The sequence below is a fragment of the Staurois parvus genome, unplaced genomic scaffold, assembly GCF_062004578.1.
Source record: "Staurois parvus isolate SC_StPar_1 unplaced genomic scaffold, SC_StPar_1.0 ptg001134l, whole genome shotgun sequence".
NCBI lineage: Eukaryota > Metazoa > Chordata > Amphibia > Anura > Ranidae > Staurois > Staurois parvus.
In genome coordinates, this window is record NW_028318930.1 from 1,886,989 (window position 1) to 1,945,839 (window position 58,851).

The following is a 58,851-nucleotide window of genomic DNA, read 5'->3' on the forward strand; positions in this document are numbered from 1 at the left end:
CCATGAGAGACTCTAGACTTGGCAGCAGCATGAGGAGGCGGTTTATAGGGGCCCATGGCAGATTAGGGGCCTGGCAGCAGCTATGTGAGGCCCGTAATCTGCCTGCACCCTATGTCAAAAAATTTAACACACCAGCAGTGTGAAGAGACCTGAAAGTGGCACATGGCAGCAGAGTGTGGCGATGGAGACAGCAGCAATGGGAGGCCGTACAGGGACCCATGAGAGACTCTAGACTTGGCAGCAGCATGAGGAGGCGGTATATAGGGGCCCATGGCAGATTAGGGGCCTGGCAGCAGCTATGTGAGGCCCGTAATCTGCCTGCACCCTATGTCAAAAAATTTAACACACCAGCAGTGTGAAGAGACCTGAAAGTGGCACATGGCAGCAGAGTGTGGCGATGGAGACAGCAGCAATGGGAGGCCGTACAGGGACCCATGAGAGACTCTGGACTTGGCAGCAGCATGAGGAGGCGGTATATAGGGGCCTATGGCAGATTAGGGGCCTGGCAGCAGCTATGTGAGGCCCGTAATCTGCCTGCACCCTATGTCAAAAAATTTAACACACCAGCAGTGTGAAGAGACCTGAAAGTGGCACATGGCAGCAGAGTGTGGCGATGGAGACAGCAGCAATGGGAGGCCGTACAGGGACCCATGAGAGACTCTGGACCTGGCAGCAGCAGGAGGAGGTGGTATATAGGGGCCCATGGCAGATTAGGGGCCTGGCAGCAGCTATGTGAGGCCCGTAATCTGCCTGCACCCTATGTCAAAAAATTTAACACACCAGCAGTGTGAAGAGACCTGAAAGTGGCACATGGCAGCAGAGTGTGGCGATGGAGACAGCAGCAATGGGAGGCCGTACAGGGACCCATGAGAGACTCTGGACCTGGCAGCAGCAGGAGGAGGTGGTATATAGGGGCCTATGGCAGATTAGGGGCCTGGCAGCAGCTATAGGAGGCCCGTAATCTGCCAGCACCCTATGTCAAAAAATTCAACACACCAGCAGTGTGAGGAGACCTGAAAGTGGCACATGTTTGAGGCATGATTCATGGCGGATTTAGTCAGTTGTGTCAGGAACTGGTGGTTTGAAATCCAGACTAATCCACGCCTGATTCATTTTCACAAACGTGAGTCTCTCCACACTTTGGGTGGACAGTCGTGTCCTCCGCGGAGTTACAATACCTCCTGCCGCACTAAACACGCGCTCCGATGCCACGCTACTGGCCGGGCATGACAGCCTTTCAAGGGCAAATTCAGCTAGTTGGGGCCAAAGGTCAAGTTTCGTTGCCCAGTAGTCAAGGGGATTGTCTACCTCGGTTGGCAGGGTGCTGTCCAAGTAGGCCCAAGCCTGTTGTTTGAGCTCCTGCTCCAGGTCCACCTGATGCTGCTGCTGCTGCTGCGGCTGGTTAGTAGTTTCCTCACTGCGCTGGTGAAGAAAGCTACTCATCATCGACTGCAGACTGAGGCAGCCGCTGCTGGTGGAGCTGCCGCTGCTCCTACCACCCCACCCCTCCCCTGCTGCCATGCCAGCGGAACGCGAGCGCACAGGGCCCACAGTGTCTGAGGATGGACGATGGCGCACAAAGGCAGAGACCAACTGACTACATAGGTGGTTTTTATAGTACGTAATTTTGGCCTCCCTCTCAGCAGGTGTGAAAAAGGCCACCATTTTGGACCGGTAGCGAGGGTCCAACAAGGTGGACAGCCAAAAGTCATCCCTCTGTCTGATGGTTATTATTCGGCTGTCGCTACGCAAGCAACCGAGCATGCTATGGGCCATTTGTGCCAAGGAATGCGAGGGACTCCCTGCCTCCATCTCCACAGCATACTGCCACGGTGCGTCTGGGTCCTCTGTCTCCTCCTCCTCCTCCTCTACCAGATGCTCCTGCTCCTCCACTCCTGTCCGCTGAGTGGAAAAACCACCCATTTCACTCAATAATTCCTGAGCACAAATGTCCTCCTCTACCTCCTCCTCTTCTTCCTGTCCTGCCCCCACAGGGGTCATGTGGCGTTGAGATCTGTGCGCCACGTCTACCGCACCCTGACCAGCCATTGTTAACAGCATTTGTTCCAGGACGTGCAACAGAGGAATGACGTCGTTCATCCCATAGTCCTGCCGACTCACGAATAGCGTGGCCTCCTCAAAGGGCCTGAGCAAGCGGCAGGTGTCACGCATGAGCTGCCAATGGCTGACATCTAAGTTACACAGGGGAGTACCTTTATCCGCTTGTAACATCAGGAAATCGGTGATGGCCTTTCGCTGCTCGTAAAGGCGGTCTAACATGTGTAGGGTTGAATTCCACCTTGTTGCAACGTCGCAGATCAGGCGATGCTGTGGAATTCCGTTCTGCCGCTGCAGCTCAATGAGGGTGTTCTTTGCGGTGTAGGAATGGCTGAAATGCATGCACAGTTTACGTGACATTTTAAGGATGTCTTGCAGTGGGATGGTGGATTTTAGGAACCGCTTGACAACCAGATTGAACACGTGAGCCATGCATGGCGCATGGCACAACCTTCCTTGACGCAGAGCAGACACCATGTTCTTTCCGTTGTCAGTCAACATGGTTCCGATTTTTAGTTTGCGCGGAGACAGCCATCTGTCGATTTCTCTGTTCATTACACTCAGCAGTTCCTCCCCTGTGTGACTACGTTCGCCAAGGCATACCAGGTGCAGCACAGCGTGACACCGTTGCGCCCTGCACATGTGATATGCCGGTCGGGTAATGGGACTTGGCACGGGGGTGGCGGCTGAGGACACGGCGGAAAAAGAGGTGGTAGAGGCGGACATGCTTGCTGGACCAAGGACGTGCAAACGTGGAGGCAAAAGCGTCGTGACCTGTCCAAGTTGCTGGTGCGGCTGTGCCGGCACCACGTTCACCCAGTGGGCCGTAAATGACATGTACTGTCCCTGACCGTAGTTACAGCTCCACACGTCGGCGCTGCCGTGCACTTTGGCAGAGACCGACATGCTCAAAGACTGGCCCACCATCTCTTCTACATGTGAATGCAGGGCTGGCACTGCCTTTTGGGCAAAGAAATGACGGCTTGGCACTCTCCACCGCGGCGCGGCACAAGCCATCATTTCTCGGAAAGGTGCTGAGTCCACCAGTTGGAAAGGGAGGGACTGCAGCACCAGCAACTTGGACAGGAGGACGTTCAGCTTTTGCACCGTCGGGTGCGTGCTCGCAAACTGTTGTCTCTTGGATACGGATTCCAAGAAAGACTGTTGACGGAATCCGAGAAGAGGAGTAGCAGGAGAAGGAGCATCTGAACGAGCGGAAGATGCCAACGAGCGACAACTCCCCTCAGCAGAGGTGTTGGAGCCTTGACTGGCTGATAGAGGGCGATTGACGACGTCGGGTGACGGAGCAAGTAACGGAGCGGGTGATGGAGCGGGGGCTGGGGCAGGCAGAACCGCCGTATGTTTATCACGGTTTTCCCAGGCCACCGAATGGTGACGCTGCATATGCTGACGCAACGCTGTAGTCCCAACATGGGCCCCCTGGCCACGCTTGCATTTCTGGCCACATAGTCGACATACGGCTACGTTTACTTCCTCGGGCGGCTTGAGGAAAAATTGCCACACCACCGAGTAGGAAACTTTGCCCCCGCTACTCTTCACTGGCTGACTGCTACTTCCTCCGTGCGCACCGGCACCACTACTGGCCGTGGTGGTAGGCTGCAGTGGAGCTGGTGCTCTACTCCGTGGACGTTTGGCTCCACTGACACTGATGCGACCCTGCTGCTGTCTCCTGGGCAACCCACCGACTGTTTTGCTCGCTGCCAAGCTGCCACCCTCTTCTCCTGATGATGCGGAAGAAATTGCCTGATGACGACGAGGCTGCCAAGTGCGATCAACCTCCTCATCATCAAGTAGGGTCTCCGCCTCACTACTAGCCCCCTCGGCTGCGTCTGGGTCAGGAGACAGACCTGTCTCTAGACCGGCTACCGAGCCACTCTCCTCGCCAGTACTTGTTCGCTTGGCTGCTGAAAAGGCCGATGTCTCCCCCCGTTCCTGACCGCCCTCTGTTAGCTCTTCCTCACTGTACAGTGGGGCTGAGCCCACAGCATGCGATACTTCGCTTGGTGAGGGAACAGCAAAGGACAGGGGCAGGTAGAGGACACGTGATTTCAGTGGGCTTGGTCCCGGGCCATGCCAACTAACGGTTGTGTCTGACGTACCCACCGACCGTTGGCTGTAGGTGTCAGAGGTGACCTGGGAAGAGGAAGACGACCGAGCCAACCAATCAATGACGGCAGGGTTGTCGGTGGAGACACGACCGCTGGATGACACCGGGAGCACTGGCCTCTGGCTGCGAATACTGCTGCCTCGACCCCTTCCTCTGCTGCCACGTCTGCTCGCTCCTAAAACATTGCCTCCTCTGCCACTCCTCTGCATGTTGTCTGACATACTATTTAATTCAACGATTAGGTGTCCCTGAGTAACAATTCTCTGGCACTCAGTAACAATTCTGTCTGTCCCTGAGTATGAATTCTGTGGCCCTGAGTAACAATTCTGTGTCTGTGCGAGTAACAATTCTGTGTCTGTGCGAGTAACAATTCTGTGTCTGTGCAAGTAACAATTTTGTGTCTGTGCGAGTAACAATTCTCTGGCACTCAGTAACAATTCTGTCTGTCCCTGAGTAACAATTCTCTGGCACTCAGTAACAATTCTGTCTGTCCCTGAGTAACAATTCTCTGGCACTCAGTAACAATTCTGTCTGTCCCTGAGTAACAATTCTCTGGCACTCAGTAACAATTCTGTCTGTCCCTGAGTATGAATTCTGTGGCCCTGAGTAACAATTCTGTGTCTGCGCGAGTAACAATTCTGTGTCTGTGCAAGTAACAATTTTGTGTCTGTGCAAGTAACAATTTTGTGTCTGTGCGAGTAACAATTCTCTGGCACTCAGTAACAATTCTGTCTGTCCCTGAGTAACAATTCTCTGGCACTCAGTAACAATTCTGACTGTCCCTGAGTAACAATTCTCTGGCACTCAGTAACAATTCTGTCTGTCCCTGAGTAACAATTCTCTGGCACTCAGTAACAATTGTGTGTCTGTGCAAGTAACAATTCTGTGTCTGTGCAAGTAACAATTTTGTGTCTGTGAGAGTAACAATTCTCTGGCACTCAGTAACAATTCTGTCTGTCCCTGAGTAACAATTCTCTGGCACTCAGTAACAATTCTGTCTGTCCCTGAGTATGAATTCTGTGGCCCTGAGTAACAATTCTGTCTCTGTGCGAGTAACAATTCTGTGTCTGTGCAAGTAACAATTTTGTGTCTGTGAGAGTAACAATTCCCTGGCACTCAGTAACAATTCTGTCTGTCCCTGAGTAACAATTCTCTGGCACTCAGTAACAATTCTGTCTTCCCTGAGTAACAATTCTCTGGCACTCAGTAACAATTCTGTCTGTCCCTGAGTATGAATTCTGTGGCCCTGAGTAACAATTCTGTCTCTGTGCGAGTAACAATTCTGTGTCTGTGCAAGTAACAATTTTGTGTCTGTGAGAGTAACAATTCTCTGGCACTCAGTAACAATTCTGTCTGTCCCTGAGTAACAATTCTCTGGCACTCAGTAACAATTCTGTCTGTCCCTGAGTATGAATTCTGTGGCCCTGAGTAACAATTGTGTGTCTGTGCAAGTAACAATTCTGTGTCTGTGCAAGTAACAATTTTGTGTCTGTGAGAGTAACAATTCTCTGGCACTCAGTAACAATTCTGTCTGTCCCTGAGTAACAATTCTCTGGCACTCAGTAACAATTCTGTCTGTCCCTGAGTAACAATTCTGTCTGTCCCTGAGTAAGAATTCTCTGGCACTCAGTAACAATTCTGTCTGTCCCTGAGTATGAATTCTGTGGCCCTGAGTAACAATTGTGTGTCTGTGCAAGTAACAATTCTGTGTCTGTGCAAGTAACAATTTTGTGTCTGTGAGAGTAACAATTCTCTGGCACTCAGTAACAATTCTGTCTGTCCCTGAGTAACAATTCTCTGGCACTCAGTAACAATTCTGTCTGTCCCTGAGTATGAATTCTGTGGCCCTGAGTAACAATTCTGTCTCTGTGCGAGTAACAATTCTGTCTCTGTGCGAGTAACAATTCTGTGTCTGTGCAAGTAACAATTTTGTGTCTGTGAGAGTAACAATTCTCTGGCACTCAGTAACAATTCTGTCTGTCCCTGAGTAAGAATTCTCTGGCACTCAGTAACAATTCTGTCTGTCCCTGAGTAACAATTCTCTGGCACTCAGTAACAATTCTGTCTGTCCCTGAGTAACAATTCTGTCTGTCCCTGAGTATGAATTCTGTGGCCCTGAGTAAGAATTCTCTGGCACTCAGTAACAATTCTGTCTGTCCCTGAGTATGAATTCTGTGGCCCTGAGTAACAATTGTGTGTCTGTGCAAGTAACAATTCTGTGTCTGTGCAAGTAACAATTTTGTGTCTGTGAGAGTAACAATTCTCTGGCACTCAGTAACAATTCTGTCTGTCCCTGAGTAACAATTCTCTGGCACTCAGTAACAATTCTGTCTGTCCCTGAGTAACAATTCTCTGGCACTCAGTAACAATTCTGTCTGTCCCTGAGTAACAATTCTCTGGCACTCAGTAACAATTCTGTCTGTCCCTGAGTAACAATTCTGTCTGTCCCTGAGAATGAATTCTGTGGCCCTGAGTAAGAATTCTCTGGCACTCAGTAACAATTCTGTCTGTCCCTGAGTAACAATTCTCTGGCACTCAGTAACAATTCTGTCTGTCCCTGAGTATGAATTCTGTGGCCCTGAGTAACAATTGTGTGTCTGTGCAAGTAACAATTCTGTGTCTGTGCAAGTAACAATTTTGTGTCTGTGAGAGTAACAATTCTCTGGCACTCAGTAACAATTCTGTCTGTCCCTGAGTAACAATTCTCTGGCACTCAGTAACAATTCTGTCTGTCCCTGAGTAACAATTCTGTCTGTCCCTGAGTATGAATTCTGTGGCCCTGAGTAAGAATTCTCTGGCACTCAGTAACAATTCTGTCTGTCCCTGAGTATGAATTCTGTGGCCCTGAGTAACAATTGTGTGTCTGTGCAAGTAACAATTCTGTGTCTGTGCAAGTAACAATTTTGTGTCTGTGAGAGTAACAATTCTCTGGCACTCAGTAACAATTCTGTCTGTCCCTGAGTAACAATTCTCTGGCACTCAGTAACAATTCTGTCTGTCCCTGAGTATGAATTCTGTGGCCCTGAGTAACAATTCTGTCTCTGTGCGAGTAACAATTCTGTGTCTGTGCAAGTAACAATTTTGTGTCTGTGAGAGTAACAATTCTCTGGCACTCAGTAACAATTCTGTCTGTCCCTGAGTAAGAATTCTCTGGCACTCAGTAACAATTCTGTCTGTCCCTGAGTAACAATTCTCTGGCACTCAGTAACAATTCTGTCTGTCCCTGAGTAAAAATTCTGTGGCCCTAATAACGTTTCTGTGGCCCTAAGTAACAATTCTCTGGCACTGAGTAACAATTCTGTCTGTCCCTGAGTATGAATTCTGTGGCCCTAACTAGCGTTTCTTTGTCCCTAAATAACGATTCTGTGGCCCTCATTAACAAGTCTGTGTCCCTGAGTAATGGTTCTCTGTCCCTAAGTAACTTCTCTCTGTCCCCAATTCTCGTTTCTGTGGCCCTAACTCTGTCCCTGTCCCTAGTACAGAGCGGTCTGCCTCTGTTCAATGACTGCAGGCAAATGAAGATTTCCAAAATGGCCGCTATATATACCTCGACCATTACACAGTGCTGGCTGGCTGGCTGCTGATTGGCTGATGCGATCACATGTCGTTGAGGAATGCATTATGGGGCAGCGCGCCTTGTCTGCGCGCCTTCCCCGACATCCCCGCTCCGTCGCCGCACATGTCAGCCGCCATTTTCGGAAAAATTTCGATTCGCGCGTCCGAATTAGGCTGTTTTTCGGATTCGGCACGAATCGAAATTTTTCCGATATTCGACTCGAATTCCACTTCGGATACTTCGATTCGCTCATCTCTACTAAATTACTTTCCAAATAGTAATTAAAGAGCAAAGGATAATGTTTGGAGTGCAAAATATGAGCTATAATAAATGTTAACTGTCCGTAAATAATCCATCTTGTGTGCAATCGTTCAAAACAGCATTCATATATACACTATATTGCAAAAATATTGGGACACCCCTCCAAATCATCGGATTTAGGTGTTGCAATCACCTTCATGGCCACAGGTGTGTAAAATCAAGCACCTAGGCATGCAGACTGCTTCTACAAACATTTGTGAAAGAATGGGTTGCTCTCAGGAGCTCAGTGAATTCAAGCATGGTACCATGATAGGTTGCCACTTGTGCAATAAGTCCATCTGTAAAATTTCCTTGCTACTAAATATTCCATGGTCAACTGTTAGTGGTATTATAACAAAGTGGAGGCAACTGGGAACAACAGCAACTCCAAAGTGGTAGGCCACTTAAAATGACAGAGTGGGGTCAGTGCATGCTGAAGCGCACAGTACACAGAAGTCGCCCACTCTCTGCAGAGTCAAAATCTAAAGGCCTCTAAACTTTCTGTGGCCTTCAGTTTTGCACAACAGTGCATAGAGAGCTTCATGGAATGGCCGAGTAGCTGCATCTAGGCCTTACATTACCAAGTACAATACAAAGCATAGGTTGCAGTGGTGTAAAGCACGCCGCCACTAGACTCTAGAGCAATGGAGACGTGTTCTCTGGAGGGATGAATCACACTTCCAGCCTGGTAATCTGATTAACGTGTCTGGGTTTGGTGCGGGTGTGAGGTTGTTTTTCAGGGGTTGGGTTGGCACCTTAGTTTCAGTGAAGGGAATTTTTAAGGCATCAGCATACCAAGTGTGAACAGTTTGGGGATGGCCCCTTCCTGTTCCAACATGACTGCACACTAATGCACAAAGCAAGGTCCATAAAGTCATGGATGAGTGAGTTTGGGGTGGAGGAAATTGACTGGCCTGCACACAGTCCTGCCCTTAACCCAAGAGAATAGAACACCTTTGGGATGAATTAGAGCGGAGACTGCGAGCCAGGCCTTCTTGTTCGACATCAGTGCCTGACCTCACAAATGTGCTTCTGGAAGAATGGTCAAACATTCCCATAGGCACACTCCTAAACCTTGGGGACAAACTTCTCAGAATAGCTGCAAAGGGTGGGCCAACTCAATATTGAACCCTACGAACTAAGACTGGGATGCCATTAAATGTCATGTGCCTGTAAAGGCCAATACTTTTGGCAATATAGTGTATTTGATCAGGACGGATGATTTTCCATTGTTTACTACAGACCTAGGGATAGCTAGTAAATAGGGATGCGCTTAGGCATGTTCAAATTGGAATCCGAACCTGCCTCAGATATCCTGTCAGGGAGCTGTCAGTGGTTAGCCAATCATGGGTGGCGAAAGCATGCCTAGCCCTACAGCTGTATATGTAGAAGGGGGCATGTATACATGTGGCTGTAGGGTGGGGAATGCCTCTGTCGCTTGATTGGCTGTCTGCTTTGACAGCTTCCTGGCAGCTCAGGTGGGTTAGAACACACCTAAACTCAATCCTGCTAGTAACTGATCCAAATTTATTTAACTGTCCTCTCATTGGTTGAGTGAAATATAATCTGGGATTGGTGTGAATGTGTCAACATGCCTTGAGGATCATGTGACTTGTCTGATTAGTATTTTGCAAATCTCAAATATTTTGTACTATAAATAGCCTCCTTTTAACTCAATTAAAATATTAACCCTATTGATGATTATCAGCAGAAAAGGACATGCTGCTGTATATTTCTCTGTTAAATATTGCTGCGCATGCCAGAATGAGCGCAATAATTCTAGCACGAGACATCCTCCGTAACACTATACAGATGATCTATAAGAGGCTTTAAGTGTCGCCTATAGAAAATATAGGGTACTGAAGTTGGTCATTTCACAAACGTGCACAAATTTAAGGTTTGACATGTTGGATATCTGTTTACTCGGTGCAACCTCGTCTTTTATCTTTTACAAAAAAAAAATAAAATTATTTGCATTTTGGGTCCTAAAATCAACTGAAGTGTATTTTGTACTGAACTTTTGCGGTAATATCATGCGACATAAAAAATTGGACCGATCACAATTTTATTCTCTAGGGTGTCTGCTTTCAGAAAATATATATTTGGGTTTTGTGTAATCTTCAGGCCTAAAATTATTATTAAGAAAAATTAATAATAGCGCCTATGGTCAAAATTATATAACTTACTAATAATGTACCAGCTGCAAAAAATCACCATATATAAAGTGTACCAATAAATAAATAATTTGCGCTAGTAAATGTGTATAAATATATATAAAGAAATCATCAAATCATAAGTCCAGAAAAAAAAATATATATATGCCAATACCACAAAAAAATATAAAAAACTTTTAGGTGCAAAAAACTTGTGCAAAAAAATATTATATTCAGACACTTTTTTTGCACAAAAGTTTTTTGCACCTAAAAGTTTTTTATATTTTTTTGTGGTATTGGCATATATATATATTTTTTTCTGGACTTATGATTTGATGATTTCTTTATATATATTTATACACATTTACTAGCGCAAATTATTTATTTATTGGTACACTAAAATTATTATTATTTTTTTTTTTTTTAAACATGTTCCCCAGCACATCCCAGCTGTAGTTCTGTTCTCCAGCAAACAGGGATTTCCATCCCTGCTCCCTATAGTGGGCGGACTAGGATTCACAGACTCCCAGTCTATAACACCCATGGAGGAGAAATCCTAAAAATGACAGCTCAGGAGCTTTGAGTCTGTCCAGCCTCCCCTATCCCAGTGGCATATCATCTAACACACAAAGCAATCAAAGAGGGGAAATTTAATTCCAAAAAGGACATCCCTGTGGTGTACCCCTTACTGTCCCACTGTCAGTGTGCAGACTCCAGTGTGTCTCTGGCTGTGTCTGCTATCAGTGTGCAGACTTCTGTGGTACTTGCCTGGGTCTTGAAGTCTGTGTACAGCTGCCAGAGTTCCACTGCCTGAGTCCCCTTCTGTTGCTGATAGGGATCTGCGGGTGCTGTCAACTCTGGGGGCAGCACAGTGATGTCATCTTGAGCCAGCGTGAAAGAAATCTCACAAGCATGTGTTTGAGGTATTTGGTGGCTGAGGTGTTTGACTATACTCAGCAGGAAGTGGGGAACACTAAACTAGCAGATGGCAATTGTGCTGGGGGACACTGTCAAGAGTACAGTGATGGAACATGTGTGCAAAGGGGATACAGGGATAAAAAATGTGCACAGAGGGGGTACAGCAATGGAGCCTGTGCACAGAGGGGGTACAGTGATGAAACATACAGCGGTAGAACATGTGTGCAGAAGGGGGTACAGCAATGAAAGATGTGTGCAGAGGGGATACAGGGATAGAACATGTGTGCAGAGAGTACAGCGATGGAACTTGTGTGCAGATGGGTTACAGCGATGGAACATGCATGCAGAGGGGGCACAGGGATGGAATAAGTGTGCAAAGGGGGTACAAAGACAGAACACGTGCAAAGGGGGTACACGGATGGAACACGTGTGCAGAGAGAGTACAGTGGCAGAACAGGTGTGCAGGGAGGGTGCAGTAATGATGGAACACGGACCACCAGTGCAAGGGGGACATTCTCCCCATGGACATAAGGGGACATTCCTCGTACTGACATCAGTAAGTGGGAAGAATGCCCCTCTTATGTTAGACATAAGGGGGACATTGTTCCTACTGACTCCCAATTAATTGGTTTTAGAGAAACTTCTTGTTTCTGCAACCTCACTGGAGGGAGACTTCCACTCACTTCCTGCCCCATTGACACCACTGGAGGGAGACTTCCTGTTTTTTGCAACACTACTGGAGGGAGTCTTCCCCTTGCTTTGTGTTTCTGTGACCCCCACTGGAGGGAGACTTCCCCTCACTTCCTGTACCCGTGACTCCAATGGAGGGAGACTTTCCCTCGCTTTGCGTTTCCGGGACACCAATGGAAGGTGTCTTCCCAACAATTCCTGTCCCTGTGACCCCACTGGAGGGAGACTTCCCCTCACTTCCTGTCCCTGTGACCCCACTGGAGGGAGACTTCCCCTCACTTCCTGTCCCTGTGACCCCACTGGAGGGAGACTCTCCCTCACTTCCTGTACCTGTGACCCCACTGGAGGGAGACTTCCCCTCACTTCCTGTCCCTGTGACCCCACTGGAGGGAGACTTCCCCTCACTTCCTGTCCCTGTGACCCAACTGGAGGGAGACTTTCCCTCAATTCCTGACCCAGGCACATGAACAGCCATGAAAACATTGTCAGAGTTTCAATACCTGCCTTGCTGTACTGTTTTCTTGTCTGTGACCACATGGGATAGGTTTCAAGCCATCTCCTGTAGTATGGTAAGAGTCTCTGATCAATTAGTTTATCTGCGTTGTGGCTGCAGGGGGAGAGATTGCATGTGAGGCTGGCAGCCACAGTCAACAATGGAAAACCTAGGAGGAGGATTAATTAAATATTAAAGTAAACAACGTACACTCACAGGCCACTTTATTAGTTACACCTTGCTAGTACGGAGTTGGACCCCTTTTGCTTTCAGAACTGCCTTAATTCTTCATGGCATAGATTCCACAAGGTGTTGGAAACATTCCTCAGAGATTTTGGTCTATATTAACATGATAGCATCACACAATTGCTGCAGATTTGTCGGCTGCCATTGGTACTCCAATGTTAGGAGTCCTAATTAATGCTGTCTGTACTGTGCTTGCAGATCAGCTGTAAACTAGATCTGAATACTGTCTGTCCTAACTATGGGTTAAAGACCCCAAAGCTTGGGCGGTACATTGTATGTCATTACACTCAGGTGGTCACCCTAATCGAACTGTGAGCTGTTATGAACAGTTTTAAAGTACAATGTATAAACCAGCTAAAATATTTTAAAAACATATTTTAGCATACACTGTGAATGGCAACACACAAAACAGTGAGGATTTTTAAAACGTGACTGCAAGAGTAGAAATTGACTTTAAAGTAGCTTTGGATTTATGTAGGCTAGACACATTGCTGCAACACAAATTGTGCAAAATACACAAACAACATTTTTATTTTCACATTTACAAAATACAGACAAATTGAATGAGCTCCAAGCAAAAGTAGAACACAGACATTTATGGGCATATTTATAAAGCAACAAATGAGACTTGTCACCAAACATTCACTGGTAATTTAAAACACTAATTTTATACATGGACTAGGAAGACTCATCTGCTGTGAATGTTTGGTTTACATCAGATTCACAACTTTATAAGTATATATAGTTAAAGCTAAGGCAATAACCGAAATGTATGAAAAATGCAGCAAGATAAAAATGTAAAGTATATTTCAGCCTTAATAAGGCAATATCAATTTTGTATAGTTGCTGCACTATAATTTGTAAAATTAAAGTCCAAGTAATTGCAAATAAAAAATCCAATAAACAAATCTGCACATTAGAAATATAGGAGCTGCCATGTCAGAATCTTACAAGTCTGTAATAGTTGCAGGTTATATTATCATGGCTTAGCAGCCACCGCTGCCAATGCTACCTGTACACACTGGGGGAATTCAATAAAACTGCTGCACCACTTTTCTGACATTAATCCCGGTTTTGTTAATGTGTCATGCCAAATTCATGAAACATCTGTGACACTTTTGGTTTTGACAGTGACATTGCCAAAATGCACCACTTACCTTGTGGCACAATACCTGCACCAAATTAAAGATATAATACAGACAGTTCTTATCTTACGAAAGTGGAGTTAAATGAAGAGCAACTCTCTATTGGCATGCAGAGACCCTGACACTTGAGACACTTTTGCAAAATTTGTCAAAGTGGTGCAACGTGTACCAAAAATTCAACTGCAAGTTCTAGACAGGTACAGGAATTTGGTGGACCACTTTTAGATCACACACACAAGTCACTTTTGCAAAATCTGTGTGAAACAACTGCAGCTGCCAGTCATGGCTGTCAAGATTTGTACTCTAGACAAATCAGTAGCCGGAGCTGCCACTTACCACATGTAAACATTCATCTAAGCAGTTACATGTGAATGACCAACTCAGGACACAGTATGCATCCAGGGTCAGGGTTTCTCTGGTGTTTAGGCCTCAGAAACTGGCTGCAGCAAAACGGTCAGCTTGTGTGCTGCTTACAGAGGCAACTTTAGCCACCTTTTAAGTTCAGAAAACTATCCGCATTCTATCACCTGTGTGAATCTAGCCTTAGGGGCTGTCATTCTGATCATAGTTTCACGGACCTGGAAGAAAAATTAAATGATACAAAAAACAAAACAAAAAAACAAAAAACACATTTATGCAATGCTGGCCTATTCTTCCAAAAACACCAGGCTATTATGCCAGCTCCCTATTCTAAAATTTGAAGTAAATGAATTAAATTGGGCATATAGATCAGTTAAATTTCACATACTTCCCTCGGTGAGGAATTCAGAAAGCGCCAGAGCAAAACTAAAATAACATTTTCAGAGTCAAACAGCAGCCTACACATCTCAAAGGCTTGCTTTAAATGGCCCAATTCAGGGGTGTCGAACCCCTGGCCTGCGGCCCAAGAGAGTCAAGCATGCTGCCCTGGCGCATTTGGAGGGATGCCGTGCAAGCATAGCAGCCGCAGTGGTCGGCACGGACAAGTCTAGCCCAGACACGTCTGGATGGATGCCGTGCACGCACAGCAGCCGCAGTGGTCGGCGCGGACAAGTCTAGCCCAGACACGTCTGGATGGATGCCGTGCACGCACAGCAGCCACAGTGGTCGGCGCGGACAAGTCTAGCCCAGACACGTCTGGAGGGATGTTGTGCACGCATAGCAGCCGCAGTGGTCGGCGCGGACAAGTCTAGCCCAGACACGTCTGGAGGGATGCCGTGCACGCACAGCAGCCGCAGTGGTCGGCGCGGACAAGTCTAGCCCAGACGCGTCTGGAGGGATGCCGTGCACGCACAGCAGCCGCAGTGGTCGGCGCGGACAAGTCTAGCCCAAACGCGTCTGCAGGGATGTCGTGCACGCACAGCAGCCGCAGTGGTCGGCGCGGACAAGTCTAGCCCAGACACGTCTGGAGGGATGCCGTGCACGCACAGCAGCCGCAGTGGTCGGCGCGGACAAGTCTAGCCCAAACGCGTCTGCAGGGATGTCGTGCACGCACAGCAGCCGCAGTGGTCGGCGCGGACAAGTCTAGCCCAGACACGTCTGGAGGGATGCCGTGCACGCACAGCAGCCGCAGTGGTCGGCACGGACAAGTCTAGCCCAGACACGTCTGGAGGCATGCCGTGCACGCAAAGCAGCTGCAAAAGCCAGCCCTGGCAAATCAGGCATAGGCAGGTCAGGAGGGATGCCACACTTTTGGCTCCAACACTGAATCTTGCCTTTATTGTTAGTGTATTTTATATGTGACTCAGGATAATTCCTCTTCCAATGTGGCCCAGGAGGGTCAAAAAGTTGGACACCCTGGTTTAATGTATTCCTGTCAGTTCCAAGACGGCACTATTTTCCCACAGCCACTAATTAGGTCCTAATGTTCAGGGCAAGTTTCATTCTAATTGGTGCCTGTAAGGAAACAATGCCAGTCCAGTGAATATACAAATGCATTTTTCTGTGCATTTATAGGAATGGTTAACCAGTATATCCTTTTAGTAAACCAGCATAGCGTGGAGAGTTGGAATACAAGTTTTCTTTTTTAGAAAATAGTTTGATTCAGTGCTTTATAACCACATTCCCTTCAGAGTCCTGTGTAAACATGTAACCCAGAGAATCCTCATCACACATATATTGGTAACTTCTCTTCATTGGGCTAGCAGTGTTCCAAGAAACGTTAGTCCTGTCCTGAAGTGGACCTGATGGGTAGCGAGCCTTTTGCTCATCACTGGCAGCTCTATGAGCAATTACTCTGTTGCCCTGTGAATCCTGTGTGAATAGTGGACTGTCTGGTTGTGAATCTGTGTATAGGTCTTTATCATGCACTTCAGGGCAATGGGAACAGATTGAAGAGTCCAAAAAAGAAACCAAATGTTGCTCAGTAATACCCGATGTGCAGAAGTCTGCAGGGTGGCATAGCATATTTTCTGTTCTTACAGAAGGACTTTGCAGAAGATCTTTAGGATGGACAGGACTGTCGGTCACACTACTGCATTCATCATAGATTTTTTTCCACAACTGTGCAGATTGCTGAATATCACTGTGTGGATTGCATGAAGTAGTAATTTGATAGGCAGAAGGTTCATCAACATAGTCAGCAGAGGATCCTATAGTCAAGAGAAAAATGCTGAATTATAATAGATGTGAGAAAACCAGGTATGCACACAAGAATAATGTCCTAATGTATAATATTTAAATAAAGTGCTTTGATGTTGATACATTTAATCACTGTACTGAAATGTGTTTTGTGTTTGAGATCAAAATCCATTTGCTCAGACTCTAAGACATGTTTCATTTACCCATTGATTTTAAATGCTTCTAAGATCATTCATATTTTTTCAGGTGTAGTTTACCTGTATTTGAGTTACTTTAGCTGCTTTTGCATTGCCATAGACATTTAGAGAAGCAATCCTGAACCATATAAAAGGCCATTGACACAGGCTCTTAAGTGATGACAAGTTTACATTAAAATTTAAATTTTCCTCCCTCAGTTATTGCTATCCTGCTGTTGCGACTTCATCATTGAAAATTACTGTGCCCACTCATTACAAGGAAATCCTCATGCAAACATTCATAAGTTATTGAAAAAGTACCATAGGTAATAACTAGATGTACTGTTGGAATCTATTGTCTACAGATGAAAGTTGATGTGAATCTTCCAACTCTTTCAATGTTCCTTCCAACATCTGAAAGAGACCGACAGGATCCAGAGTCCTAATATTTCCTGTCTCCTCCCTTCAAACTAGCAGACTTACAAAATAAAACATTGGAGTAAAGCCGGCCATAGATGAATCCAATCTCGGCTGGTTTAGTGGGGACCCGCCAAGATTTGATCCATCTATGGGCAGGCTGGATGTACCCAAATCAATCCATTGATTGACTTGGGTACAACCAGCCTGTTTTTTTTCCTTTACATGCGATTACTGCCAGTGGCTCTAGCTACTAGCAGAAATCATGTTTTGCCAGCAGGGAAGGCTCCCTTCCGACACAACACAATGGTACTACAGGAGGGATTCCTCCAACACAGTCACCGTTGATGGGGAATCAAGAGATTTTCTTTCCCTCATCCGATAGTAAAGTGCTGAAGGTGGCAGCCAATCTCTGTGGATTGCACCCTTTGGTTCAATGTTATGCAAGTCTTTACTCTTCTGAAGCATTCTAATTTCAGTAAGGACAGTGCACACTTACCAACATTTAGAGGTTCTGCATCATTTTCTTCTGCTATTCCTTTCACACCCAGACTACTGGTTAAGTTTTCTTGATTTTTAGGCTTTGCTTCCTTCTTGCCTATCAAACAAGCAAATGCATAATGTTTGCCGTGATATTTAGGAATGATTCAGCAAGGACAATTGCAGTCATGTGTAAAAATTGTTACCTTACCACCTTCTAGCATTAGCAATAATAGCTGTTAATAAATCTTTTTATGTATTCTCACACTTTATGGCTAAAGCTGAATTATACTCTCTCAAGTCAACATTTTTTGTATGTGCAAAAAGTATAAAAACTCCCAAAACTGCTCTAAATAAATATAAATTCCCCAACTTATAATCGTGTTCCAAATACCCCACTACCTAATATAAATTCATCAAAATATATAGATCTCTTTTGTAATTATATCCGTGTTCCAAATACCACGCTGCCACTTAAAATTATTAAACGTGCAAAAACATATTTAAAGAAAAAATAGATTTCAGTGGCGCATGCATTGATTAACAATTCTATAACATTCCCAAAACAATATCTAACTATACATATTGATATCAATCTATATAGTGCATAAAAAAGTCCAAATAAATCAGTCCATCCAGTGATCACCACGTGAAAAAATTATGAATAAAAATAAATCGTTCAATTCATCGAATAATCACCACGTGAATACTTGTGCAAAAACATTTTTGTGCACTCACCAGTGTTGCCTCCCACTCTCATGGTTGGCACACTGAGCTTTAGTAAATAATCCTCCAAGAACCAGATCAAGTAATTCTCCCTTCAACCTGTAGTACTGGACCCCTAGGATAACAGTTCCCGATCTCCAAGGCAAATAAATCTTCCTTCCAATTCTCCACTCATTTATTTATTTTAGGTACTTCTATAGCGCCGTCCATTTACGCAGTGGTTTACACATATATAATTGTACATTCACATCAGTCCCTAACCCTCAAGGGGCGTACAATCTAAGGTCCCTAACTCACATTCATACATACACATACTAGGGCCAATTTAGACAGGAGCCAATTCACCTACCAGCATGTCTTTGGAGTGTGGGAGGAAACCGGAGTACCCGGAGGAAACCCACGCAGGCACAGGGAGAACATGCAAACTCCAGGCAGGTGGTGCCGTGGCTGGGATTCGAACCAACGACCCTAGTACTGCCAGGCGGAAGTGCTAACCATTTAGCCACCGTGCTGCCCCTCATAATAGATCATATAGAAGATAAAAAACGAGAGAGCCCCACATGGTGCAGTACCATTTATTCTCCACAGTAGACTACTAATTACAAGATTCAAAAAGTATTAAAGTCCAAAGATGTTAATAGCTTATGTTTCTTATGAGAAGAAAGCCGGGACAGTGCTCTCATCACCACCACCCTTCGTTCAGTGACGGATTCGCATCACTTCCGGTCGTCCCACAGCCTCGCCCTGACGTGTTTCGTCACGTTCGACTTATTCATAGGGGATGGCTGGGCTGTGCGGTGCGGCCTAACACCTTTATGGTGTATTCAATGTAACAGAGCCCCTGATAGGCTTACATTACTGATCCCTCCTGCTTCACACTTCCGCCCATGTATTGGCGGAAATACCTTACCCATTACCTGTAGCAATCATGCACACAGAGATGGACGCGGTCATCCATTTTGCTCCAAACCCCTCCATTTTGTATCTCTCTCAAATCAGATTCCTCCGATATCCCCCCTCCCTCTCTGTTGAGTGGCATGTGGTCTGGATGACGACAGAGATCACAGGCAGCAAACTCATTGGGAGGGTGTCATGGCTATAAACCTCACCTCATGGTGCCCCTATGTCTGCGAGACTCTTGCTAGAGAAGGGATCGTAAAACCATAAACCCAGCCCTCAGGGAGCTTCAAAGATGTTCCAGGTAGTCGTAAAAACAGACTTACATTTAAAAACTCACTTTTCCATATAGTTTTATATCTTCAAATAGGATATAATTACATAAACAGGGAGCACATATTCAGACGGCTCACTTTAAGACAAGTCACCTGGTATATTACACCCCCTAGCTGGCATATACAGAAGAGCAGAAAATTATTTCTCCTTAACCATCCAAGCAGGTATCTCATATTTCATATGTAGACGTTCAGCAGAAGATTCTGCGCATTAATCTACTCATGGATAGAATGTTATATGTATCCAGGGTAAGTTATGAACCATAATATAAGCTAGGAGGGATTTTTGGTCATAGCTTGCGTCTCCGCCTGCCACAACGGCCCAAATGAGGCGATTGGTTCTCTGCTTCGGAGAGACACCCTGCTGAGTTCCTAGATAAAGTTAAGCTAAGCTGAGATAAGTTGAAGATTCTCCCTTTTTTTAACATCGGAACTAACTTTGGGAGATAAGACCCTTTTGGCTCTGAAACCTGATCTGCTTAACCCAAGGATGACGGCAAGTACTTTATCCCTCTAAACTTCTGTTATCTCTTTGCTGTGCTATTGTTCTGTGTGTGTGTGTGTGTGTGTGTGTGTGTGTGTGTGTATATATATATGCTACATCTTTTTCTGTAAATTTTATTGCACCCTTTTGACCTTTTAGTAATAAATCTTACTTTCTGAAAGTGTTGAACTGTTTCTAAAGCTCTTTAATGCAAACTAAGAATCCCTGCCTCTGCCTGCGGTGACAGTGGTATACTGATGATTATTCAAACATCATAGTGTTATTGCTGATATTGCCGAGTTTCCTCTCTGTACAAAAAGGAGGTGGTGGCAGTGTGAAGGGTTAAATGAGTAATTAACCTGACCCAGTAACAATCGCTCTCAGGCTGCAGGTACATCGATTGTGGTCCATTAGCTGGAAAATCTTTTTGCAGGGTGCAGCTGGGCGGGGCATTGTTACGCACGTGACAGCGCGGTTTTAGATCGGCTAGTCCTTCGGTCACGAGTTTTGGTGAGAAGGTCTGGGGTCTGATGCCGCGATCATCACAATACCTACAACAGGAGGGCAAATTAACTGGACCTTAATATGCCACCAATGAGCGGAATATTCCTCCCATATTATGGCAATGGATATATATAATTTTACCAAAAGATATATAGGTTAAACTTTTGACCTAATTATAATCTCAAACGTGTTATAATCACATATGCATATCTTGGTATTAATAAACCTTGTTGGGTTTGAATGGCAATTCATATATTACATATTTAACAATAATATAAATTCATATTAAATTCACATAAAATATTGTATATTACTTGTATTACAAGATTTATTAAACAAATAAAATTAAATTAACATTAAAAATTATATATGTAAATATTTTAATAAAAAATTTAATAAACAAAATTAGAGAAGTAAATAATTCCAACCCTCAATCAGTATTTCCACTGAGCGCTTCCATTGTATCGCTCATAAAATAATCACCGAACATAAACAACTCCATTCAGCAGCTAGATTACAAATCACTTATGAAGCAGTTTATGTCCAGTTCCACATTTAAACCACCCGGTGTTAAAGATTTTAGCACTCTATTAGATCCCCTCCATTTAGGGGGTAGATTGGATTCCCCCAAAATGGAGGGAATCTAAGTGTAAGATCTGTCGCAGAGGGAGACTAAATTGATTTTCCTGCTAAAATCTTTAACACCAGGTGGTTTAAATGTGGAACATATATGCATATGTGATTATAATACATGTTTGGGATTACAATTCGGTCAAAAGCTTAAACTATACATCTTTTGGTAAAATAATATATATCCATTGCCAAAATATGGGAGGAATATTCCGCTCATTGGTGGCATATTAAGGTCTGATTAATTAGCCCTCCTGTTGTAGGTATAGGGTAAGGTATTTCCACCAATACATGGGCAGAAGTGTGAAGCAGGAGGGATCACTAAGGTCAGCCTATCAGGGGCTCCGTTACATTGATTGAACACACCATAAAAGGTGTTACACCGCACAGCCATCCCCTATGAATAAGTCGGAAGTCACAAAACGCATCAGAGCAAGGCTGTGCAGCGACCGGACGTGACGCATCACTGAACGAAGGCCGGCGGTGGTGAGAGCACTGTTCCAGCTTTCTTTTCATAAGAAACATAAGCTATTAACATCTATGGGCTTTAATACTTTTTGCATCTTGTAAGTAGTATTCACTGTGGAGAATAAATGGTTTAAAAATGGTACTGCACCATGTGGGGCTCTCTCTTTTTTTTTATCTTCTATATGATATATTATGAGTGGAGTATTGAAAGGAAGATTTATTTGCCTTGGAGATCGGGAGCGGTTATCCTAGGAGTCCAGTATTACAGGATGAATGGAGAATTACTTGATCTGGTCCTTGGAGGATTATTTACCAAAGTTCAGTGTGCCAACCATGAGAGTGGGAGGCAACACTGTTTGGTGAGTGCATGCCTGAGAGGAGAGCACTACACAGATTTATATAAAAAAATTTTTTGCACAAGTATTCACGTGGTGATTATTTGATGAACCCTAACGATTTATTTTTATGAATTATTCCTGATTTTTTCACGTGGTGATCACTGGATAGACTGAATTATTTAGACTTTATGCACTATATAGATCATTGATATTATCAATATGTATAATTAACTACTTTTTTCTCCTTATGCTGCTAACATTAGAAAATTGGTAGGAAGGTATACTTTATTTACTACACATTTCTTCGGTTGCTTCCTAGTTTCTGGCCTATGCCAAATGATGTCATACATCCTAGGAGTCTTCGGGAGCATACAAAAAACACCCAACACATTCCATCTTTTTTTCTTTTAACTTTCAGATTTCACACATTTAGGATCCTTGAAGTATGCAACTAATGTTTTGCCCTCCAAGGTGGAGCAAAATCTCTAGAACGCACAAGGAAAATGAGGGTTAAGACACCTTCAGACATGCAATTTACAGTCATCTGATCTGGCCATTTTTGGACAGAACAGAATACCATCTTATACAGTATGTCAGGGGTCCTCAAACTACGGCCCGCGGGCTACATGAGGCCTACCGAGGCCATTTATCCGGCCCGCCGGCAGGGGCGGGACAGGAAGGGACACTAAGTACAGGGCAGGGGGCTGCTGTACCTTACCTGGCTCCGGTCCCAGTCCCACGACGATCCAGTCCAGGAAGCACTGCTCCTTCATTCACTCTGGCCACTCCCTCACTCCTGCCACTCGACTCCACCTCCTCTCCGGTGATTGGGCGCCAGAACTGTAGCTCAGGAAAGGCATACAGGTGGCCAATCACCTGCGAGGAGGCGGAGCGAACATCGAGTGAGGGAGAGGTTGGAGTGAAGAAGGACAGCTGACAGGTAAGTGTGTCGTGCTGATGGTGCTGCTGCAACCAGGTATGCTGGCTGCATCAGCACCATGCTGGAACAGAAGTCACCAAGTGTCATTGGTGTCAGTGGGAGAAATAGTGCCCCATCATTGGTGTCACTGATACCAATGACGGGGCATTATTCCTCCACCGACACCAATGACGGGGCATTATTCCTCCACCGACACCAATGACGGGGCATTATTCCTCCACCGACACCAATGACGGGGCATTATTCCTCCACCGACACCAATGACGGGGCATTATTCCTCCACCGACACCAATGACGGGGCATTATTCCTCCACCGACACCAATGACGGGGCATTATTCCTCCACCGACACCAATGACGGGGCATTATTCCTCCACCGACACCAATGACGGGGCATTATTCCTCCACCGACACCAATGACGGGGCATTATTCCTCCACCGACACCAATGACGGGACACTATCCCCTTCCCCCCACTGACACCAATGACGGAACACTATCCCCTTCCCCCACTGACTTGGCACTGTCCCCTTCCCCCACTGACGGGGCACTATCCCCTTCCCCCACTGACGGGGCACTATCCCCTTCCCCCACTGACGGGGCACTATCCCCTTCCCCCACTGACGGGGCACTATCCCCTTCCCCCACTGACACCAACGACGGGACACTATCCCCTTCCCCCACTGACACCAACGGCGGGACACTATCCCCTTCCCCCACTGACACCAACGGCGGGGCACTATTCTTCCCACTGACACCAACGATGGGGTACTATTCCTCCCACTGACACCAACGATGGGGCACTATTCCTCCCACTGACACCAACGATGGGGCACTATTCCTCCCACTGACACCAACGATGGGGCACTATTCCTCCCACTGACACCAACGATGGGGCACTATTCCTCCCACTGACACCAACGATGGGGCACTATTCCTCCCACTGACACCAACGATGGGGCACTATTCCTCCCACTGACACCAACGATGGGGCACTATTCCTCCCACTGACACCAACGATGGGGCACTATTCCTCCCACTGACACCAACGATGGGGCACTATTCCGCTCCATAAGACACACTTGGTGGGAAATGTCTGTGCGTCTTATGGAGCGGCCGGCCCAGTATTCCCGCCGCCGTTGTATGTCCGCAGTCTCTGGTCATCCCCTGTACTGTGTCCGCAGTCTCTGGTCATCCCCTGTACTGTGTCCGCAGTCTCTGGTCATCCCCTGTACTGTGTCCGCAGTCTCTGGTCATCCCCTGTACTGTGTCCGCAGTCTCTGGTCATCCCCTGTACTGTGTCCGCAGTCTCTGGTCATCCCCTGTACTGTGTCCGCAGTCTCTGGTCATCCCCTGTACTGTGTCCGCAGTCTCTGGTCATCCCCTGTACTGTGTCCGCAGTCTCTGGTCATCCCCTGTACTGTGTCCGCAGTCTCTGGTCATCCCCTGTACTGTGTCCGCAGTCTCTGGTCATCCCCTGTACTGTGTCCGCAGTGTCTGGTCATCCCCTGTACTGTGTCCGCAGTGTCTGGTCATCCCCTGTACTGTGTCCGCAGTGTCTGGTCATCCCCTGTACTGTGTCCGCAGTGTCTGGTCATCCCCTGTACTGTGTCCGCAGTGTCTGGTCATCCCCTGTACTGTGTCCGCAGTGTCTGGTCATCCCCTGTACTGTGTCCGCAGTGTCTGGTCATCCCCTGTACTGTGTCCGCAGTGTCTGGTCATCCCCTGTACTGTGTCCGCAGTGTCTGGTCATCCCCTGTACTGTGTCCGCAGTGTCTGGTCATCCCCTGTACTGTGTCCGCAGTGTCTGGTCATCCCCTGTACTGTGTCCGCAGTCTCTGGTCATCTCCTGTACTGTGTCCGCAGTCTCTGGTCATCTCCTGTACTGTGTCCGCAGTCTCTGGTCATCTCCTGTACTGTGTCCGCAGTCTCTGGTCATCTCCTGTACTGTGTCCACATTTGTTCATAGTTTTTTTTTTTTTAAACAACTATAGTCCGGCCCTCCAACGGTCTGAGGGACAGTGAACTGGCCCCGTTTAAAAAGTTTAAGGACCCCTGCAGTATGTCATTGTGCCTCTATCCATCCAGCCCAAATAATTGATTGGAAAACCTGATTGTTACCGTTTCCCAAACGATAAGCTGTTCAACAAATTGGCTGACCACACAAGGATGTAGGGCCTCCAAAGAGATCCGATTAGCCTTATTGCTTGATCCTGAAAGATCAGCCCTATACAAGTGCATACCCTATGTTATCCTATGCCCTACAGTCAACTTTAGTTCTTACCAGGCAATTTCGTTTGCAAGTTTTTCCTCCAGAACACTACTTGCGAGAGAACTCTTGCCCACTAAATAACCAAACACAGGCCACAGAAACACATGAGAACTCACCAAACGGCAAGTTGTACTGATGGCACATTACTGACATTTTTTCAGATGACCTCCATAAGAGATCCTACAATTTGTATCGCAGAATATTTAACCAGTTGTGGACAAAAAAAAACAAAAAAAACTGACATTTACAAGGTATGTAGCATGCCCCATCACCTCTCACATTTGAAGGCAATATTCAGTTGTCAAAAATTACAGCTGGGAGTCGCTGTGTAAACACAACTTAAATTTAAAAAAAAAAAAAAAAAAAAGATATGTTTACAAACACTGTTCAGACAGGAGGTACAGAAGTACTAACCAACATTGTTTTATATTTACTCTGTTCCTTTCATCTGCAGTTTAGAGCCCATCTCTGGGCAAACACATTTTTGCAATAGGGCTGTTCCCACACTGCATGGGTCAACTGCTTGTTTTGTCTATGGTGAGTAGAAAGCCTTTTGTCACCCCATCCTTCAAAAAACGGCATTCCCGCACAGTCCAACGACAGACTGTTCCTGTATATGGAGTCTGCTCAGAGCTTCAGAGCACCAGGAACAGACCACTAAACAAGACTGCTCCCCTCTCCCCTAGAAAGGAGAAAACAAAAAAACAAACAGTCCCATTGCATGGGAAACACATTTTGCCCAGAGGTGTGCTTTAAAGTGATGAGCTTAAAACCGATATGTTGTTGGGTAAAGCAAAAAAAAAGTTTTTACTTAATAAAAATCTCTGTCTTATCAACCCTTAGCTTATCCTAAACAACTAACCCCTCCTTCCTATTTTACCCTTAGCTATTCTTGTTTGATTTTACTTTTTTTAAAATTTAACCTTTTTGCTGCCGGAGCCATTTTTGCATGCGTTTAAAAAAAAAAAATAATTTTAAGCCTGAAGAATGCATAAACCCCAAAACATATTTTTTGAAAGCAGACACTAGAGAATAAAATAGTGGTAGTTGCAATTTTTTGTCACGCAACATTACCCAAAAATTTCAGTAAAAAATACAAATTAATTTTAGGGCACACAAACATAATAAAATACCAAATTGGTAAAATATAAAAGATGAGGTTATTCTGAATGGATACCCAGCATTTCAAACCTTAAATTTGCGTGCACCCGTGAAATGGCGGCAAACTTCAGTACCTTATATTTTCAATAGGTAATGCTTTAAAAGCCCCCTATAGTTCATCAGTTTGGCGTTATCGAGTTCTGGTGCTAGAAATATTTCTTACTCTAGCGTAAGTGGCATTATGCAACACATGTATCACAATCTATGTTTTCATGTGTAGGTGCCCTGACACATGCGTTTACGTTATTTTTAATTTAACACCCCCCTCCAATCACATAGGGGACAAAGTCCCTTATATGATTTTTTTGGTGACAGGTTCTCTTTAATGAGACATCCTGGGTCTAAAAGACGCACTTTACTGGGGGGGGGTGGAAGCAATAGAGTGGCAATGCAGATGCCAGAATGCTTCCATCTGATAGGCAGGAATCTGCTTGTCAGATGTACACAGTCCTGGTGGCAGGCAGGAAAAGGGTTATTTTGCATGTTAGGCTTAACCTCTTGCCTACCAGGACAATTTTTTTGCACAAATGTGAAAATCTGCAATTTTTGCTACAAAATAGTGTAAACCTCCCAAAGTATATATATTCTTGAAGCAGAAACCCTGGAGAATAAAGCATGTTTTCAGGAAAAAAAAATATGGTCATCACATAGAGGGCATGAGCAGGTGACAGGTTCTCTATAGAGACATTGGGGGTCTATTAGACCAACAATGTCATCCCTGCCCTCCATTGCAACTATTCCAGCACAGATCAAGCTGTAATAGCTTGACCCTTGGCTACATTAGCCAAAGGAGGACAGCTGTGATGCATTGCTTCTGATGTTACTAGTCACAGAAGGGATCGAGGAATGGATGGGGAAATACCAGGGAAGCAATCTCAAACTCCTGCGATGGAGCAGAAGAGACTGGGGACCACCACAGGCTGCCATTGGGGGGGGTCCTTTTGAGCGTTCTATTCACTTATTAGAAAGCCCTTCGCTGACTCTTAAAAAGGTATCGGTACCAAACTCACAGCTGTGACCTTAATTTAACAACTTGTCTACCATGACATTCATAAATGTACTTTGGTAGAGAAGTGATTAATTTGTAAGACTTCATGCATTCTGGACATTGATCCCTGTGTACATACTTCCCTAATCGTTAGTAAGACTAAATGAACTGTCTAGTTGCAGCAGAAATTTGTCAGACTGCAAGTGATGGGGCTGAATGGAGCACCTGTGCCCTCCACCTCCAGCCAAAGGGCAGAGACTCATGTATCAGTGCTGACCCCTGGTTTACTGTACATATCCATATTCCTGCAGTCCGCGTTTTGCGCAGGCACAAGAGCCCATTAATTTGAATAGACTCCTTTGCCCCGGGACACTCAGGGAAGAAGTCTCTGAATTTCTTCTGAAAACGCAGCCCGCACTGGAATCTCGGTTCCCAGTATGGTTGCGATTGCCAGTGCGGGCGGCGCATTTCTCTGTGTGGGTGGTGCGGCTGCATGGATTTTTGTGTGGATCCGCAGCGGCACCACCCGCACAGATGGGAACCTAGCCTCAACCTTCAGTGTGCATGGGGCCAAAGAGCTGTTTACCTAGGACAGGGAGGGGTTTATGTATTAAAACTGGACAGTGCAAAATCAGCTTCTAGGTTTTATTGCCAAAGCTTAATTGTATAAGCTGAGGTAGCAAGCTGATTGGCTACCATGCACAGCTGCACCAGATTGTGAGTGCTCCAGCTTTAGAAAATCTACCCCAGAGTGTCTAGATACATCTTTCTGGTATGAATATACTTATATTGCCTGTTATATATTAATTATAAGGACCATGCATTTTGGCAGTACAGAACATGTGAACCATCATATTTGGTTTAAGCGATTGGGTTTAGAAGTTGTCGTTACCTTTTTGTGTAAAAAAGGCATACATAGATGTCTGTTTGGTGCAAAGCTGGGGTGTTTTTGTTTGAGTGAATTCAAATGTAGAAGAATCAACCTGCTGTCTTCTCAGGAGTGGATTAACCCGGCTTGAATAGGTGCAAGGGATGATGGTCTGCAACAGAAAACAAAAATAGTTTTTCGTATTTTTAATTTCAGAAATAGATTTGCCAAGAAAAACAGTCCTCAAAGGCTATATGCACAAGAGTTATACTGTATATATGATGAAAGACTGCAAAATAGAGAAACCCACAGCAACAGTAATTCGTCTTTCACTGATCATTATACCATACACTGATTTTAATGGATTGTTGAGCTTACCAATTGTACATGTGATGGCTGCATTCTTTTTTAGGCTTTTTTCCTTTATTTGTACCTGGTGATCTTTCCAGGAATACTGTTTTTCAGCAGAAAAAGCTGTCCTGCAGATATAGCAGTTAGAGGGTTGAGACTGTAAATGGTGCTTACAATGATCAGCTTTTATCCACTTCCAGTCCAGGCTAATTCTGACATTCCTCTCCTACATGTAAAAATCATTTTTTTGGCTTGAAAAGTACTTGGAACCCCCAAACATATATATTTTTGTAAGCATAGACCTTAGGGAATAAATGGTGGCTGTTGCGCAATTATGATGTGACATAAAAATATGCAGCGGGTTTTCAAACGCAAATTTTTTGGAAAAAACTCCACTTTAATGAATTTTAGTGCACAAAAACTGAAGTACCTAAAGATCTCCATAGACAACACTTTAAAAGCCTTTATAGATTACCAGTTTAGAGTTAACACATCCTTGCTGTGACATTCACAGTGATAGCTCACATCACGGCTCGAAAAATCCCAGGTCACCATGGCAACTAGAAATTGTGTCTTGACGCCTGGGCTTTTGTCAGCCCATTCACTGTTGGTCTGAATAATGTGTCCATCACTGAGCTACTGCCAATCTTTCTAATTCTCCTTTACACAGCCACATTACTGTCAGCATCAACTCCTGCTTCCACCCACTTCTGCCTGTGACCCTGCAGAGCCCTCTGGCAGAACAGAGAGGAAGGAGCAGGACCAAATCGCCAACATGTTGCCGCCTCGGCATTGTCACAGAGAACCTCACAAGGTGCTGACAAAAAGGACTACAGTGTCCTTCCAGTAATGGAGACAGTCCCACAAAGCAGCCAGCTAAGGAGCCAGCCAGGGAGGCACATGTTGCTTTATGCAAAGAAGCTGCCCTCTGTGTGCACTCTGCTCTTAGACACTGCAGGGAGGATGCACAGAACATGCAGGACCCAGGAGAGGGGGATTGCATTACTGTCCTACACCCTGCATCCCATGTCCTGCGTTCTGCACCCCACACTCTGCACCGCATGTCCTGCGTTCTGACCCCTTCTACACCCCATGTCCTGCATTCTGCACCTCACAAATTACTTGCCTTGCCCTGGGCACTGACAACCCATGCTATGCAAAAAAAAAAAAAAAAAAAAAAAAAACCAGCTTCACTTTTTCAGCTGGATATTAGATTCAAAAGCAAATTTGTCAAGCCCTGGCTCACAGGTGTGGCGCCATCGCCTTTTACATATGCATGAGGGATCTATCACGTGTGATTATCACATTTTATTTACATTTTTTTTTCTATACGGTTTAATTTTTTTTTCCCCCATCTCTTTCATTGCCAAAAGAAGGAATGAACCACTTCCCTTATGATAGCATGGGCCACAATAGGTCCTCTTTATGGAAAGATCTGGGGTCATATCTCTCCTCTGCCCTCCAAAGCAAATGATCAAGCCAAGATCAGTTTGACCTGAGGCTTGTTCAAGCTAGTAATGGCTTGTTTACATGAGACGGAGACCGAAGCCTAAGTGACAAAATCCTCCTCACTCTCAGTTCCCCTCATTGTGTCCCAAGAACCGTATCCCGCCAGTCACATCCATACTGGGCTCCACAATCGCCATTAAAGGCAGAAACAGGCGGGGGTGGGACCCCCTTCCACTGCCTGTAAAAGTTAGCCAGCAGCTCCTTACCTGCTAGGATTACTTTTACATTGAAGGGAAATCGCCAGCACTAAAAAAAAATATCTCTTGATCATTGCTGCAAAGCAGAGACTGAGATATCACCCTTCCTATCCAGTGACGTACGGGTACGTTGCTGGACAGGAAGTGGTTATGTATGTAAAACCTTTATACCAAAAAAACTGTTACTTTACCTGCTTAAAAAGTTAGCTGAAGCTTGGCTTCAGTTTGTTAATGTGTCTAAATCTGCTAGCATATCTGATCCTTCATCCAGGATGGAGGCACTCTAATACATGTGGTGTGTTACTGGCCAGTTCACCAGGTAAGAACAGAAGGGAAAAATCCTTAAAAAGAAACTAATGCAGCCACCATATCAAAGGACTTGTAAGCTAAAATATGTGGTTGTAAAGGCTGAAGACATTCTATGCATGAAGGTAAAAAAATACTCACCTGAGACTCCTGTCGATCAATCCAGCGATGTGCAAGGAAGCTTTGGCTATCCAGGGTCTTTCTCATTGGCTGAGACAGCAACGGAAGCTATTGGCTCCCACTGCAGTCAATCATAGCCAGAGAGGAAAAAGCAAAGAGCGAGGCTGAGCTGCCGCTCTGTCTTAGGCCCCTTTCACACGAGCAGACCGGTCAGGTCCACCTGTCCGTTTTTCAAGCAGACCCAATCATACGCTCTATTGCTCTCTTTAGAGTGGCGGGTGTGAACGAACGTGTCCATTTACACCAATCTGTTTGTCTGCTAAAAACAGACAAATGGGGATCCATTCCCCATCATTCTGGTGGATCGGATAATAGTCAGATGGAAATGGACAGGAAGTCATGCAAATAGAGGACAGCCTATAGAGGACAGCCAGCAGGCTGTGTCCGTGTCCACTCTGCATAAAACGGAGGGGACACAGACCTGTCATCTGCTTGCTCATTGGGCAGATCCCCTGCTGAGCAAGTGGATTCGCTGACTGACGCTCTGGGGCCTTATGGGCCAGTATATATCACCAATCACTACAATTACTAGTATAATTCCTATATTACATACATATACACACACACACACACACACACACACACACACTATTACACTTTTTGGGGTTTTATTTTGTTTCAACAAAGACATGGCAGAATACATCAATTTATGAAAAAAAAAGAAAAAAAAACTCTTGAAGATGTTTTATAAAATGGAAAATAAAAAAAATATTGTTTTTAAACTTCTTGGGTCTTTTTTAATTTATAGAATATAAAATACAAAGACCCACTGGTGATCAAGTACCACCAAAAGAAAGCTCTATTTGGGGGAAAATAATTATAAAAATTTGATTTTGGTACAATGATGCATGACGGCACAGTTGCTAAAGTAGCGCAGTGCTGAATAGCAAAAAATAGCCTGGTCTGTAGGGGGTAAAACCTTCTGGAGCTCAAGTGGTTATTATCACATCAAGGATCCCAGTCACACTGCAATGTGTGCTTTAAGTGCACATTAACATGAATTTTCATACCACGTTGAGTTTTAAGAGGCGCAATACTTTATTTCTTTTTTAAAAAAACTTCACGAAGGACAGGAAACTTCAATTGTTTTAACTCTTGTGTGCATGTGAATTGCGGTGTGCTTACACTTATTGAGCTAAAAACACCTCAGCGTTAGACTTACCGGTAACTCATTTTCTATAAGTCTTCCAGGACAGCCCCTTGAGATGCTGAGCTTCTCCCTCCAGGACATTAAACACATGAGCCCAGAACCTTAAAAGGCGGACCTCCAGGCCTCACTCTTCAATTTTCCCAAGAACCACAGGAAGGCACTAAAAGACAATCATTTATGCATAACCATACAATACTAGGGTGGGAAATCCCAGCTGTCCTAGAAGACTTATAGAAAATGAGTTACCGGTAAGTCTAACTCTGGTTTTCTCAAAAATGTCTTCCAGGACAGCCCCTTGAGACGATAATCAAGAACTTCCCCACTAGGGCTGGGCTACTGCCTGGAGGACTTTGTGCTCAAATGCCTGATCCTCACTAGAAAGGAGATCCAGGCGATGTTTCACGAAGGTAGAAAAGCTGGACCAAGTGGCCGCCTTACAAATCTGCTCTGGCGAGGCACCAGCTCTCTTTGTCAAGGTTGCTGACAAGGATCTGGTTGAGTGTGCATTAACAAACAGGACAGAATCTCTAATAAATTATACGATTCTGTAATAGCCATCCTAATCCATCTAGCTATGGTGGATTTGGAAGCATTGAAACCTTTCCGCACTCCCACGAAAAGAACAAATCTGATTTTCTGAATTCTCTGGCCCTACTAAGTTAGGCCAAAAGGCTCCTTCTAACATCTAATAAACTTAATCTTTCTTCCTCCTTGTTTGCAGGAGCAGAACAGAAGGTCAGCAAAATTATATCTTGGGACCTATGAAAGGAGGAGGAACCTTTGGGAAGAAACCCAGGATTTGTTTTGAGAACAATGCTGCCCTTGAAAACTGACAAAAAGGGCTCCTTAATGGAAAGTGCCTGCAATTCACTAACCCTACTGGCTGATGTGATTGCTACCAAAAGAGAGTTAAAAACTTTATAAGACTTCCCCAGAGGTTCAAAGGGACAAAAGGACCAAAGCTTTAAGGACTAAAGACAGATCCCAAACTGGACAGGACCTGACCACCGCCAGCCTGGACTCAGAAAGGGCCCTGAAAAAATCCGCTACAAAAGGGATCCTGCTTTAGGGTGACCTGAAAGAAAACACTAAGGGCTGAGGCCTGCACCTTAAAGTACTAACCGAAAGATTCTGATCTGCCCCAACCTAGAAGAAAATCTAAGACTGCCGGGATATTCGGAGGGCTCCGACCCTTATCCGACAGCCAAGAGTTGAATTTTTTCAGACCTTAGTATGAATAGCTCTGGTAACTGGTTTGCTGCAGTTCACCAAAGTCCTCACTACCCTGTCCGAAAACCCGAGCTTTCAGGAGTTGTTCTTCAATAGCCACACTGCCAACTTCAAAGTTTTTACCTGAGGGTGTAACACTGGACCCCGAGAGACCTGATCCTCCCACTCTGGAAGAGGGAACGGAGGAACCGAGGCAAGGCTCCACAGCAGAGAGAACCATGGTCTCTTTGGCCAAAATGGGGCCACCAGAATAAGGTTTGTCCTTTCCGACAAAACTTTTTGCAGGACTGCTGGGATTAGCCTCACTGAAGGGAACGCATAACAGACTGAATTTCCACAGTTGCGAGGGCATCTACACCCAAGGCCTGATCGCGCAGATTCAGGGAGAAGAACTGGCTGACCTTCCTGTTTTCTTGAAAAGCAAAGAGATCCGCCTCCGGCATGACCCATTTCATAGTCATGGTCGCAAACACTTCCTGGTTGAGAGATCATTCGTGCTTGACTGGATTCCGACTTAGGAAGTCTGCTAGGGAATTCTGCACTCCTTTCAGATGGATGGCAGATATAGAACACACGTTTTGCTTGGCCCAAAACAATATGCTGTGTGCGATTGCTTGGAGAGGAGTCTATTAGATCTGCTTGAAAGGTATCCAGCACTCGCTGGACTGCTAGGAGCTCCCTCTGATTCGAGGATCACCAAGCTTCCCCCAAGGACCACAACCCATTGGTCACTCTGTCGCCTAGATAGGCTCCCCATCCAAAGCTGCTGGCATCGGTCGTGATGATAACTGGATATGGTGTGGTCCGCTCCAGACCCCTGGCTAGATTGTACTGCCTTCACCACCAAAGGGATCTCTTGATCCTGGAAAGGAGCCAGACTGGAAGATCCAATGCAGACCTGTCCCTTATTGTAATGGCCAAATTGCTCTGCAAGCACAGCAGGTCACATGACAGTTGTATACAATGGATGGCTTCATTCATGCCATCCATTGTATACTAGTGCCTAGCTGTGAATGGTCACAGCAGGTAACATGCACATGTCATGTGATTAGCTATGGCCAAATCACAGCTAAGCACAAAAAAAAAAAAACAAAAAAAAAATTCTTTGCTATAAGCAAATTGTGTAAAAAAGAAAAAACAAATACTGATCACTTCCCCAAAGTAGTACAATGTTACTATGGTAACATTGTACTACTTTGGTCATAGTAAAATATGAAAAAAAAAATCTTAAAAAAATAAAAAGTAATAAAATAAAAAAATAAAAATATATATTTTTTTTCATATTGTCACCAGTCAGTGTCCCTGATCACCGCCATGCCAGTTATATAATGACGCTGTACTGCACTGGTGACAGTATGTAAAAAAAAAAAAAAAAAAAAAAAAAAAATTGTGAAATTTTTTTTTAATTTTCCGAAAAATTATGACAAAAAAAATACAACTTCAAAAATCTCACCATTCCTCTTATGAAGTACGCCGGACTGTCTACTCTGCAAAAAGGGGTCGTTTGGGGGATATCTGTACTGTTCTGACATACTTGGACCTCAAGAAATTAGATTGGCTGTCAGTACTTCAGGATTGATCAATATTCAGATCTATACCATAGTTTGTGAACTCTATAACTTTCCTACAAACTAAAAAATACATCCTAATTTTGGTTATTTTCACCAAAGACATGTAGCAGAATACATCTCGGCCTAAATTTATGAAGAACAATTATTTATTGGTAAACTTTTATAACAGGAACAAAGAAAAACTTTTTTTTTCAAAATTTTTGGTCTTTTTTTTGTTAATTTAGCAAAAAATAAAAACCCCAGCGGTGATTAAATAGCACCAAAAGAAAGCTCTAGTTGTGTGAAGAAAATGATAAAATTTTAGTTTGGGTACATTGTATGACCGCGTAATTGTCATTCAAAGTGTGAGCGCTGAAACGTGATAAATGGCCTGGGCAGGAAGGTGTAAAATTGCACGGTATTGAAATGGTTAAAGCCGATAGTGGTAGAATCCTAGGTCCTCTGGAGTAAAATGTCTCCTCTCTTATTCACAGGATCTTTTAGAGCCCCCATATCTTCAAATGCTAGGTCCATCTTTTTAGAGACTAGATAAGGGGGCGACCAACTTTGGAACCGTGTTCCATGGCTGTGATCCGTCTTCCTCAAACTGAAATCTCCTTTTAAGACTACCAGAGAAAAGGGGTTTTCTTTCACTCCAGCTTAATGGCATCAACCAGGGAACTGTGGTCTGGAAAGACTAGGGTCTGTACGATAAATGTAACTGTGCGCAAGGAGTGTTTTACATAGAGGGCGGTGTGTGTGTGGGCTTCACTGTAATCACACTGCTCTGGATGAGCTATCCAGAGCAGTGTGCCCAAGCTGACAGGGAGGAGGACTGTTAGTAAACGGTCCTCCTCCCCGGAAATGCTCGGTAATCACTGGCCACCGGCAGGTAATTGACTGCGAGGGTAGGGCACGTGCCCCCTACCCGGAAACACAACATCACATATATACGTGATTTTGCGCACCCCTGCCGCCCTTATTTTTGTATTATTTACTACAATGCCATTTTACAGCTGCACATATATCAGTAATTGAAGAGTTAAACATTAACCACATTTACAACATAGTATCAAGCAGTGCAGAAAAGAAAATCATATTTTGAGTAACAACAAAATCATGACGTGTGTAAAAATATAGTGACACCTAATGAGTGTTGAGCAGCCAATCATCCTAATATGCAGATTAGTACATCCCTGAGCCCCTCATCCCTGTTGTATTGTATCTGTACTGTCCCCTGTATAATAATCATAGGAACCTATCTGCAGTGTACACGCAGGGCAGCCACAGAGGAGCTGTGTAGTGGTGTTCCCAAGTGTTGGAGAAGACTCGTCCCTTGTATAGGGCAGTCCAGGATTGGGTCTGCTTGGTTCTCCCATCCATCAGACTGCAGGTGGAGATCGGACCACAGACGGTAAGCTGATCGCCCCCTCCTTGTATTAAACCCCCCTAGAGACACACACTGAAAAGGTGACCATAGAACAAGCCGGACCTGATGTGACCTCTTCTTCAGCTCGGCAGTGTCCAGCCATACTCCGCACTCCTCAGGCTGCAGACCACGGCTCCGCTGTTTCTTTATCTTCATACTTCTAATCAGACACCGACCACACACAAGTCCTAGCTCCAATGAGCAATTCAACTTCCCGCCAGACGTCCTAGTGCAGGCGCCCCGCCCAATGTGTTATCCTTAGGCTGCCTTCACACTGCCTGTCTACAGCGACACGTCGGCCATGTTTATGGTGGGAATAGCAAGCTCCTGACAGCAGAGACTGAACCGAAAGAAAAAAAACAATGGCTCTATTTTTTTTAAAACACTCTCCTAAGGGCAGACACTAATTCTAGCACAGAATGTTACTAACAAAGGACAGTTGGCAAAAGCATATTGCAGCTTACCAGCCCTTAAAGGGGAAGGTCTCCTGGCTTTTGGATTAACAGTGGTTTTATGTATACCTGTAAGTAAGCAAAGCTTCCAACCGTCCCTGATTTTGAGGGACTGTCCCTGACCCTCTGTCCCCCTCATTTGTCCCTCATTTTGGTCTGATAGTTGCAGGGCTGCTGTTAGAAACCATGGGGCCCCATACAGCCAACCTGACAGGGCCCCCTAAAAAAAAGTACAGTTTACTATGCTTCGGTTATAAATGAACACAGTGAGTGATAGGTACCAATCAATAACTGTGTTCATTTAGGGGAGGAAGGAGCTGGTGCATGTGACATATTTACTGGACGCTCTCCATCCTGAGGGATCCTATTGTGTACTTGCAGCTGCTGGTGGGAAGGAGGGGAGGGAATCCGGAAGCACTGTGGTGGGGCTTGGGCAACAGGGGATAACGTATGGTGCACAGGGAGGGCGATGGGTGGGGCAATTTCTAGAATCGATTTCCTGCATGGCTCTCTCTGCAGCAGCTGAAAGCCAGCAGGAGGGAGAGGAGAAGCCAGATTTCAGCTGCTGCAGAGACAGCCATACAGGGGATCGATTCCAGTAATTGCCCCCCCAGCCATGCCGATCACCCTCCCTGCCCACATCCAGATCACCCAACTGCCTGGGCCCCCCTGCTGGCCTGGGCCCCATTGAGGAGGACTGGTGGTACCCCCCTATCCACGGCTCTGGATAGTTGAATAAAAAAATGCACTTTTTATTTATCTAAAAGTGTTTCCCGGTGCTAAACCTTTCATCCAGTTTCTAAATTGCTGCCTCTGTAAATTTCAAAGCTAGTATAAAGGATCGTTAGTGGTAAAAAAAGGGCACTTGTGAATTCACCTTATAATTTGTTTTCTGTAATTCTTCTCTAAGGGGGCGTGGCAAGGGGGTGTGTCCTATGCCTACATACTTTTGCTAATAGGTGTCCCTCGTTTCCATCTCAAAAGGTTTGGAGGTATGAGTAAGGCCATCAATAGATTGCTGTGGCTGGAATCAGCTGAGGTTTTTTTTCTTCTGGATCAACTGTGGGTATAGGATTGTAACTTTTTTTTTTTGTTTGTTTGGTTGAACTGGATGGACTTTTGTCTTTTTTCAGCCAGACTAACTATGTAATTACATCCAGGGCCGTTATCTGTCCCTAATCACCAGATGTGCAGGTACAAGTGAACAGCATAAGGTTCCCACCTTATCTCTTTAAAACCAAACACATTAATTACACAGGTTGTGGGCTATTTTACCACAGACAGGCCCCTAAGGGAGTTTAATTAACACCTTAATCAGCCACAGAAACTGTACAATTAATGTGCTTGGTTCTAGCCTTTGTTCACACTGATGCGGTACGGAATTTGCAGCATTTTCAGTGCGAGTTCTGCAGTGCATCACAGTCGCATCACACGGACCGATGCAGGTTTGTATGTTAACGACACCCCCACATCAGTCCGCAAAACGCGGTGCAATGTGCAGAATCGGATCGTACAGGAATGTGGTGCGGTTCCTGTGCGAATCACATGGTATTTCCACAACTGCTGTAGTGTGAACCTAGGCCTACACAGATGAGGTGGCAACCCTAGAACAGCAGTGTCAGACAGTCATGGCTTCTGTTAGCCTGTCATTGCTTTGTACAGGCATCCCAGCATCAGCTGTCAACAACCACACATGAATGGGGCCTTAAAGCAGTATTAAACCCACAATAAAAAAATTTTATTTTGCAGTTTACCAGATCTTGATCCGGTCATTAAGTCTGTTATTTTTCAATTCCCTTTAACAGACTAAACTGTCCAACAAAAGTGGCAGTTGGCAGACGGTTGAGACAAAGCATTCAAAGCTGGCAGGGGTGGTAACAGTGGTCAGTTTTTGTTCATAATATTAATATATAAAACCTTTCACAAGCCAATGAAGTCCAGCTGTCTACCTCTTCAAAGCTGCTATCTTGCATTAATCATTCCCTGATGACTCCTACCCCGCACCCTGCTGAGGTGCTGCCATGCATTTACAAGATTGCAACCTGTGGGGGGACTGTCCTGAAGCCTCCTGGCATGTATGACATGACCTGTGGGTGCTGAGGGTGGAGTCATACTTGCCTAAGCAAAAAAGTTACCTGCTTCCCCAAAAAAATATGGCATGCGGTTGTTTAACTGTAAGGGAGGAAGGAGGAGGAATTCATTTTAAGAATAATAAGGAAGAGGCACTTCATTTTGTTTGTGAAGATCTGCTTTAAATGTGATGGCTGCTTTAGTTTTCTTTTTTTTTTATTCACGCTAAGTGTATTTTCCACAAGCACAGAAAATACTTGTTGATCCTGTGAGAAGTCTTGTGCGCTTGCAGCGTCCTTTTCACCGAACTGAAAACTAAAATTATTTTATATGTTTTTCCTGCTATCTTCTGTGAACTACAGAACCCCTCCTACCTATGTAATAGAGTTGAGGAGAGAATGTATTTGTAGTCCAATCAGGAGAGCATCCTAGATAAACTGCAGTAAGTGAATGTTGTCACCCTAAGACACGTGTGTTATTGGCAATATCACCAGGGGAAAATAAAGAGAAAAAAAAGTCTAATAAAGAGAAAAAATGCAGCCATCACATATTAGGACTGGTAAGCTTCAATACAATTTTTTCTAGGACAAGATTCTCTTTAACTATAGATACTAAATAGTAACTGTGACGATCGTGGCGTCAGACCCCAGTCCTTCTCACCAAACTCGTGACCGAAGGACTAGCCAATCTAAAACCGCACTGTCATGTGCGTAACAATGCCACGCCCAGCTGCACCCTGCACAAAGATTTTCCAGCAAATGGACCACAATCTGTGTGCCTGCAGCCTGAGAGCGATTGTTACTGGGTCAGGTTAATTACGTAATTAACCCTTCACACTGCCACCACCTCCTTTTTATACAGAGAAAGAGGAAACTCTGCAATATTAGCAATAACACTATGATGTTTGAATAATCGTTTGTATACACAATGTCACCGCAGACAGATGTATGCAGACGTTTAAAACACACAGTAGTGCTCTTCAGAGACGGATTCTTAGTCTGCATTAAAGAGCTTTAGAAACAGTTCAACACTTTCAGAAAGTAAGATTTATTACTAAAAGGTCAAAAGGGTGCAATAAAAATATTTACAGAAAAAGATGTAGCCAATATATATATATAAATATACAGAGAGCAATAACACAGCAAAGAGATAACAGAAAGACGTTTAGAGAGATAGAGTACTTGCCAAAAGTCCTGGGTTAAGCAGATCAAGTTTCCTGAGCCAAAAAGGTGCCTTATCTCCCAAAGTTAGATCCGATGTTAAAAGGGAGGATTCTTCAACTTTACTCATGAACTACTCAACTTAACTGTTCCAAGCATAACAGCCTTTTCTAGGAACTCAACAGGGTGTCTCCTTGAATCAGAGAATCAATCGCCTCATTTGGGGTGGGTGTTGCAGACGGAGATCCAAGCTGGAACCAAAATCCCTCCCAGTTTATATCATGATCCATAACTTACCCTCAGTGCATGTAGCAGCCTTGCCACTAGTGGATTAATATGCAGAAGCATCTGCTGAACGTATAGATATTAAATATGACATACCTGCTTGGGACGGTTAAGGAGATATCATTTTCTGCTCTCCTGTAGATTTCAGCTAGGGGGTGTCAGGTATCAGACGACTTGTATTAAAGTGACCGATCTGAATATATGCCTGGTTTCCTTGTAAGTCTTCCATATCTCCAGATATACAATTATATGGAAAAGGGGATTTTTTAAATGTGAGTCTGTTTTACAGCTAGCTGGAATGTCTTTGTACTGTTTGTACTGCCCACTGTCATACCCTCCACATTCCTCTTCTGTTCATACTGCCCACTGTCATACCCTCCATGTTCCTCTTCTGCTCATACTGCCACTGTCATACCCTCCACATTCCTCATCTGCTCATGCTGCCACTGTCACCCTCCACGTTCCTCTTCTGCTCATACTGCCCAATGTCATACCCTCCACGTTCCTCTGTTGCTCATACTGCCCACTCCTGTCACCCTCCATTTTCCTCTTCTGCTCATACTGCCCAGTGTCATGCCCGCCACGTTCCTCTTCTGCTAATACCGCCCAAAGTCATACCCTCCACATTCCTCTTTTGGTCATACTGCCCACTGTCATACCCTCCACACTGTTCTCCTGCTCATACTGTCCACAATCCTATCCTCCACATTCCCCTCCTGCTTATACTGCCCACCATCATACTCTTCACATTCCTCTTCTGCTCATACTGCCCACATCATACCCTTCATATTCCTTTTCTGCACATACTGCCCACCATTATACATGATGGGTCTAGTGAGGCTTTTGCCCCCCCTCCTCAGATTTTAGTTGTTCCCCCCAAAGCCATAACTTCCCCTCCCTCCTGAGCCTGGGTCACATAAGGTCTGCAGGGGGGTGACAGGGAGGCTGTACATATGGATTGCCACTGAGCAATTACCATGTATTAAATACATATTATCCCAGCTCACCCACATAGTAAGCTAGCTGGCAGGGCTGGGACTGGACATCTTGACCAATGTTAAGAGGGAGGGACATTGGCTGAGGAGGCCACAGAAGGTGGACTACTCTGCCTCCCACTGCCTCCTTAGCCAATGGGTACGCAGGGTGTGCTGTCCATCACTGCAAAGCCTCCACCCTGCTGACCCATGTACACTGCCCTACAAACTAATAGCCTCTGTACACTGCTTTACAAACTCCTTACCTTATCCCCTACCCTTCTGACTTCCTATCATCTACCCCTCTGACTTTATTTTACTGCACCTCCACATTAGACAAGTTAGATCTGGCCGTGCCGTCATACCCTCCACACTCCTCTTCTGCTCATATTGCCCACTGTCATACCCTCCACATTGCTCTCCTGCTCACACTGTCTGCTAACATACTCTCCACAGCCCTCTCCTGCTCATACTGCCCACTATTCTATCCTTCACACCACTTCCCTCCTGCTCATACTGCCCACTGTCATACCCTCCACACTGCTCTCCTGCTCACACTGTCTGCTATCATACCCTCCGCAGCCCTCTCCTGCTCATACTGCCCACTGTCCTATCCTTCACACCACTCCTCTCCTGCTCATACTGCCCACTGTCCTATCCTTCACACCACTCCTCTCCTGCTCATACTGCCCACTGTCCTATCCTTCACACCACTCCTCTCCTGCTCATACTGCCCACTGTCCTACCCTTCACACCACTCCTCTCCTGCTCATACTGCCCACTGTCGTATCCTTCACACCACTCCTCTCCTGCTCATACTGTCCACTGTCCTATCCTTCACACCACTCCTCTCCTGCTTATACTGCCCACTGTCCTATCCTTCACACCATTCCCCTCCTGCTCATACTGCCCACTGTCATACCCTCCACATTCCTCTTCTGCTCATACTGCCCACTGTCCTATCCTTCACACCACTCCCCTCCTGCTCATACTGCCCACTGTCCTATCCTTCACACCACTCCTCTCCTGCTCATACTGCCCACTGTCCTATCCTTCACACCACTCCTCTCCTGCTCATACTGCCCACTGTCATACCCTCCACACTGCTCTCCTGCTCACACTGTCTGCTATCATACCCTCCGCAGCCCTCTCCTGCTCATACTGCCCACTGTCCTATCCTTCACACCACTCCTCTCCTGCTCATACTGCCCACTGTCCTATCCTTCACACCACTCCTCTCCTGCTCATACTGCCCACTGTCCTATCCTTCACACCACTCCTCTCCTGCTCATACTGCCCACTGTCCTACCCTTCACACCACTCCTCTCCTGCTCATACTGCCCACTGTCGTATCCTTCACACCACTCCTCTCCTGCTCATACTGTCCACTGTCCTATCCTTCACACCACTCCTCTCCTGCTTATACTGCCCACTGTCCTATCCTTCACACCATTCCCCTCCTGCTCATACTGCCCACTGTCATACCCTCCACATTCCTCTTCTGCTCATACTGCCCACTGTCCTATCCTTCACACCACTCCCCTCCTGCTCATACTGCCCACTGTCCTATCCTTCACACCACTCCTCTCCTGCTCATACTGCCCACTGTCCTATCCTTCACACCACTCCTCTCCTGCTCATACTGCCCACTGCCCTATCCTTCACACCACTCCTCTCCTGCTCATACTGCCCACTGCTCTATCCTTCACACCACTCCACTCCTGCTCATACTGCCCACTGCCCTATCCTTCATACCACTCCTCTCCTGCTCATACTGCCCACTGCTCTATCCTTCACACCACTCCACTCCTGCTCATACTGCCCACTGCCCTATCCTTCACACCACTCCTCTCCTGCTCATACTGCCCACTGCCCTATCCTTCACACCACTCCTCTCCTGCTCATACTGCCCACTGCCCTATCCTTCACACCACTCCTCTCCTGCTCATACTGCCCACTGCTCTATCCTTCACACCACTCCACTCCTGCTCATACTGCCCACTGCCCTATCCTTCACACCACTCCTCTCCTGCTCATACTGCCCACTGCCCTATCCTTCACACCACTCCTCTCCTGCTCATACTGCCCACTGCCCTATCCTTCACACCACTCCTCTCCTGCTCATACTGCCCACTGTCCTATCCTTCACACCACTCCTCTCCTGCTCATACTGCCCACTGTCCTACCCTTCACACCACTCCTCTCCTGCTCATACTGCCCACTGTCGTATCCTTCACACCACTCCTCTCCTGCTCATACTGTCCACTGTCCTATCCTTCACACCACTCCTCTCCTGCTTATACTGCCCACTGTCCTATCCTTCACACCATTCCCCTCCTGCTCATACTGCCCACTGTCATACCCTCCACATTCCTCTTCTGCTCATACTGCCCACTGTCCTATCCTTCACACCACTCCCCTCCTGCTCATACTGCCCACTGTCCTATCCTTCACACCACTCCTCTCCTGCTCATACTGCCCACTGTCCTATCCTTCACACCACTCCTCTCCTGCTCATACTGCCCACTGCCCTATCCTTCACACCACTCCTCTCCTGCTCATACTGCCCACTGCTCTATCCTTCACACCACTCCACTCCTGCTCATACTGCCCACTGCCCTATCCTTCATACCACTCCTCTCCTGCTCATACTGCCCACTGCTCTATCCTTCACACCACTCCACTCCTGCTCATACTGCCCACTGCCCTATCCTTCACACCACTCCTCTCCTGCTCATACTGCCCACTGCCCTATCCTTCACACCACTCCTCTCCTGCTCATACTGCCCACTGCCCTATCCTTCACACCACTCCTCTCCTGCTCATACTGCCCACTGCTCTATCCTTCACACCACTCCACTCCTGCTCATACTGCCCACTGCCCTATCCTTCACACCACTCCTCTCCTGCTCATACTGCCCACTGCCCTATCCTTCACACCACTCCTCTCCTGCTCATACTGCCCACTGCCCTATCCTTCACACCACTCCTCTCCTGCTCATACTGCCCACTGCTCTATCCTTCACACCACTCCACTCCTGCTCATACTGCCCACTGCTCTATCCTTCACACCACTCCTCTCCTGCTCATACTGCACACTGTCATACCCTCCACATTCCTCTTCTGCCATACCCCAACACACTCCCCTTGCTCATTCTGCCCACCGCCCATTCTGCCCTCTTCTCTCCTGTTCATAGTGTCTGATGTCATACTCTCTGCACTCCTGCAGATACACTCTCTTATACCTTCCTTAATATTCCCAAGCTTGCCCGTTCTGAAGCAGGCATACTTAGTATTGATAGCAAGTGAAGAGAGAAAACAAGAACTAGAGGAGTAATGTATTTCAGAGTACGGGAAACTAATTACTAACAGGTACTAATATTATTACAGCACCACCTGCTGTTCACTCAGAATAGTTCCTCTAATATAATCTGATTTTCTGTTTCAATATACCTTTTTAGCCCAGCAGAGACCCACTTTCTTTGAGGACCGGATCACACTATAGAAACGCAGCCCAGATGTGTTCCGGATGCATTTTTGCATGCATGTTTTTGGTGCATTCCGGTGCATTTTTTATGCATTCCAATTAATTTTTCCCCTCCTCTCTTTTTCCTCAATTTAAATAGGGATATGTTTGTTCCACTGATTTGGTGTGTTCTGGTGCATTTTTAATGCGTTTTACCGCATTACAGTACAGTTCTGTGCAGAAAAATGCAGCATGTTCAATTTTTTTTTCTGCAACTGGAACTCACTGGAACTGCAAGCACTGATGTGAACTATGACATTGACAACCATAAAACCTACTTTCTGTGCAATTTGGATGCAGGAAAAAAGGAACAGAAATGCATGTAGTGTGAACTGGCCCTGAAGGTTCACAGTATCTTTCTGCATGCAGAGGATTCAGGCAGAGATCAAGAATCTTGTCCTTAGTTGGACAGTAGTGTAATATAATCATAGTTTGTGGCATTTTTTATACATTTTATGGTAATAAAGCCTTACTACACTATGAGGAGTTCCTTGTTCTTATCTTTTGAGCACCTATCCATCAGAGTGGGGACATAAAGGATTGTTCCTGAGTATGCCTGGAGAGAACTGTGGAAGCAGAGGATCCAGTGGGATTAATATTAATATGTTGACCTATATTTTCTATGGGTCAGCTGTTAAGGTGAGCGTGCATGCCTGAAGGTGGAGGAGCACGATAGATCTGCACACCTGTTGAAGTCATTGGTGCATTAAGAAAGAGACTGTTATATTACTTTTGGACTGCATTTAGCACTTTATTAAGTGTTATCTATCATTCACCAATTATCTGATTTTTGTATATATTCAGTAGAACTGCTTATCTTTTTTTTTTATTACGCACTTTTTGTGAATATCCAGCCCAGTGGAACAATTACTTGATTCATCACATATTTGGCGGGCTGGTTGCTCAGCCAGGCATTTCTTTTACAATCATTTAATACTGTTTTTGTTGGTTTTCACACTTTATGCTTCAGCTCAGCTGGGTGTTTATTATAGCTTGGCCAGGTGTTTACTGCTATTGTGAACGTGTTTTATTTCTGATATATGTTTCACATATTTTACTATTCTTGTTGTTTTTACACTTTATTCTTCAGCTCAGCCAGGTGTTTATTATAGGTTAGCCAGATGTTTATCGCTACTTGATTATGGTTTATTTTTGATATATTAGTGTATTCTCCACGCTTTTGGACCAGTGATAACAGAAGTATAGTTGCCTCCAGCTCCTCTTATATCCTCCAAGGGATATAGATACCAGAACTACAAACTTTATAGTGTGGCGCTACTCAATACTTTGAATGAAGTGCTAAAATAATGTGTTTGAACTATGAAGTGCAATAAAACACCTCTGTCCACTAACATACCATGTGTCCCATGTGTATAGACTTTGCACAGGAACACATGTTGTGTTTCAGTGGAGGGAGATGTTTTATAGTACGTTGTACATCAGTTGCACTATAAGAGCACTTTTTTCAAGGATTCATATATTGGGATTGCAGAAACTGTGGATGTCACAAATATTTATAAGTGCACAGATTTGCACGGGAACACATGTTGTGTTTCAGTGGAGGGCGGTGTTTTATAGTACACTGTATACCAGTTGCACACTAAGAGCACTTATTTCTGGGTTTTGCATACTATGGATGTTACAAATAATGATGCACTTATAGTGGAGGGAGGTGTTTTATAGCACTTCATTCAAAGTATTAAGTAGCGCCACACTATAGAGTTTGTTGTATTTTTGATATATGTTTCACATACCATTTGGATTTAGTGGCTCAGCCAGTTTTTTATTTACTATTGACTTTATTTGTTTCACCAATGTATTCAATTACACATTGGGTTTGATGCTCAGGAGGGTGTTTATTAATTTTTTTTTTTTGGGGTCACTAGGGGGCAGTGCAGCACTATTCTTGGGGAGTGTAATGTCTCTTTTGAACATTGACATTGGGACATAAACTGACTGAATAGCCAAAATGTTGTTTTCTTTTCAGGATAGGAAGGAAAACTCTTCCAAAAGGGACACCCAGTTAGGTGTCAAGTTCCTAGGGCAAGTCGGGCTGCTATTTTTAGATATATTGATAACTTTAGAGAGATTTCCTCTTAATTCCACATCTATCTCCAGGAAAACACGGTAAATAAAATTTCTTTAATAACACAAATAGCAAAGGAAAATAAATTGTCAGGAGTTTTTAAAGGATCATTGTATTCCTCATTGAGGGCATTGAGTGGACAAGAGGGAAGATATCCCCTACACACAAAAAGTATTTTTGAGGAAATATGTTGATTTCTTCCTTTCTCATAATTATTTTTGGTATCAGAATTACTTCTCCCAGAAGAGGGGAGTTGCAATGGGCGAGAGGTTTGCGCCCAGCATTGCAAACCTCTTTATGGCTGAGTGGGAAGATAAATTTGTTTTTAATTATAATAAATTATTGCTTTACAAAAGATATATTGATGACCTTTTTTTTCATTTTCGCAGGACCAGAAAGTGAGTTACTCCAATTTTTGAGTTCACTCAATAATAACACCAATAAAATTAGGTTGGAATATCAATATAGTAAAGATGAAATACATTTTTTGGATATGAATATTTTCAGACAGAATAATCTGTTGTTGACTAAGACCTATTTTAAACCTACGGATCGTAATATGATGATGATGAGGGTCAGAAGGAATTGTTGCCTTGACTCTGATTTTCTGGCCCAGTCGCAGGTGATTAAACATAGATTCCTAAAAAAAGGCTATAAGGAAGAGAGTTTACAGGACATTATTGAAGCGGAGGTGGAATATACCGAGAGAACAATGCTTACAGGATAAGAAGGTGAATAAAGCACCTGGATCGGATGGCATACACCCATGGGTCCTTAAAGAATCGAGCTCTGTCATTTCAAAGCCATTGTTTATCATTTTTAAGGACTCTTTAATGGGGGGAGTACAACTGGGGGAGTCAATGGTGGAGAAGGATCTAGGAGTTCTGGTAGATCACAAGCTTAATATTGGCATACAATTCAAAGCTGTGGTTTCTAAAGTGAGAAAAATCTTCGCTTGTATTAAAAGAGGTATAGACTCCAGAGAGAAAGATATAATTTTACACCTGTACAAATCATTAGTAAAACCTCACCTGGAATATGCAGTTCAGATTTGGGCACCAATTCACAAAAAGAACACTGGGGAACTGGAGAAAGTACAGAGAAGGGCAACCAAACTGATACGAGGCATGGAGGAGTTATTATTAGTACGGATTTATATACTGTATGTTATGTAATTTATGTATAATTGATGTTTTTATAGCAAAGATGCGTTCTATGGCTATAATGATGGAAGGGTTGGTAATTTCAACCCAAGCTGCTATATCATATATATTCATTCAGAGGGCGTCTGTATGTTTGAATTAATGAATAATTACTAAATGGTTAAAGTTGGGCTATAAAATGCCATCTCTTGATACGTATGGTCACACACTCTGAGTTTTTTGTTTGTTTTTAATTACAGAACTTGTCAAAAGCTCTGTGTTTTTACTCACGTTTAACACTTTTTTTGGTAAATGAGGAGTACAGTGTACCCCATATCCATTCACTTAGGGGAAGGCAGGATCTGGGGGCTTCCAGATTCCAATAAGCCCCCCACCCGCAGGCCCCCACAACCACTTCCCAGGGTTGTGGGGAAGAGACCTTTGTCCCCATCAACATGGGGACAAGGTGCTTTGGGGTGGGAAGCCCCCCTGCCCCAAAGCACCCCCCTCATGTTGAGGGCATGTGGCCTGGTATGGGTCAGAAGGGGGTTGCTCGCTCGTCCCCCCCTTTCCTGACCTGCTGGGCTGATTCTTCAGATAAGGGTCTGGTACAGATTTTGGAGGGAAACCCACGCTTTTTTTTTCTTATTTTATAAATGCCAGAAATTCTGTTGTTTACATACAGATTAGTCATAATTTTTAGGAACACTGTGGCCGCCCACTCCTTAACAACCATGACAGTTCCTGATTGTTAAAGTTCACCTTTTGTGCATTTCTTATTTTAGGTTGCAGAAGCCTGTAAAGCATTGCACCAGTGATCAGTAGATCTGTCAGTATATCTGCTTGCCTGTACAGGATGTACAGGCAAGCAGAGATACTGACAGGAAAAATCAATAACTACCACGATGCTCCATAGCAACGTGGTAGTTCATTGAGAACTACAAGCCAACAGCCACTAAGGCTGTCAGGACTTGTAGTTCATTCATTTACAGAACTCTGTGAATGAATGATGCGGCTGTGAGGGCGTAGCCCCACACGGCCACGCTCTATTCAGAAAGTGACAGCTTTTAGGAACGTTAGAATGCCCCATGGTTTGATGGAAATGAAAATTATCAACCTACAGAGGATTGAATTCAAAGACACCCCGAAAATCAAAGTGAAAAAATGATGCACCAAGCTAGTCCATTTTGCTGAAATTTCATTGTAGCAACTCCAAATGGTACTCAGTAGTTTGTATGGCCCCCACCTGCATGTATGAATGCCTGACAACGTCGGGACATGCTCCTAATGAGACAATGGATGGTGTCCTGGGGTATTTCCTCCCAGATCTGAACCAGGGCATCACTGAGCTCCTGGACAGTCTGAGTTACAACCTGGCGGCATCAGAAGGACTGAGACATGATATCCCAGAGGTGTTCTATTGGATTTAGGTCAGGCGAGCGCGGGGGCAATTCCTCCAGGAACTGCCTGCATACTTTCGCCACATGAGGCTGGGCATTGTCGTGCACCAAGAAGAACCCAGGACCCACTGCACCATCGTAGGGTCTGACAATGGGTCCAAGGATTTCACCCCAATACCTAATGGCAGTCAGAGTGCCATTGTCTAGCCTGTAGAGGTCTGTGCAACCCTCCATGGATATACCTCCCCAGACCATCACTGACCCACCAAAAAAACGGTCATGCTGAATGATGTTACAGGCAGCATAACTTTCTCCACGGCTTCTCCAGACCCTTTCACATCTGTCACATGTGCTCAGGGTGAACCTGCTCTCATCTGTGAAAAGCACAGGGAGCCAGTGACGGACCTGCCAATTCTGGTGTTCAATGGCAAATGCCAATCGAGCTCTATGGTGCTGGGCAGTGAGTACAGGGCCCACTAGAGGGTGTCAGACCCTCAGGCTACCCTCATGAAGTCTGCTTCTGATTGTTTGGTCAGAGACATTAACACCAGTGGCCTGCTGGAGGTAATTTGGTAAGGCTCTGGCAGTGCTCACCCTGTTGCTCCTTGCACAAAGGAGCAGATACCAGTCCTGCTGATGGGTTAATGGACCTTCTATGGCCCTGTCCAGCTCTCCTAGAGTAACTGCCTGTCTCCTGGAATCTCCTCCATGCTCTTGAAACTGTGCTGGGAGACACAGCACACCTTCTGGCAATGGAACGTATTGATGTGCCATCCCAGAGGAGTTGGACTGCTTGCGCAACCTCTGTAGAGACCAGGTATTGCCTCATGCTACCAGTAGTGACACTGACCCTAGCCAAATGCAAAACTAATGAAGATAAGTAGGGGAAAAATGTCAAGAGTCTCTACCTGTAAAACCATTCTCTTTTGGGGGTTGTCTCATTATTGCCTATCTAGTGCACTTGTTATTAATTTCATTAACACCAAAGCAACTGAAATTTATTAACAACCACTTTAATAGACCAAACTGTCCAGCATAAGCGGCAGTTGGAGGGTTGACACAAACCAGTGGCAGAACTACCAGGCTCACAAAAGTCACACTTGTGACCAGGCCCTGGCATTCTGCCACCGTGGGGGGGGGGCCAAGAGCTGGGATTGTGGCTCCCAGTGGGGTTGCTGACTGCAGTGCTCCAACCTGAGAGTGTCTCTCTCACACAGCCCAAAGTCAGCACTGACAGCCCCTCCCTTCGCATGGGTGGGAGAGGGGAGCTGGATCTGCTTCTCCCCCCACCCCTTTCCTCCTGTGTCTGCCTAGCCTACACTCCAATTCCCAGCAGTACTGTACCTCAGAAAAGGGGATGTGTGGGTGGGAAGTTTGAAGCCCAGCATCCGGATGATGCCTAAAAATTAAAAGAAAGGTGCTGACAACTGATGCCTAAAGGTCCATCTTGGGGTGAGCTCACCATCAATCCACTGTGAATAAAGTCTCCCACTGCCTCCCTTCTTTCTCCTGCCTTCCAGTGAGTAAACTAATGTAAGGAGGACTCAGATGTTAAGGGGTGCTCTGTGGACTGTGGATGTAAAGGGGGCTTTGGTGAGCAGAGACCCCCTTACATCAGACTTCCCCTTTACATCAGAGTCCACTGCATTCCCCCTTAAATTAGAGCTCTCCTTAGATCAAGGTTCCCAGAACACCCCTTAAATCAGAATTCCACTTTAGATTAGAGTCCACAGAGCCCCTCTCTTAGAGTGTAAGTGGAGATTCTACAGGCTCAGAGGAGGGAGTAGGAGAACTTCTGCTTCTGATCACCTAGGCGATCACAGCGGATGTGGGAGTGGGTACCTTTTAAAATCAGGTGTTTAAGGGCCACTTCCGGTTTGACATCACTTCCGGTTTTGGAAACTGTCAGTTTCCCAGCCAATCTATTGGCTGTTTAAATCAACTAATTTTTCATCCTTCTGGTCAGTCCTTGGTAAAAAGAAGCTGCAACGAGTAAAAAGGTGCAAAATATATGCTCATGATTCCAAGCGCCTTCCTCGAAGTCAAAATTGATCATCATCAAACATAAACAGTGCATTATTGAAGTAACCACAACCATATAAGTTGTACATACTGTAGGTATTACATATTCAGAGATAAAATACAAAGATAATACAACACAAATTTTTATTCAAAAAGTACCTACAAAAATATACAAAAAATATATATATATAATATTGAATACATCTCAAAAAAGCATATAAACAAGATATATAAACAATACTCAAAATGTAAAGAAAGAAATTTTTTTTTATAGAAAATCAAAATAATTATATACGGTGGCTGAATATCAGGGCAAAAAAGGTTTGAAACTATGAGTCATTCAAGCCCAGAGGCTGCATGGCTGCCAAATTATGTATCCATCTCGCCTTTCTTAAGTCCTTCATGCAGGTGCCAACTGAACTCAGGATTTCAAGCTGAAGTACTAAGAATAAAAGAAATGTGCACACACAAAAATGTTGTATCTTTTTATTTGGTGGAAACATGTTATTGTATATGTGAGTATTTTTTTTAATAGTGTCACATATTTAAAATCTTTTGCAACAGGAGTCTCCAAGCTTTCTAAGCAAAGGGCCAGTCTACTGACCTTCAGGCTTTAGGGGGCCAGACTGCGCCAGTGCTGTAAGAACTAACTCTCTCTCTCACTGGGGTGGGGTGGGGGGATGCTTTTTATGTTGCCTAGGGCAGAACAAAGCCTAAATACACCATTGCATGTGACAACAATATCACAAATTCTTTACAAGTGTGGCTTTTATGGGAAGGCTGCAAGAAAAAAGCCACTCCTCCCTGGTGGCTCCTGTCAGATTTAAAATCATGGTGTCTCCGTCAGCACGTCTACGCACTAGCCCGTTTCATGTTTCTGAACAGCAGTTTGGCCTCAGCACAGGTGTAACCGGGGTTTGTTTTTTTTCTTCTATAGATAGAATTCCAGAGGAATGGTATTAGACAATCCTAAATCCCCAACTTGCTTCAATAGAATGCAAAACATAAACATCATGATGGTACAGGATCATTTGTTCAGCTGTCCATGAGTTACAGTGCCTTGAAAACCTATTCATACCCCTTCAAATTTTCCACATTTTGTCATGTTACAACCAAAAACGTAAATGTATTTTATTGGGATTTTATGCGATAGACCAACACAAAGTGGCACATACTTGTGAAGTGGAAAGAAAAAAAGATAAATGGTTTAAAAAAAAAAAAAATCTGAAGTGTGGCTTGCATTTGTATTCAGCCCCCTTTACTTTGATACCCATAACTAAAATCTAGTGGAACCAATTGCCTTCGGAAGTCTCCTAATTAGTAAATTAGAGTCCAGCTGTGTGTAATTTAATCTCAGTATAAATACAGCTGTTCTGTGAAGCCCTCAAAAGCCAAGGAACACACCAGACAGGTCAGGGATATAGTTGTGCAGAAGTTTAACCACTTGCCTATCAGTCACTTATACCCCCTTCCTGTCCAGGCCAATTTTCAGATTTCAGTGCTATCGCACTTTGAATAACAATTGCGCGGTCATGTGACACTGTACCCATATGAAATTTTAATCATTTTTTTCACACAAATAGAGCTTTCTTTTGGTGGTATTTAATCACCTCTGGGTGTTTTATTTTTTGTGCTATAAACAAAAAAAGAGTAAAAAATCTGAAAAAAAGTTTTTGTTTCTATTATAAAATTGATGAGGCTGCACTGATAGACAGCACTGATGAGCACTATTGAGGTGTCAGGATAGGCAGCACTGATAGGAGGCAGTGATAGGCAGCACTGACAGGAGGCACAGGTGGGTGGCACTGATGGGTACTGGTGGGTGGCACTGCTTGGCACAGGTGGTTGGCACTGATGGGCACAGCTGGATGGCACAGGTGGGCAGCACTGCTGGGCACTGATCATCAGTGCCCTGATGATCAGTGCCGATCACTTCTCTGACAGTTGTCAGTTATTGGCAGTACTTTCCTCACTCTGTGACAGCGTGAGGAAAGTGCAGCCAATAACCGGCAACTGTATTTACCCGGTGATCTGCTGTGTCATTGGACACAGCTGATCATGTGGTAAAAGGCCACCGTGATTGGCCATTTACCATATCCCGTGATCAGTTTTGTCCGTAGGTCACAGCGATCACCGCTGGGGGCATGCAGAGGGCGTGTTCTGGAATGACGTCCATAGACATCATCCCAGAACCAGACAACCGCGTTGTAGCCTTCCTTCAGCTATAGCGTGATATGGAACTGGTTAAAGCAGTGTTAGGTGGCACTGCAGGGCACAGGTGGGTGGCACTGATGGGTACAGGTGGGTGGCACGGCTTGGCAGCACTGCTGGGCACTGATCATCAGTACTCTGATGATCAGTGCAGATCACTTCTCTGACAATTGTACTTTCCTCACGCTGTGACAGCGTAAGGAAAGTGCAGCCAATAACCGGCAATTGTATTTACCCGGTGATCTGCTGTGTCATGGGACACAGCTGATCACGTGGTAAAAGGCCACCGTGATTGGCCATTTACCATATTCCGTGATCAGTGGTGTCCGTAGGACATATTTCTCATTCTGGAATATTAAACATTTACGTTTTTAGTTGTCACATGACAAAATGTGAAAATTTCAAGGGATATAAATACTTTTTCAAGGCACTGTAGTTATTGAGCTTCACTTTGCTTTCACTAGAAACCAAGTGTAAACATAGGTCATTCCACCTTCCCTAGCCACACAAAAAAGGGATTAAACAACAAATGCAATCTAGCAATTACACGAGGACTCTGAGGTATTTAATCGCCTTTTATAAAGATCCAAGTCATGATACAAAAAGCCAGAACAATGTGGTAGTGAAGTAACTTAGAAGCTCCTAGATCTTAGCTGCTGAAAACTGAGCTTGGAGGTATGAATAGTTTTGTGATATATTAGACCAGCATAAGAAGAAGAAAAAAAAATGCATAATAGCTGATTAATTTAACTACCTGCCTATCGGGCACTTTTACCCCCCTTCCTGCCCAGGCCAATTGTTAGCATTCAGTGCTATCGCAGTTTGAAGGACAATTGCTCGGTCATGCAACACTGCTAATGAGGCTGCACTGATGAGGATGCACTAATGAGGCTGCACTTATATGCGGCACTGACAGGCATCATTGATGGGAACTAACAGCCAGCACTGATTGGCACTGACAGCCAGCACTGAGGAGGCACTGATAGCCAGCAATGATGGGCACTATTAGCCACACTGATGGGGCTACACTGAATATCAGGGCACTTATGATTTGTGCCCTGAAGATCAGTATAGATGTCCCCTCTACACCAGCTCTCCACTCCTCACGCGCTGTTAGGTTTCTTTACATTTTGGTATGCATATATGCGGCCTCTCTGCATCAAGGCCCACCCACCAATGGGCCGCATATATGCGTACTCTCGACACGAAGAGGTTAAAAATGACCTGCAGCTGATCAATGTTACATTGCTGTATCATCTGCAGTCTCTAAAGTCTTACTGAGAGTTTGAAAAAAAAAATGACCATTGGCAGGACAGTTTTCATCAACGTAGTGTGCTTTTGCAAATGGCGTTGCACGGTTGTTCTAACAGTGGAAGGGACTTACACCTTCAGCTCATGTAGGAGTCAGAAGTATGTAACTTACATAGTGTAGGGTTGGGTAACATATATTGTGAAGGGATCTGGAGTGGGTAATGTACATAATGCAGGGGTCAAGAGTGTAATGTACAGAATGTAGGGGTCAGTAGTGGGTAATGCAATCCTAGTTGAATCTCCATGTAGCACTTGATCCTGTTTCGCTCTCTGTGGTCCTGTTGTGTATTAAAAGCCAATTTTACTACTGTCTGCACTGGCTGTAGCTTCACCCCATGCAACAGCCCAATTTGTGGGCATTCCTATGGGGGAGGTATAGTTAACACCATAGTCACCTTCCTCTCTCTTTGTAAAAATGGATGTCACATCATAAGCCTACCGTTACTATGGAGCTACAACATATCTTCCAACTTCCTGAAATAATAAAGGACACCTTTTAGTATGTAGGCAAAGGACATGTTCCTGCCACAGTCAAGGTTACATGGACCAAAAAGATCTGATATGCACCAAATGATTGCCTAAACCACACAGTGCTTTTCTGACCTTTATCTTTCCCTTATAATGGCTTTTCTAAATAACGAATGCAGTAATATAGAGATTGGAAAAAAAGTTGAGTGCAGCATAACAGTTTTGTTGGTAAAATAGTACATTTTGTATAGAGATGTAAACATCAGGTCAAAAAGAGGGACAACCTAGGTTCTACAAGGGACAGTTGGGAGCCATGATACAATACTGTCCCTGGGACTTCCACAGTAGTTCCGCAAGATTAGTACTGGGAACAGGTTCTCTTGTGCTGAGCAGTATAGAGAACTATGACAGATGCTCATCTCTGCCCATACTCTGCAAAGCTTTGCTCTTTAGCTCCTACTCTAGACAGCTCTATTCTCTCCTGGGGGGCTTCAAAGTTCTTAAGCAGCTCCAGCACCCTTACAAATTGTGAAACGTCTTAGGAAATGGATTTTGGTCTGTACTGCTGTAGCAGGATTTGCAGCTCAGCTGGGCTGCTCTTTACACATCTGTCCCTGGCCCAGCCCTGAACACAGGTCTGAAGCACTGAATGATCTTTTCATTTGTAAATGAAGGGCCATGATATTATAAGATCATTCAGTGCTGTCAGGGGTTGTGTGATCTATTTGCTGTTGCAGTGTACCTTTACAATCAGATGCAGGTAGATCACACAGCCTGACAGCACTGACTGTTCATTCACAAAAGTGAAATAGATCATTTAGCACTTGTGAGGCTGTGTCACCTATGTTCTGGCTTCTTGCAAATACACACAGCACAAGCAGATAGATCACACAACCCAGACTGCACTGAAAGGAGGAGTATTGCTAAAGCTTTTTTGGCCCTACTTCTATGGATCACAGGAGTGCAGTCCGTTCTGCACTCCTGTGACCCATTTTCAGCTGACAGCGGGCTAAACCCCACTGTCAGCTGATGTACACTCAGCTGGTCCAGTCTGGGGAAAGGTCCCGACTATACAATTGGGATCCACCTAGATGCATGGACCAGCAACTGGCTCAGCCTCCCAGCTGTGCCGATGGGAGATTGAGCCAGCCTCTCCCGAGCCAGCCCAGCGCTCCAGTAAGCACTGGAGGGGCACAACAGAGAGTGGCGACTGTCAGTCGCTCTCTGCTCAAAGAAGAGGGGAGAACTTGTCAATTCGCTTACACACCATTACTTACCTATGCTCAACATTACTCATGTCTTTACACAGTTTACATGCGTGAGGTGGAAATGAATTTTAAATGTTTGACAAGGTGGTATCTAACACCGGTGATAGAGCACAAGATGAATGAGGAGAAGCAACCTTGGTGTTGGCGAGGGTGTGGAGGGTTGGGCACGATGTATCATATATGGTGGGAATGCTCAAAAATACAAGTATTTTGGGAAAAAATTATAAATCAAATCACGAATATCACTGGAATGGAGATAGGACTGGACCCTGAAACCTGTCTTTTTCATAACTCAAAATTACCTGGAAATAAATATAGAGAACTGAGTATATTGTGCTACTTAAATGCAGCAAAAAGTCTGATTCCTAAGTTCTGGGGTAAAGCTAAGGCACCGAGGGAAGAGGATTGGATGAATAGAGTGGACCAGATTGCTAGACTGGAAAAACTTTATTATATACCGGAAGATAGGATGGTGACATATCATATGAAATGGGAGAAATGGGAGGAGTTCAAAGTAAAGGTAAAGGAAGGTACTGAGTAAGTAAACATAAAGAAAAGGGAAAGAGAGGACAAGAAGAAAGGAGAGAAAAAGGGGAAGGGATAGGGAGAGAGAGAAAATATAGTAATTGGCCTTTCTTTCTTTCCTTTTCCTTTACCAGACCTCGGTATCCAGAGGATATGAGATACAAGTAGATCAGATAGATGTCAGGGGTATATTGAAGCGGGGTGGGAGGTGGGAGGGTTAAAAAGAAGGGAGTCATGGGGAGAAAATGATTTGAAATTAGTGTTTTATGAGATTTTGTAATGTTATATTTTACATTATGGAAATGTGTATTGTTTTACTTGAAAAATGAATAAATATTTAAATTAAAAAAAAAAAAAAAAAAAAAAAAAAGTGAACTAAATGTATGCACTCACATTGAACAGAACACAACGTGCTCCACAGCAAAGTGTTTCAGTATTCACATTATCCAATGTGCACAATTATCCATAGTGCTTCCCGTCACCAATAAGTGTACCATGCACGCATCTTCTTCCTTGCCCTATATTGAAAATAGGTCACAAGCACTTTAAACGTTGATCAATCTCTGCTCATTCACTGGCTATTTCCTTGGTACTGGCCCTTTAAGAGACCAGACTCCATTGTTCCCACTAAGATGGTATATGCTCAAGGAAAAGAAGGACAATTCATAGTGCAAGCCCATATAAACTTCCACTTTATAATAACAAAATTTACTCGCAAAAGTGTACAGGTAAAAAGGCATAAAAATCCAATGTCAAAGATGGTTCACATTTTCCAGTTTGTGCGACACTGGAAGTGATGTCACTAGGCTCTGCCTGACGCGGTGCATCACTGGTCACATGACTTCCTCAGGGAAGGTGCCAGTACCAAGGAAATAGCCATTAAAGGATAGCAGTGGATGATCAGAGAGCAAAAAGAACCAAAGGGGGGGCGGGCTTCACAGTGACTGATCACTGTGATAGCCAATCAGAGGCTATCACAGTGATCATGTGACCCAGAATCGGGAGTCCCAGGTCCTGATTGTTAGAATGGGACTCGGGGCTCTCAGTGGCACCCCGGTCTTTGTGCTGGGAGCGCGGTGTGCGGTGCGCTCCCAGCACAAAGACAGGTATGCAAATATGCGCCCCCCCGAAAAAAAAGCCCAGTTCTCTGAGGCCGCATATTTGTGTTACATCGGCGTGAAGGGTGAGCAGGGAGTGTGTCCTTAATACAAGCACGTTTCGGAAAGTGGATGACAGCACAATATTAGGACATTTTGAATCTGGGATTGGATCACTACTGTTTCAGAGTTGATTTATTGGGGACTGATGCTTATTGTTTACTTGAGTTTTATATACTTTTGATGTGGAGTTAGCGCACTACATGTAATTTTAGAAAAACATTTTTGGAGTGAGAATACACTTGGTGCGTGGTTGCCGCAATCTCTCCCTTCTTTCATTTATTTATTATTATCACTGCTTATGGTGTAGTAATGCACGAGTGTGAGCCACCATATTTAGCTTTAGTATCACTTCAACCACTTGGCGACCACCCATCCGCAATGTACTCCGAGCGAGTGGCTGCTGTAGGCAAAGCGGCGTACTGGTACGTCACACCTACTACCTGGTTTAGGGCACGCGCCCCATGCGATTGCACACAGTGGGAGCCTGTCAGCGAGTCCGGCCCAAGGATTCATGGCTGGGACTTGCTGATTGGCTGTATGCAATTACAGCCCAGAGCTCTGTGTTGGTAGAGATTTGTGGAGAGATTTGTCAGTTATCAAAGCAAAGCAGAGATGCGTAACAAACAGATCTAGTAGTAAAAGCAGCACACTTTACACATACTTAGGCACACATTTAAAACCTGGATGTTAACCCCTTCTCAGCCAGTATGATTAGTACAGTGACAGGGTATAGTATCCACATCCCCACCGCCCTATAGCAGATATACTGCTACAGGGTGGCAGGGGTGTGCAAAATCACATATATATGTGATTTTACAGGTCCGGGTAGGGGGCGTACCGCCAGTCGCGGACGTCAATCATCTGGTCCCATCCGGTGATTACCCGCCGGCGCCCAGTGATTACCAAGGATCTCCAATGGGGAGGAAGGCTGCTTTGTTTACTAGCAGTCCTCTTCCCTGTC

At 44.8% G+C, this 58,851-nt stretch overlaps 1 protein-coding gene across 1 annotated transcript; it reads right to left on the minus strand.

Moving 5' to 3' along the window:
• Positions 1-13,034: 13,034 nt before the first annotated feature.
• Positions 13,035-36,035, minus strand: AUNIP (aurora kinase A and ninein interacting protein). Its single transcript, XM_089659179.1, has 4 exons — positions 35,894-36,035; positions 27,953-28,100; positions 17,339-17,437; positions 13,035-16,257 (listed from the first exon to the last, which is right to left on the minus strand). Exons 1-4 carry the CDS (start codon positions 35,984-35,986, stop codon positions 15,710-15,712), a joined length of 888 nt encoding a protein of 295 aa, XP_089515305.1. The 5' UTR covers positions 35,987-36,035; the 3' UTR covers positions 13,035-15,709.
• Between the last annotated feature and the right edge of the window lie 22,816 nt (positions 36,036-58,851).

What these genes read in the sequence shown, in the direction of transcription:
- AUNIP (XM_089659179.1), bottom strand. Translation starts at nt 35,986, where the DNA reads ATGAAGATAAAGAAACAGCGGAGCCGTGGTCTGCAGCCTGAGGAGTGC. An exon ending in TGAAGAAGAGGTCACATCAG is followed by an intron (nt 28,101 to 35,893) that starts GTCCGGCTTGTT and finishes TTTCTGTTGCAG; the next exon opens with ACCATCATCCCTTGCACCTA. An exon ending in TGCAGAACCTCTAAATGTTG is followed by an intron (nt 16,258 to 17,338) that starts GTAAGTGTGCAC and finishes TCTTGACTATAG; the next exon opens with GATCCTCTGCTGACTATGTT.